Raw genomic sequence first — 72,089 nt, 5'->3', positions numbered from 1 at the left:
AATGATGACCTGATTCAAGCAAAAATATCTCATTTTAGCTCAAAATGTCAACACGAAACACTCTGACATTTGCAAATCAATTCTTTTCAGGAATTATCTGTTCCAATTTGAGATGAAAACAAATATGAAAATACCAGAATTTCCCATGGGACGGAAATTCTATTTTTCAATGAGCAGTAGGAAGTATATCCATGGAGAGGTCATTTCTCTATTACAAAAGCACTGTTTTCTACGGCTGTGCCTAAATGCAAATAAAAAGACACTCAGGACTTGTCTCAAAGCTCGATGGCCACCTGGCTTGCTCAGTGCACATGGAGATGCCACAAGGTCCTGACCTTGTGTTCCAGAGTACCCTCGTGTGGATATTTATTTTTGTAATGCCAAACTGGAATTTTCCATTATGTAATGCTGTCTCTTATCCTTCCAAGAGTGTCTCCAAGAAGAGTCTGGCTCTGTCCCCTCTGTGACCACACTGAAGCCACGTTGTGGATCCTCTCTCACCTTCCTCTGGCCAAACAAACCTGGGGTTCTCAGGCTCTCTGTGCTCACCCTGCAGGCTCCTGATCACCTCTGCTGTTGGATCAAGGAGCCCCAAACTCTACACAGACCTCCACATTTACTCCATGAGAGGCCCAGCTGACAAGAGGTCTGGTGTTTGAACTTTCTCCCTGCACTTCTTTCCCTTGGCAGCACAGCCTGGGTCGTGATGGGCTTGATGGCATTTTCTAGCTCTTACCAGCACATGGCCACACTCCTGTCTAGGATATCCCATACCAGCTCTGTGGTCTTCAAAATGGAGCAGACAAAATTATTTACACCCGGTCTGGGTGAGTCTGGCTGAGCCCTGGGCAACTCCATCCCCCTTCATGTCCAAACACATGAAGTTGTGATTGCAAATCATCTACCTGCCTATTCCAAGCAGCAAAGCAACCAATGACAGAACCAATGTTCCTGGGGAGAGCAGCCCAGTTATGGAATTCATCAGTGGACAGCAGCGTGTGGAGCAGGAGATTGTGTGTGTTTGGCAGGGGGGTGGCAGATCCCAGCACAAGAGCGGAGAGAAATGGAAAAGCAAACAGTCAAGGAGAGCAATATGTAATTCCTTGCACCAAAGCACACAGCAGTCATGCTACAAAGCTGACTGCAAGGGAAATGCTAAATGCATTTTCAAGCAGCTTTTCATCATCTTTTAATGCAAAGTAAGAGCTGGAAACAAAAGAGGGAGGCCAGCTCTCTGCACACCTCCAGCCAGGGCGCTGTGGAGAAGCAGTGGCATCAGGAAAAGCAATCTCAAAGGCCAGGCCAGCAGAAAGTGCCCCACAGATCCAGTGTGAATAACAAGAACTACACGTGACTGCCTTCTCTTGAGACCCTGATCATGAGTCTGGGCACCTTTTCCCCCTCACAGAAACCAGCCCACACACAACAGCTGCCCTGCTTTGGGATACTTGCTCTTTTGGTCACTTTCAATGCCGTGTTTCCATGGGAAGCTGTACCTTTCTTGCCAAAGGATGAATTCCCCAGTATCTTTGGTAGTCCCCTGCTTTCTCTGTCTTGCTGCCAGGGGGTTGCACCTGACCAAGGGAGGGCTTTGCTCCCCATATAGCCATGGAAAGGCTTTGCCTAATTTAGCTTTGGAAGACACCTTAAAATCCTCAGAGCAAGAAGCTCTTTCCCAGTTATTCATCCTATAGTCTCACCTTTTCTTCTCTTTCTGTTCCAAAATATTCAGCCTTTACCTTCCAGCCACACAAACCAGACACCTCTGGCTACACCTTGTTATCACAGCAATTACACATCTCGTGTCTCCAACTTCTTTAAATAGAGCTGATTAATATTCAGACTCGGCAATCCCTTGATTAAACAAGACACCCACAAGGAAGTCACTACTAGAGACCAGTTGCCAAACTGGAAATTCCCACTAAAAAAAAAAATAAAAAAAAAAAAAGAAAGAAAAAGAAAAAGAACCCCATAACAACCCCAGCTCTTTCATCTGCTTCCTATGAAGTCTCAGCTGCGTCCGTGTCACTGTGCAGAAGGTAATAAGGGACGATGTCGACAGATGGGGAGCTGAGGACACAATTCACCCAGCCTTCAAGAAAGCTTACAGTCCCATACTATACATTAATCCACAAGGTCAGTAATGGGGAGGGCTGGGGGGAGACACTAACCCGTAAGCAGATAAGGAATTAAGATGGAGGTAGCAGACAAAGAGGGCACGTCTGCAGCGTTTAGCGCCGAGCGCGGCGGATCTGCTGGAATGTCACGGGGGGCACTTCAGCCAACGGGGTCCCTGGCCAAAGGCACCAGAAGAAAAGAGCAGAAGGAAAGAAAAGGTGCAGGAGACACTCATCCAAGTGACAGTCAGCGCTGAAGAGGGAGTAAATTAATCCAGGATGACACTGACAGACTAGGATTAAGTAGCTCACCGATGTCATTAGGTTGCATGCACATATAGATGAGCTAACGAAGATAGGGACAATGCTTACCCCAAATAATTGAGGACACGGGGGAAAAAGGGTCAGGGGAAGGTTATAAAAATAGATTAGGGAAGCTTCTAGAGGAGGCTTTCAAGCTAGCCCTTTTCTCACTTGCTCCCTTGCTAAAATATCTATTTCTATTCTTCTGTTACCTACCTTGTCTTTCTAGCTTCTCTCCTTCTCCTTCAGCTGGTCCAAAATACCAAGTCCTTTCCCTGAATTACCACATGTTGCCTTGCTCTCCAAACACCACATTGCCTCCCAGACCTCCATGCACCCTTTGGAGCTTCATTTTTCTCACATCAGCCATCACCAGGGTTCAGCTGATGAGGGGTCTTTGCTGAGAAATATTAACTCAATCATTACACGATATCATTGGTCCAGAGCAGATACAACCACTGTGCATCACTTTCTTAAATGGTTAAGAATTTTAGGATAATCACTGAGCTCAGCCTGCTGAACACTGAGCTCTGGTTCTGTCTTACCTGCACCACCAGATGCATCATCTCATTTCTGCTGTTCAATCCCTCCTGCCCTCTCTCAGCCTCCTAACTGCTTCACCTAAAATTTTCCCCGGGAGTTCCTCTTGTTTTGGGGGTGTGACAGGCAGGGCACAGCCTCTCAGGTGTGGTTTCTGGACCAACTTCCTACTGCACATCTGCTAATAAAGGGCAAGAGTGCATTTTTCACCTTTGTCCTTCATACTGGTTGATATTCTCAAATTTTAATTATTTTCAGGGTTGAGGTACAATTCTCTGCAGAGGCACAGGAACTCTGGAGTGGGCACGGGGGAGGAGGTGGATGTGCATATTTGGAGATGGGAGCAGCAAGTGGCTTCAGGTTCCAGCTCTGAGCTCTTCAGGAGTAAGGACAGTAGTGACAATAAAAGAACACAGCCCTTTTATTGTGTTGCTCCATCCACAGGCTTTCCTGACACTGTGTTTTCAGTTTCTTCCAGAGTTTGCCCATTCAGGGTACTCAGGGCTCTCTGCCAGCAAACTTTCACTCTCCCACACTGGAATAATGAAAGCTGAAGGCTGGTAATATTTACATCAGTGAGAAACTGGGTTAAATCATGTTTGGTAAATTAAAAAATGATCAGTCTCACTCAGAGCTGGCAGTGAGATAAAACTTAACCATATATGACCCAAGCTGGAAAAATAAAAGAGCCATTTCACATCTAAGGCCTCTGGTTATGGCATCTCTGCCCAGAGCAGGGACATTCACCGGGAATGTGTGGATTCTTTTGTTTCAGTTTTCTTTCCTCATGACTTGCAATTAGCATTTCTTAATGCAGCTCAGCTGAAACCACCCCTAACAGAATCCAAAGTTGCTAACTACAATGTCATCGTGCACCATAACGAATGTTTGCCTAGAGATCAATAGGTGAGGCCAGTGTTAATTGTTAAATTAAACATAAACATTGTCAAAACACATCCCTCGTTATTCTTCCACCTGATGACATGAACCTGGAGATCCCTTGGTGACCTTATATTCAGGCTCTGTGACCTTCAGGTGGTTTGCATCAGGTCATCTTTACCTTATGCAAACTTGGTGTTTTAATTGATCATTTTAGAAAACAGCTGATTGCAGAACTCTCGCTGTTTCAGAAGGGGTCTTTTTAAGAAATGCTCTTTGAGGAGGGTAAAAATACCCACAGGGTACTTGGGGATATTTGTAGTGTTCAGGGTGACCTGGAGTTAGATATGTCACAGTTTGGCTGCAGCCTTCCATGGTAACATCCATCCCTAACCTGCCTCAATCATCCACCAGAGACAGGAAAGTGCTGCAGAGCAGAGAGTTTCAGGTGACAATTTCCAGATGCTTTGCTCTCTGGGTGGGATTCTGCTCCTGCTGAAGTCACAGGAGGAGTCACAGTTCTGAGGACAGGCACCATGGATGATGCAGGAAGCATTTACTGGTGCACATAAAAATTATTGTGCTCCAGCACAGCACAAGCACACTGCTCTCAGTGACTAAGTGCAGTTACATCCCTTGTAGCTGTGAACAGGAGCTGATTCCTGCCCTGCTCCACCTTCCTACTGTGCTGCTGCCTTCAGGTAATTAGAGCCTGCCAGAGCCTAAAATAATTACTCTGACATGCATTATCTGTCATGTGCATCTTCAGGCATTAAATTTTGTGTAGAATTCAGAGGGCTGTTCCAAGCCTGGACACTCTGGTTCTTTACACCAGAGGGAGCAAAACTGCACAGGTTCCAGGAGTTTATCAAACACCATCTCAAAAACTACTGGATTATTTTTGTCCTGCTCACTCTGGCGGGGTCTAGTGTGGATCCCCTTCCCTCTGTCAGTTAAAAGCTTCCCTCCAACTTCCAGCCTTGATTTATTCAGAGCCAGTTCCTGCCTATTTGTTCTTGTGCCAGCATTTCAGCTTATATAGCTCTTATCCCTCCCTAGTGTTTACCCCCCCTGCCTCGGTGCATTTCTGGAGAGCAGGCCTATCTCTTCCCAGCCTTCATGTTATTAGGCTGAACAAGCCCTGCTCTTTCAGCCTTCTTTCATAAAACTAGGTTCTCCATTTCCCCAGTCACCCCAGTAACCCTGCCAGTCTGAATCTTAAACATGGGCAACCACAACTGTCCCGCTTGGGTTTTCCTCCGTGCCTCCTGCAGCAGCATTAACTCTGCCACAGCCCTGCAATAAAATGGAAATATTCGAGGGCTGGGCTTGCTCTGCTCACAGCCAGGTTACACAGTGGCCCATCTTCATTCCCCAAGCATTTAACACAGACTTTCTCTACGTCTGTCTTTCAAGCTGTAGAGCCCGTGGTTTAAGGCAGCAGCTTCTATTATTGGTCCCAAAGTGCATTGCCTTTGTACTTGACAATACCCAAATTCTGTGTGTTGATCCCAATCAACAGCGTTTCCAAATTTTCCATCAGCTTTGTGTTTCATTAGCTCGAGCAACTCCATAACCACTTTCCACCTCCTCGTTTCTTCTTCCCAAGTCACCTTCCACCCTTGCCCCTTTGAACACACTTTGACCCATGACAGAACACTGCTTTTAATCCTCCCCTTCTCCATCATCATCTCATATTCCGTGCACAGCACAATATATTCAATTCTTCAGAGGAGCCCAGCCAGACTGGGGTATGACACTGTTCTTAACTTCACAGAGAAAGCTCTCCAAGGAGCCCAGCACTCCGTCTCTCACAACCCCAGCTTGCATTTATCCCATTGTCATGTGCCTTCACATGTTCAGTTATTCAAAAAGCTGCTCTAAAGCACTGCATAGTCTTGAGGTACAGCCAGGAGTTTCCCTAATCACTTTTCAACAGCTGCTCCATCCTTTATTACAGGTACTGTGTTTGCTACTTCCCAGTCAGATGCTCAGGGCAGAGTACTCAGGCTTTGAACAGTTTATTGAGAGTCTTTGCCACAGGCATGGTGATTTCATGTGGCAGTTCCTTCTTCCTCCTGGGGCTGATGTGATCCTCTCAGACCTGAACACATGAATTGCTTGGAGTTCTGCATGTTGCACATGGCCCTCTCCAGTTCTATCCATTCCCACTCATTCCCATTATCCATCCTCCTCCCCAGGGAAAGCCCAGGTAGTGTCTCTTCAATGCCTGCATGACACACACTAATCCCTAACTCATGCTCCATGGCAGACCCATCCATTAGTTTTCTTTTCATTAGAGGGCTGGTGTTTCTTTTCTTGTTTCTTCTCTTGTTTATTTTCCTTACTGTGCAAGATCTTTTCAGTTTCATACCCAAACTTCAGGCTTCCTAACCTTCAAGACAAGGCTTCATTCCCTGATCTACCCCTCCTCCTATTCCTAGCACATTCCATTTCACTTCATATCCCCATTTCAAACCTATTTTTTCAAGGCTCAGGTCTAAATCCCTTCCTGACAGGGTTTGTGTTTTTTTTCCCTCACTGGTGAACAACATCAATTTTAGACAACTCCTACACCTTCTTTTGAAGAAATTTTATGTATCCGAATCCTTGAATTGTCCTATACCCTGGAGGTGTTGAAGGTGTTTTGGAAGTGTCCAAAACCAGGGTGGATGTGGCTCTGAGTAACCTGGTCAAGTGGAAGGTGTTTCTGCCCATGGCAGGAGTGTTAGAACCAGATGATCTTAAAGGCCCCTTCTGCCCCGAAAAATTCTGTGATTCTACATGATTCTATGATAGCCTAATTTCACCTGCTCTAATCAAATGTACAGTCTGGGGACTCTTTCTTTGCCTTTCTTTGCAGGTACCAACCTTTCTGCACCAGGATCATCCCACTGACCAAATTCCCTGTATGGTTGAGGCCACACATGAATCTTATCAAATTCACACTGGTACGACCGAGGTGTTATCAGTGCTCCACGGAAATAAGTTGCCTTTTGATGGTTTCTTGAGTGGAGCCTTGTGTAAACCCCGTGGTTTTAATTTGCTAGAAGGAAGAAGAGCACTTTGATATCCACCCTCCCCTTCTGTCACACAACATCCGTGCTCAGATCTGCCATGACTGCAATTCCATAACTTCACGAGTGTCACACAGCAGGGAGGACACAGTTCTTGGTAAAGTCAACAAACCCAACACGGTTCAGTTTCAGGCTTCCTGATATTTTTCCTCTGTGTTGTTAAGAGTGTTTGTTCCTCTCCTAATAAACATATTTATTAATTTTACACAGATGTGAGAGTTGATAATTACATAATAGCACGCGAGTCTCAAGCGTGGCAGGATCCACAATAAAACACTGAGAATCAACACTGAAATTCCATCTAGATAAGAAGGGCACACAGAACTAAATTTAGAAGGACTCGAAAAAAAAAATCTAAAACATCCTTACCTTTTCCCCCTCTTTTTGAAAAACCTGGGGAAATAACAACAAAGCAAAGGATGGAGAGAGATGGGAATCTCCAGAATTCAAATTCTCCACACCATTAATTGTGGCAGTTAGAAAAATCAAGGGACACACAGAACTAAATTTAGAAGTACTCCAAAAAAAATCTAAAACAGCCTCCTTGCCTTTTCCCCCTCTTTATGAAAAACCTGGGGAAATAACAACAAAGCAAAGGATGGAGAGAGATGGGAATCTCCAGAATTCGACTTCTCCACACCATTAATTGTGGCAGTTAGAAGAATCAAGCGCTTTGGACAGATTTTGCCCGGATTCTGGAAAGCGCTTTAACATGGGTTTAAGTTTACCCTCTGTTTGGAAAGTACTTAAGTATAGGCTTAACTTCGAGCAGACATTTAAGTCCCCTTGACTTTAACATGTGCTCAAGTGCTACCTACAAAGGAAGCATTTTCCTGAAGCAGGAGACCATCTTGGCTTAGGCACTGGATTAGCTGTCAAGAGACAGGGATTTGTTCCTGGCTCTAGCCCTGGCCATTGGCAGGGTGAGCCCAGGCAAATAACATATCCCCACTCCAGGCTTCAGTTTCACCACCTGGAAAATGGAGTGAACTCCGCTGCCCTTTGCAAAATGCTCCAGTGTTGACGCACGGGAAGCGTTTATTTAAGAAGTACACAATATTTTTAATTATTTTCAGGGCTTTCTTGCAGTGTCCTTTCAAACTGGCTGCTGGATAATGAGGGATCTTGGTTGCACATCCGTCCCTGTCAATTCAAAAAAGGACTGAGTTGTTTTGGCTGATTCCCACTCTCTATACATCTCTTCAAAACATTTTATTTTTTATTTTAGCATAAAAATTTCCATTGAAGTTAATGGGTTATTAAGTTGTTGGATGCATTTTACACCTTCATATGTGAAGTCAGTTTGGATTTTCATTAGTTAGAGCTAACACCAATTTTCAATAAAATATTAACCAAACACACAGAGAAATAGTTCATGTGGATCTATCCACTACTTCAATAAAATTAACAGACTTAGATATTTACTCTTGCCCCAGCAGTAATATTTTCCCACATTACATTTCAAACAATGAAATGACACTAAATTCATTTAAAACAAATTTATATTATTGTTATTTTAAACAATACTTAATTCAATTTCAGTGTTTGGCATGCAAGGTTTGAAAATATCAATATTATTGTTTAATGTAAAAAATAATAATAATTCAGCTACAAAACATTAGCATATGCAAGCTTCCCAAATGAGTTCCAGGGCTGGTATTTACATTAAACTGTAAATGAGCAAAACCAGCCAGATGTAACTGTGCCATTCAGAGAAGGGGATGCAAAGATTTAAAAACCAGGGCATTCAGCCCCAGTTTCAGCTCTCTCACCTACACTCGGTGGAAGCTCATACAGGGAAGTGCCACCACAGGTTTGCTGTGAATTAAAAACAGAGGGGCTTGAGGATGAAGAGAGATGGGGAGGCAACTCACACACTGCTCACAGGGGAGATTTCTGGGCCTGATGTGTCACCAGCAAACCCCAAAATATGGGACAAGTCTATGGGATTGTTTGGGCTGCAGAAGAGAAGCTTCTGGGGAGATTTTAAAGCCACTTTCAGTGGCTAAAGGGGCTCCAAGAGAGCTGGAGAAGGACTTGAAACAAGGGCCTGGAGTGACAGGACAAAGGGGAATGGTTTCACACTGCCAGAGGGCAGAGTTAGAATTAGAGAATAGGAAGAACTTCTTGGCTGTGAGGGTGGTGAGGGCCGGGCACAGGTTGCCCAGATAAGATGTGGCTGCCCCATCCCTGGAAATGTTCAAGGTCGAATGGGGTTTGGAGCAACCTGGGATAGTGGAAGGTGCTCCTGCCCATGGCAGGGAATGGGACTGGATGAACTTCAATGTCCCTTCCAACCCAAACCATTCATGATTCTCTGTATGACTGTTGGATTAACCAGCCAGGATCACTCCCAAACACCAGCACTGCTGAGCTGTGGTGTCCCACAGCCAGAGCAACCCATGGGATCAGATCTCTCTGCACGTGGGATCTAAGGCCAGCTCATGGGGAACACTCTGCAGGAAATTCCACTTTGGGCAGATGTTATGTGAAACAACAAACACTTCAAAGCTTGCAAACCACATGGAGAGTCAAGGTGAGTAACGTGGCCAAGTGTCCCTGAATGCTCCACCAACAGGGAGGAGATGCTCCACCACCTGGAAACAAACTGCTCCCTGAAAATGGCCAGGACAGCTCTTGCTGAGCTCTTCTGTTAATGACAACACATTAATGGATCCTGGCAGAGCCCACAACAAAAGTGTGATCCACAGCAAGCTTCGAGGAAGTCACAAAGTATATTTAGATTTGATCTTTACCTGCTAACAGTCCTTTAAAACGCTGCTAACAGCAAAGCAGATGCCCTCCCCACGTTCAGCGCTTAGAGGAGCTGTGATTCAGAATAAAACAAGTGGCTAGAAGAGTATGTGGGTATTTAGCTAATTATATGTCTGGTAAATTTGTGTTTTAAAACAATGCTGCTTGTCTCCTCCCTTTGTAGAGTGCCAGTTCACTGGAGTGTTTCCCATGGATTGGCAATTAGCTGTAATTAGGTCTTGTGATTTCCCCATTTGTCCTCATGTCACAAAGTTTACTACTGGAAACGCTCATTTGGATGGTAGGTGGTTGCTAATTGCAGCAGCAACAAAAACCATTGGCAGCCGCAGCACCTGAGTTTGCTGTTTGGATCAAGCCATTGCTCCCCGCTCCCAACTTTTCAGGAGGATTTTGCAGCTCTTTTTGGCTGGGTCAAGCTGCACTGGAGTCAGGGACAGGGGACTTACCCCTGCCTGCTGGCTGGCAGGCCAGAGCAACTCAAAATTTCAGAGCTGTGTGGGGAGCTAGAGCCCAAATTGAATAGATGCTAAAAATTTAGAGATGAGAAACTGAGCCCTTTTAATATTTTTTTTTTCCCAGAAAAAAAACCAAAACTTGTCAATATTAAAGTGATACTTTAATTCTGGAATTCAGGTCTACCTGTGACTGTTACTTCTGGAATTCAGGTCTGTCTGTGACTGATGTTACCTCAGTCCCATGCAAGGTGTTTTTGTGCAGTTTGCAGCGAGGACCAGTCTGCTTTGCTTTTCCAAGGAGGATGGGACCAGAGGCAACAGGATCAAGATGCAAAGGAAAATATGAGAAATCTGGTCTAATTGAAGGTGTCTCTGCTCATGGCAGGGGGTCCCTTTCAACCTAAACCATTCTATGGTTTTACAATTCTAAAAATTAGGAAAATCTCTGCAGAGTGAGATTTGGGAAGTGGTGAACTAGACTGGTGGTGGCACCGTTTCTTTCATAATTTAGCTCTTTAAGAGCAGTTTAAGGAAAGAGTTGGCAAGATTTTGGTTTTGTTGGGTGCTGGAGCTAGGAGAAGGATTGAACAGCTTCCTAAAGGCCTTTTGAGCTGTGTTCTTTTGTTTTAGGGGTAGCACAGTCCCATCATTGTAGATGTTGTTTCACTGTGTGCATTTGTCACCTTAACTCATCCAGGCACCAGTCCCCTCTCCTGGCTGGGCCTTCTAAGCTCTTAAATGCATTCCCCTGAAGAGTGCACAGCAGAAGGGCGTATTTGACAAGCACAATTGGAGATAAGCAGCCCTGAGGAGTTTCAGGACATTGAAGAAAGAAAATAATCTTCTGGTTTCTTCTTTGCACAAAAAAAAGATTTAAAATAACTCCATCCCCTCCGGACTGGAGAAAGAGACACTCTAAACCAGATAATCTCCAGCTCTTAGACAGAACATTTTCTCAGTTGATCTCCAAGATCTTTGCTAAGGAGGTCAGCAGCATGATCCTGTTTTGCTGATGCACACAGGTGTGCGGGTCTGGGCTGCGGCCACGGCACCAGGTGAGGAAAGGGTGGGAGCTGTTTTCCCCTGCTGGGAGGCAGATGCAGGCTGTGCTCAGGGCTCCTTGCAGATGGAGAGCCCAGCACCTCCAGCCTGTGCATCTGTGTGGGCAGACCAGCTGGGCCCCAGCAGAGCTAAGCTGGCCACGTCTAAGTCCATCAGCAGACACCATAAGACCAGCTCTTCCTTAGCACTCTGCAGATGCTCCGTGCCTCCCCGACTGCCTGGCAGCCTGTGTGGGTCACAGAGCACAGGGACTGCTCTCCTTCCTCTTCCTCACCACTCTGCATGGACACAGCACCAGCAGAACTGGCTTGGTTCACCCCACAGGTCATGGGGTGGAGGAGGAGTAGAGCTGAAGGCACCATCCCCTTGTCCTGATGCTTTCCAAGGATGTCTTTGCCAGGAGCAAGCACACTCGTGGATAACACATGTGGCTGTGCACACTCCACCTGCAGAGATGGCAGCTCTTTGTCTGGTAAATGCTGCTGTGACAAAGCTGTTCCCTATCACTCCCTTTTATTAAATATTTGCAGCAGCTCTGGCTCAGTGCTTAACTCAAACCCCACAATCTTAAATTTAGGCATGGCAATAGAGAGGAGACACAGAGGCAGTGTATGTACAAGGCAGTGTATGTGCACAGGTGCAACACCTAAAAATTCAAAGTCTCGTGGTCCTGATATCACGTGAGACTTTATTTATTTCTTCAGTCAAGCTTTGAGGGGGGAAAAAAACCCCTAGAACTAAAAACTAACTCGTTTATTTTTGTCTGGAACTGCAGGGCAGAAGAGTTTTCCAGAAGGAATAGAAGGCTGCCATCGATTTTATTATTGAGTCAGTTTTAATGAGTCACAGTATTTTTGGAAGGCTTTTAAGATTACTGTAAAGTGCTTAGTTACAGTGGCTACAGGTGCCAAGGCAGGAAAGGAAACAACAAAGAAATGCACAGCAGCTGTATTGCTACGCTTCCCCTCAGAACTGGGATCAGCAGAACAACACACATGGCAAATGCAAAAGAAAATAGGAGAAGATGTAAGAGATGACAGAAGTCAGCATGGTCAGCTCCTACGCTAAAGCAAAATGCATTTTATTTAAGGAACTGTCCAGTGCTCCTTAGCTGCAAGTTGGAAAGGGTCACTGACAGGCTCTGGATTGCCAGGCGTTCAGTGAATCGTGTGTTTGCCTTTCAAGCTGTCCTTTGGTTGTAAGTCATTTGCTCCCAGAGCTGCCAAGCTCTGCCACTGCCATCCTGTGTTGAATGAAACTGTGGAAACATCTCATTTAGCAGATGAGAGAAGGAAAAGCAGAGAAGGGGGAAAAGAGGTGGTGTGAAGAGAAAAAAATTATTTTTTTCTTTGTGACTTGAACAGACTTGCCTTTTTGTTTTTTTGCCTGCACCATTCTGAATGCATAGGGCACGACTTTCAGCTCTTAAGGATGATCTGTGTTTCCTGGCAGAAAATTACTCCTGTGTTTGGAGTGTGATCTGTGTTTTCCACTAAACAGAAGGTGCTAGAAACCACATTCTCAATACCTAGAGACAGAAAACAAACAACCTCGGAAACACAGGGCTGAAAGAAAAGCTTCCAGTTACCACGCAATGTGCCACCTGGAATTTCAGACCCTTCCCATGATGTTTGGACTCAGAGTCAAGCAGGAGCAGCACCGTGAGCTGGAGCAGGACCGATTAAACATGCACAGGGCTGCCTTTGCTGGCGCACAGCGAGTGTCGGGATGCACAGCGAGTGTCGGGATGCACAGCTGGGCACTTGCATATGCAAATTCCGGCCTGGACGTGCTGCACACAACCCAGAAATCACCTCAGACTCCGGAGGCCCGTTTTCACTCCCCTCCTGCCTCCCCCATCCCCCTCAGCAGCAGGGGACAAGCGGAATATTCTCCAGGCACTGCGCAGGGTCATCACCAGCATCGCGGCATCCTTCAGCATCCTCATTGCCGGCCCTGGAGATGCCACATAGCAACCTGGGCACCAGCCACGCACAAACCCAGGCGGGGAGAGCAAAGGAAACCACTCATTGTCTCCGGTGGGCCCAGCCTTGTGTCTGCTCTTCACGAGGACCTGGCAGCGGGCCCGGTGCTGGGGCTTTGGCGGGCGGCCAGGCGCGGAGTGGCAGGCACCTGTCCCTGCTGGGAGACCTGGCGACCCCGGCGTGCCCCAACGGTTAGTTCTGTTCTAACATCACGTCTACTCGAATTTACCTCAGGATTTCCCCCCTCCCGGTGCCAGGGAGCTCGGCCCGTGCCAACTGCTCCGCCACGGAGGAGGCGAGGCGCGTTCCCAAGCTGCCCCCCACGAGCGTTGGGCTCGGAGCAGATGGGGCCCATCAAGGTGTTCCTGTCCTCCAGCACATCAGGAAAATGTCCCAGTCAGGAGAGGAAAAACAAAGCCCGGCGGGGATTCTCTCTCATCTGTCCTTAAAATGAAGTTTGGGACGTTGTGCTGAGTGGTTCTGCCTTGGGGGTGGCAGTGGGGCTAAGAGTCCCCCCTCCCCATGCTCTAAAATCCTTCACACAAGGACAAGGTCTCTGTGCCCACGGAATCTGAGCTGCATTTTGGTTCCTTTTCTTTGGGAAATCTCTTCAAGCATTCCCCTGATCTTTTCCAGCACCTTGAGCACACAGATCAAAACCTTTCACAAGTGGCTCTGATGGAAAAAAGGACAAGGAATTTCAGATCACAGGAGAGGAGACAAAGACCAGCCAGGAAGGTTTTGGGTTTTTTTTTTTCAGGAAGTTTAGGGCAGAGATAGGAATTGTCCTTATTCTGCAGCCTGTTTCTTACATAAAACTCCACTTTCTTCAGCGTTACAAATGTGAATGGAAATATTTCCAAAGCGTGGAGAATTTTTGAGTGATCTCCCATTATTTCAGCTTTATTTATGGTCTCTTGTCCCAGTATAGGCACAGTTCACTTATCCTTCTGAAGAAAAAGAACAGAAGCTTTTGCTTTCTGACAAATGATCTGGCTTGGAAATTGGGAAGTCCTGTGCACCTCGTCCTCAATTTTAATGGCATGAAGTTCATCAGATAGAAATAAAGACAAATGGTTTGTCTTTGACAACAAAAGTGGAGCTGTATTTTGTGCAGCAGAAGCTTCCTGCTCCGTGATGAGGAAGAGAGGGTGGCTGAAGGCAGAGCATCCCAGTTCTACTGCCTTGTGTCAGGCACTCAGTGACTCTGCAGCCTCCTTTCTCCTCATGGAACCATGGTCCAGGGGTTTCTTCTCTCTGTCCTGTCTCCCCTGACCACAGATCTTTGTGGTCCAAACTCTCCTCAGAAAGGAGGATACAGTACTGACAGCCTGGGAGCTTCATCTCAGCAGGCTCCACTACAAAAGGAGCAAGCAGCATGAGGAAAAACCAAAGATTCAAATCCTCTGTCTTAGAAATCAATGTTCATTTTGTGTTTAGCTTCAAAGAGGCGCAGCAAAACCAAGGCTGGGAAATAGAAAGGACTGAGCAGAAAGTGCTTCATGCTTGAAGCCCAAGACTGGAGTTAGGAATATATTCTGGGTCCTGCTCATCTGTAAAAACAGGCTAAAAGCAGCCTAGCAGCAGCGAGATGAAGGAAAAGCCATCATTTAGGGCAGTGGCAACTCGTTAACCCAAATGACCTGCAGCTCTGGCGAGCGCTGACCCAAGGACTCGCGAATTTACCTCCACTGCCCAATAAACTGTCGCTGCCCGGCTTCTCTAATTAAAATAGTCCTGGATTTGCAGGACCTACCCAGAGAATAAACTGGAATTTATCAGATTAGCTAAGCCAGATCATACGCAGAGCATATAGGCTGGCCAACAGCCTACTTTGGACCAGATTAACCAGCTAAAATAATTGGGGATTTTTGCAAAGTCTGCCCCTAAAGACTGGCATTAAAGAAATGCACCAAAGACTGAGCATATATTGCAGCCCATTTCTTTTTACCCTATTTACTTCTTAGCTTGATGTTCTTTGGCAATTGCTGGAAATCAGCTTTTTATCTTTCACTAACCAGTGAAAAAAAATTCTCCCTCTTCAGCTCCTTCAGGTGAGCTGTGCCAGTGGAAAACGGTGGATTTGTGAAAAGGTAGAGAAGCTGTATTTAATGCATTCCTACTTCACAACTCTGTTCCCCTTATTCCTACACTCTGGTCCCTGCATTGTCAGCCTTGGATAATGAGGAATAATTACTGGAGAGGTTGTCCAGTGGGAGAGTCAGATCCTGATCCAGTCAGATCTCTTTTGCTCTGGAAAGGGACGAGGTAAAAAAATTCTCGCAGCCTGAAAAGGACAGAACCCAGGTGGCTGCAGAATGGCTGGGGGGCTGTGTGTAAAACAGGGGGATTCCCCCTTGCCTCCTCAAGGGAATTGTGGTGCAGTGGCACCTCTCTCCACCTGCCCTCCCCGAGCTGCAGGCGCAGGAGCCAGCAGTGACATTCTGGCAGATGTGTCTCGGTGCAATTCGAGCTTTGCTGCCGCTCAGGCAAAACAGGTTTTGCTACCAGAGCCAAAGGACTGCAGCCATGGGGAGGAGCAGGAGGAGGAGCAGAAGCAGGAGACACCTGGGAGCTGGATTTCCTGCTCCTATTCCTGTTCTCACCCTCCCTCAGCAGCTGCTGCCCATGCCAGCCACAGCAGAGCCATGGGCATCTTGTTCCCCTCTGGGGGTGTAACACCCCCTTGGCTTGTGCCTGGGGCAGGCTTTGGGCATCCTCAGCACTGCCTTGAACCAGCCACTTCAGAGGGGAATCAAACCTGAAACCTTCTAGGACATTGTTATGAGGCTCTGCTTCAGCATTACAGGTTTCAGCTTTTTCCTTTCCTTTTCCTTCAACGCTTACTGAGTTTTTCTTGCTACACAAAAGCCATATTTAACAAAATGTGTGAAACATCCTCAAAACAGGAATGTTGTATTCTACTGACTTCAGCTGTGGGACGCATTAACTCGTTTCCCTTCTCATCAGCAAGGATCTGTCCAAAAATGGGGGAACAGAAAATAGGAGGTGACAAGAGGGGAAATAAGATGCTGCTGGTCTGGAGCCCATGCCCCTGAACAGTGAGGCAATAGAGAGAAGGATAAAAGTCATTAAAGGACAGAGAAAGACATTCTCCCCCTAGTTTTGACTTTGCCAAGGACAGCAGGAGGTTTCTGGTTGGCTATAAAATAAAAGGAGGAAAAACCCAGCAGCCTGTCCTTTCATACAGGAGAACCTGCAGGAAAGCTGTGACTGCTTCAGTGTCTCCTATTACCACACCTCTGCCTGCCCTGGAACTCACTCCTTCCCTCATCCCCTCTGGACAGTGCTGGTTTGAGCCCCACAAAAAAACATGAAAAACCTCACACCTCTCACCAGCTGAAAGCAAATTTCCATTTCTAGGAGCCCACACCTACAAGAGCTCAGAAAGCATCAACCTTAGTTCAGCCATGGCATTTGCACCCCTGATATCCACCCAAAACAATTCAGCACTTCCAGGCTAAAGTAAGGGAATCTCTTTCTTGGTTAGAGGATCTGACCCCAGCACTGCCACGAGGCAAAGCAAACCAAATGCTATCTGGGCTGCCAGTGAATCTTTACATACCCCAACCAGGGCAGGCATCTGCTTTTTGGGCAGAGGGACAGCTGCCACAGCAGGAGAGAACAGCTCAGACCCAGCGTTCAGTCTTGGCTGCAGTGACCTGGCTCCTCAATTTCCACATGTGAAATTTCTTCTGATGTAAACGGGGGGAGTTCCAGGTTCTGAACAACTGCAAAAAAATGCAGATCTGAGCAGCAAGGTGCTTCTCCAGGGTGCTCAGAGGGCTCACCCAGCTCTAGCTGGAGCACCCAGAGGGTTTGCTGCAGGATGCAGGGCCGAACCCTGAATTTTGCCCCAAAGTTGGCATTTCACCCTCTTTTCTAGAAGCAATTCCAGAAGCTGACCTAAGACACCCATGTGGGGGATATTATATAACAATGCAGATTGTGTGTATGTAGTTTATGTAAAAACAATCTCACAGCTGCTTCCCTCCCCTACACCCTGGGCAATTTTTTTTCCTTCTATCTCCCATTTAAATACCTGGTATTTGATCACTTCACAGGGTTGGCAAAACAAGCACAATGGAGGCAATGTTTGCTCAGATCTATTTTTGTGTGTATGTGTGCGTGTGAATTTTTGGCAGAATCAATGTTTGCAAGAAGCAGATAAAACTTTTCTGTTGAAGAGCCACAGACAGCCAGGAATTGCTGCCTGCCAGCAAATCTCTGCTTACTGAGGGAGATCATGTCATTGTTAGCCAGGTAAAGGGGCTGGATTTGGGAATCTAGAGAGCTTCCTTGTTAGGCTATAAATGAAGGAGTTGTTTAGCAATTACTTTAAGACAATAAATCTCTGTGTATGAACCCACTTCAAGATAAAATCCAAACTTGGTTTTCTCTGCTCACAGAGCACAGATGCATATGCATCCTGGAAGCCACATAACCCAGTCATATTTTATTCACATCACACTCCAAGGAGCTCACTGACTGGAATTCAATAGAAACTGTTCTCTGTGTGAAAGTAATTTCAGAAAGTAATCTAGTTTATGGAAATGAAAGGCATCAAAACACAAAAAACACTGTTTCTGTACAAGTGCTTTGCTTCAAATATTTGACATGGAAATTTATATAATCCCTCTGGGGCACATGGGTTTCACGAGTGTTAACATCTTTTGAAATGAATTTCACAAATGTTTATTTGGAATACCAGGCATACAAATAATTTAGAATATCAAGGCATCTTGTTGAATCAGTCTTAATGATACGGATCTCAGATGGCTGTGGAGGTTAAAAGGTATGAATTTTAATTGGGTGTGTGGAAGATGTCATTTTCAATCATTGCACTGCATTGCCAAAGCTATCACTTTCCAATTCTAAGCTTCCTGCTACCTCCTCCTCGGCTCCTTCTGTTGCTTAAAGACCAAAATGAAACATTTTTCACATTTTATTTGTGTGCTGGGCATGTATTAAACACAGAGTTTTGCTGCCTATCTTGGTTTATACAGGACCCCATCACCGTTGTATTGCAACACTTCTCAAGCAATAAAGAGGTTGACTTTTTCCAGACAGATAGTGCTGTATTGTCGTTCCAGGTTTATAAAAAGTTAAATTATTGAAGGCAAACAGCATTAAGGAGGCAAAAATGGTTGCTAAGGCTGGTCGAAGTCAGATTTTGCAGGTGCCTCCTCTCTTCCCTGCTTCCATGGTGGGCCCTGTTCACATAATGGGATAAATCAGATGTAAAATTGTTTTGCCGTTTAAAATATACATGTTTTTAATTAGTAGATCCATGTTTATATCTGATTTTGGACAACATGATGGATGAGCATGAAAAAAAACAACCAACTGGGTACCTGTGAAGAGATCTTTGTCCATCCTGTGTGGCAAAGGAACAAGGATCCTGTGGGAAAAGATATCGTGTGATTGGGTAATTAAAAATTATCATAAGCCATAGGCAGTGGGAAGGCAAATTAAGCCTGCAGAGGCAGCGTGAGTTCCGAGAGCTCCTCAGCTACTGAGTGCTCAATATTGCAACTTTATCACTCATTTTGAAGTTTGTTCATAACCCAGATTTGTAATCAGCAAGATTTTATCCAAGATACTGGGGGGGGTTGTACATTGCAAAAAAAATAAAAAGAAATTTGAGAGTGGTTTATCCACATGGAACAAAGTGTTGGGCTCTTGTTGGCTCACTCACTGGCTACCCTTAGATGTGCTCAATCAACACAGGGAGTTAAGTCAGGCACATTTTTTGGGGAAAAAAGTCCCTCTGCCATTCAACAGCCTTGGGCAGACCGTGTCTTCAGAGAAATGAAGCAGCCAAATTTCAACAAACCTCTGAAGAACATGCATTCGACTGATAACTTGGCCAAACATGGGTGGATTTCAAGGAGGGCGTGAAAAGCACTTTGTTCACAGGCAGCACGCGGCCAATTTCCTTTCTGCTCCCAAGAGCAATGATAAAAGCTCAGCAAATGGCTCTGAGATTTTTTTTTTCTCTTTACAAGCACATTTTATTCCAAGAAATCATCATTGTTTTCTTTGAAATGCCCATTGTCAGCAGCAGGAGCAAAATGAGCAAGGCAAACATCCAACCCACACAAGTCTGAGCCACTGGCAGGGAAAAAAGTCCCTACATTGGTCTTCTGGTAGAACACATTAAAGATGCCCTGGTATAGAATTGTCAACTCTACCTGCACCCAGAGTGATTCTGATTTCAAACATTTTATTTGCTAAGACTGATGGTCAGAAATATTTAATACCAACCATTCTGGGTCAGGCAACTGATGGCCAGACCAATGGCTTTGGCCATTATTTACAGAATCGTAGAATGGGAATCCTAGGAAGGTTTGAGTTGGAAGAGACCTTAAAGATCATCTCATTCCAACCCCCTACCATGGACAGAGAAGACCATAAATATGGATTTGTGTTTCCTGCATCTGGCAATCCGTGCCTTTAGGATTTATGGACATGCTGGCCATAAATTTGTAGGGTTGAAGGGGACTGACCCTAGTGTGAGGCACAAATGTGTGTGGAGCATCCCTGAGAGATGCTGCACAGACCCTCTGATGAAAGAAGAACCCATGAGCCTTTGAGCTGGCTCAGGGTATCAACATCTCCACGAGCAGAAAGCATTTCCCAAAAACATCCTTAAGAAACTCCCACTTCAGAAGGTGCGGATTGGCCATAAAATTTCCTTTTTTTATTATTTTTTAAATCTCCCAGTTTTCTGCTTGTCCCCATTGTGGTGGGAGGCTGGGCCTGGTGGGGCAGGTCCCCTCTCCATGGTGTGTGAGCACACCCTCCCCAGTGCCAGCCCTGAAACTCCCCCCTCGTTAGGGCACGGGGGAGGAACACAAAGCCCCGTGTTTTGCTTGAGTCCCTCCTGTGAATAGGCGGAACAAATGATAAGCACAGAAAGAAAGAGGGAAAGTTGTCCAAAGGAGGCATCAGTTTTCCTCTGCCCTGCTTGGATGGGAATGAGCCTTCTGCTGAGCAGCCTGGACATCGGTCCCCTCCATCCTTCACCTTTCTTTCCCTTTCCTTTGCACGTGTCCTTCATTTCAGCCTTGCAACACTCTTGTCAAGGTGGTTGGGCTGACTTCCAAAACTCCTCCCTTAGCAGAGCAGTGGCAGAAGCATCCCTTGGAAGAAAACCCCAGCAGATCCTCAATTATTTCCTGATAAATACTCGTGAGTTATATAAATTTCCATGTCAAATATTTGAAGCAATGCACTGGTACAGAAACAGTGTTTTTTGTGATATCTTTTCTGTGCTACAAACCACCCTGCACAGGCTGCAGAGCAGGGAGGAGGAGAAGGGCAGTACCTGCCACAAAGCTGCTGGCTGGGCTGGGGAATGAGTTCCAGGAGCAGGATGGAGTCAATGAAAGAATTCCTTTGCTAGAAATGAGGTGGTGAAATGGATCTCCTGCCATGAAATGACTTTGCTGTCCTCCCTCAGAGAAGCAAATCACCTGCAGGTGCTGCTGGTTTCTGGCGAGATTTGGCTGCATCTGGCATCAGTGACATGTGGAAGGTCTGTCCCAAGGACACTCAAAGTTTTGAGGTGCACAAGGGGGTCCCTGACATGGGGAAAAGCTGATGAGAGATGATCTGATCCTGTCTGATCCTGCATTGGCTGCCAAGAGTGTGTCCCTCAGCAGAGCATCACTCTTGTTTCCAATAATGTCCTTTATTGTTAATATCCATGGAAAAAATAACTTTATACAGATTCTTGGAGAGGGTTTCACCATTTTAAGGATGAGTTCAACCCCAAATATTCATTTCACACTGACAGCAGCCCCATTTCACAGATCAGTCCCACTTTGTTCAAGTCTTCAGTGCCCTTCATGGACTTGCCTGGCCCTGAGTGATGCATTCTTTCTACTGGTGGCACTGATTTTACAGGTGTCTAAAGAAGAGGGAAACCAGTTCAGAAATAAATATTTCTGGTTTACAGCATCTGTGTGTCTGTATATAGTAGACTGTAGGAAACCCAGAGTCTTTAGGAAACAGAAGGTCTATAAGATCCCTCAAGTGAGTGGCTGGGGAGCAGCTGAGAGGAAAAAGGAATGAGTCTCTTCCTACAAGACTGCAGCAGAAAATGAGCACCAAGGAGTTTGAGTTATCAAATCCAGACTCCTGATCCAGACTTGTGTTGTTTTCTCTTTCTCCAACCAAGTGCCAAGATGCCAGTTTGTATTATAGAAAGCAGAAGAGGCAGCCACTGGACTGGCTACTTCACGTGCAACATTTAAAATGCTGAAAGTGCTAAAAATGGTCTTTTGCAGTGTATGTGATGTTACATTAGAGACCCCAGTTCAAGGGTAGGGCTCAAAGGAGTCATTGGCAGCTTTGTGTCTTTTGAGGATGTGAAAGCAGCACAGACCACAGAGAGGTCAAGATGGAACATTCGATTATACCAAAACCACCATCCTTCATCCCACAGGCAGAGTGTGCCAGCACTTACACGGCAAGTATTTCTTCAGCCAGGGCACACTCACTTCATCCACGTCTGTCAGAATGTGCCAAAAAAGCCTGAAAAGCAGTGTCAATTGCCATGGTCATCAAAACATGACAGCAGCTCCAGGACTGTCTGGGAAGCACCTCCAGCACCAAAGAGGAAACTAAAACATCCTAAAACCCATTTGAGGACAAGAAGGGCCCCCTTTAATCACCAAGTCCTTCCCGTCACATTCCCCAGCAACCAAGTCATACAATCCCATTTCACAGGCTGAACAAGCCTCAGCTTCAAATGAACTGGAGCATTTGCCCCAAGGCCATTCCCGAATCTCTGTTGTCTGAGAGTCTCAAACTCCCTTCTGATATCCAGCCTGAATATATTCCCCATCAGTTCCCGTGTCTCTCTGTATTTGCAGCAGCACGGTCCATTAAAGCTCGGCAGCCTCAGCCCTCCCACAATCAGTCTCTGCACAACCAGCAGCCTTCAGCACACATCAAGCCAGGATAAATCATCCTGGCAGTGCCCATCTCTTCTCTTCAACCCTGCCTGAATTTAAACCAGTCCCCTGTTCCTGTTCCCATTAGATGTCCCCAGTTTCAAACCCAAGCATTGCCCCAAAAAACCTCGTGCAAAGATTTATCCCCAAAAGCAGAGAGTGATGCAAAAATGAGATTGTGTCCATCACTATAGAGATGAAACTGAGGTGGAGAGATGTCCATAAAGCCTCCAGAGCTGGGACAGTTACACCAGCCCAATGCAACTTTGAAGATGTTCATCCTTTGCAGAGTATTTCCTCTGTATGCAGTGCTGGTAATTTTGGGAATCTCTCTTAAGCTGGGCCAGGTGATCGCTGCTCTCATTGCAAATGTTTCAGAAATTAGTTTCGTGAGCAGTCTGGATCTGGGTTGCTTGCCTGGTAATTGGGACACACTTTTTTTTTTTTTTTCCCCCATTGGATACAAAGCCCCAAATAAGCCAGCTGTGCAGGTCAGCAGGAATTGGAGTTTCTTCTCTTTTTTTTTTTTTTCCCTTTTCCTCTTCATTTCTTATTGGATTGGAGGCACTGGTTAAAAATAGATATGTAAACCCACTGCAGGGAGTGAACGTCCTTCCCTCAGCACTTCCAGGCAGGTCCAAAATTGTTCACCAAGGCTGTGTGTGCCCATGCCTCTCCCACCCAGCAATCCCATTCCTCACTTTGGAATAGCAGCATAACAATCCCTCCTTTGGCTGAGAGCAGCCAAAGGATAAGTGGTGTCTGTCTTGGTAGACAACACTCTCAGGAACATTGTTGGGGTGTCCTGTGCAGGGCCAGGAGTTGGACTTTGATGATCCTTGTGGGTCCTTTCCAATCTGGGATATTCCGTGGTTCTGATTGAACCCATCAGGAGGGAGCTGGTCCTCAGGACTGTGGGATGTCCTTGGGATGAATCACAGAGGAGAAAAACAAGACCCTAGAAATGAAGGGCTTCAAATTACGAAGATGACCAAGAACCAAAATTCCTTCCCAGCCATTGGTTTTATTTCACTGGTGCATGAAGAGCCTTTTGGTGGAATTTCAGACACATTTCAGTATTTGTGTCAGTTTGATCATGTTCATGTCAATCAGTATTTATTTGAATTTGGACAAAGATTGTTGAGAATGGTGGTAAGGGGAGATCACATCTACAGGTTGTCATCTTGCTGGCAGAAAAATAAGTTTAAAAAAACCTCCAATCAGCGTCAAATGGATTGCTTGGAAAATAATTTTTGTTCCTAAATGCAATCATCTATATTGGATACAATGTTTATTCGTTAAAAAGAAAATAAAAATGGAGTTGGGGAGCTCTCATATCTATAAAAAGACTACTTTTCCTGGCATTTATAAATATTAATTTGGAATGCTAGAGAAGAACAATACATAACAATAATGAGAATCACCAAATCCCATCATTTTTGACATCGTCGCATCAACAGCTTAAGGATTAGCAGGTGAACTTTAAACATATTGCTTCCAAATAATAATAATAATAATCATAACAACAGTAATGATAATAACATCAGAATGTAAAAAATAAAACCCCCCCTTACTGCATTATATATTCCTGATGGCTTTCTTCTTCTAATAGCGCTTGCAGGATCACTGCTTTGAACGTTTGGATGACATGCTTAAAAAATTAACCTGGAGAAGGGGGAGGTCTTCTTATCTCCCTCCATTCTTGCAAAGCTTTGCTTAGCCCTGTCTTTGTTCCCCACTAACCCCTGACATTGACAGAGTCAAAGGCCTATCAACTAATACCCTAATTTCAGGAGGATTTTATACACGCGTCTATCTATGCGCATCTGCAAATGTTTTGTGCACGAGAAGGGGGGGAAGTCTGTGCATAAAACGAGGCAGTGTTTGCAAAGATAAAGTTGCACCAGGTGTCAATTTTCACACCTCCCGCTAAATACGCGTGGCAAAAAAAAAAAAAAAAAAAAAAATAAAAAACGATGCCACAATTTTCATTGAAAATCCAAGCTATTGAGATCTAATCGCTGCTTAAGCTGTGGCTTTATTCAAATCTGGATCACCAATAGGGCTCAGGATGTAAATGAAGTGCAAAGAGAAATAAAGCAAAGGAGAAAAAAAAAAAAAAAAAAAAAGAAATCTATGATAGCCCTTTCCTTCAGCCATTTGATTCCCAAGTCCTTATCAGTCAATTAATGCATACTAAAACTTTAGTGGCAGCCTCAGTTTAACAGACCTAATAGCTCCAGCGAGTCCCCAGCATTAGCCAAACAAAACACACTTTCAGCTGCCTTAATATGAGACTGAAAAAAGGTCAAAATAGACAGGCTTTACAGAATAAATCCTGAAGATCCATTCTAATTTCCACTCAAGGATCTTTTAAGCAGTTCTTGGATGCTCTTTATGGTACTTTGATCCAAGCATAGTTTCATTAAAACTTTGTGGCTTGGTATTTTTAAACCTGATAGCTTCACTAAACTAGTTCTCAAAATGTTAGCTAAGCCGCTATGCATAAAACTACTTTACTGTCATGGTGTCTTCTAATATCACCTAAGTACAGGCTGTTGCAATTTTGAAAATGAACCTTTTCTACATTCACCAGATCTCAGCTTGGGAATTTCTTGCTTTCGCACTTGAAGGCTGTCTCACAGCATAAAGGGAAGGTGCTGCCTTACCCCCTTCCTCTCCCCCTCCTTGAAACCTAAAACTAAAATTAGCTGCTGTACCTTATTTGTTCGGGAAGCAAGTTACACAGTACTTCTATCCACTGTGGTTTCCAATTGCAGGATTAACACTGGATGCTAAAAAAAAAAAAAAACAAAAAACACACACACCAAAAAAAACCAACCCAAACCCAACCACCCAAGAAAAAATAACAAAACATTAAATGGTGGTTTAAAATCCAGTTTAATGATGGCAGGATAAATTCCCTTAAGACCCAGGAAAACAAATGTTGCTTCCCACCTTCATAACGTGGCATGTTAATAAATCTGATTTAACTGCCACAGATTAAAAAAAAACAAACAAACAAACAAACAAAAAAAAAAAAAAAAAAAAAAAAAAAAAAAAAACCACAAAAACAAAAAAACACACCCACAACTGTGTCATCAGAGATTGTCCTTTGCTCCCCTGAAAATGAGGATGGCTAAAAGGTTAGGCGACAATTTTCTTCCTCACGCCTGGTGTTCACAAAAGCCTTGATTTCTCAAGGAGCTTTGGTGGTGAGTTTGCATTACAGTAGTTAAGAGAATTACAGAAAGATGGCTTCAGAAGGGGCTGGGCTGAGTTTTTGAGAGAAAATACAAGCAAAGGATTATTAAAAAAAAAAAATAAATAGTAAAACTGAAGAGATTGGATTTGCACAGGCACCCTCCTCCCATCTGAGCCGAGGGACAAACTCCCACTAATTTTCATGGGAGCAGAGGTCATTGCTGGGAAACAAACAACACAAAACTTGCAAGGCAGCCCCAAAAACATCTCTGGCTGGGCAGATTACTTTCATTACTTTCATGCATGGTGGACATTTAAGACCAAGCTGGAGAATTAAGGCCAGAACAGGAGTTAACCTGTATAATTACACATGGAAATACAACTTTTTTTATCTGCAGCCACCCCCTGTCCTGGATGGGTACAAATATCACCCTGAATTGGGCCTGATGCTGGTTTTAACCACAAATCAATGACTCTCCAGGGTCTGAGCCCAGGATTTCACCCTCCAACCTCAGCTCTGGCCCCAGGAAGTGCCCGATGGGACAATTCTTGCTCCAAACCCATGAAAAGGAATTTTTACATGCCCAAGGGTTTCATGCTCACTTCTTGGGCCAGAATTACTGTTGACTGTGTTATAGAAAAAGCCACCAACTCTTGGCTCTTTAATTCTCTCAGATGATCCCTCCAAAACAAATGGAATTCCTGATTTTTGTCCCAGTGGGTTGGGTTAAAGCTGTCCCACTTCTCCCCGAGTCTTCATCACCTGGCAGAAATGGTTTGGTTGTTTTCACTCCTTCACACACCTCAGAGGGGTCAGTGGAGTGTCCTGTCAGCTGAAGGGCCGACAAAAAAAAAAATCTCCTGATGTCAGGTATAAAGAATGCCACCTACAGCTTAATGTCTGCACAAACCCCTCCGACTTGGGGCAAACAATGAACGGTTTTGTCTCCTTAATGCCCAGTATGCAATCGAGTGGAAATGCTACTTCCATCCCTTAATCTACAAATGAAATTAAAGTTGTTGAAAGACACACGATAAACCGGGATCCTTTGTTTCTTACAGGAGAGGAGGGAGGAGGTAAAAAAAAAAAACTGAAACCACTAAATATTTTAGCAGATTTACTAAATTTCCAATTAAATCTGGAATTACGGCGGAGCCTGTATCTCCCCTCTCACTCCATCACACACATTTTTTTTTTTTTTTTTCTATTTGAATAAAGTAGGTTAGACTCAGCTCTTCCCTCCGCCCTCCCAAGCCGAGCGGGAATATTAATGAAGCAGATCCATCGGCGGCGCGCTGGACCAGCGGGGATGCTCGGGCATCCCTGGGATGGGAAAAGGGCTGGTTTATAGGGGAACAACCTCAGCCATCCGGAGGGAGCGGGATAAGCAAGGCAAGAGCACCCTCTGCCCGCTGGCAGGAGGGTCTGGCTCTGCTTCCATGCCCCCTCCGTCCCTCCCCCCTTTTCCCTTCTCTGCGCTGGGGAAAGGTCAGGGGAAGCAGCTTACACAAGGCAGATGAGGTGGAGACCAAATCAGGACCAAGATTATGTGTCAGGGACTTAGAGGCGGCGGAGGAAGGGCTGCGTGCGGTGCCAGTGCGTGTTCTCTGCCCGGCTCCAGCCCTTCCTGCCACCCCACAGAGCCTTGCCCTGGCAGGGGAAGGGGAAAGGGCGTCCCCTCCCTGCAGGGGTTTGGTGGCCACGCTGGCCAGGACTTGGCCAAAAAGGTTTGGGGGATGTGGATGTGCTTATGGCTCTTGAATCTGGTCCAGTCCAAAGTAAGGTGGCGTTGGGTGTGAGGACAGGGTGACATCTCTGCTGTGCCTGTTTTGGGTCCAGCAGGTGAGTTCTTCCACCTCCAACACCAACCACACTCTGGAAATGAGGGCAGGGAAGAAGCACAGAGCAGCCTCCCCCCATCACATCCCTCAGCATGCAGCAATCAGGGCTTTAGGGATGTCTTGACCCAGGGTGCTGCATTTGGGACCATCCCCTTGATGTTTTGGCTTTGTGACATTTCTGGTACCTGTGGGGATGTCACCTCAGAGATACACACACCCCAGGGAGCCCAGGGAGATTGTCACCATGCAGCCACAGGAATGTGTCAAACAGGCAGCTGAGTGAGGAATGAGTGGGCAAGGATGCACAAAGGTGTGGACAGACCTTCCAGAGTGGCTTTTGGTGTAGCTTAAACCCTTGCACACCTTCTGTCACCTGGAGGTGACACCCACCTCATGGGCACTGCTCACAGCCCCAAAGCTCTGCTCCACCTTCACATCCCTGGGCATCCTCTGCACCTGCAGGGACAGCTGAGGAATTCCCTCCAGGATGATGCTGTGGCACCTCATCTCAGTAGGAAGCAACGTGCCGCGGTGGAAAATGCTTCTTGTCTGATGGTGAAACCTGAGCTGCAGAGGAGACCCCTGAGGATTTATTTACAGATTCACACGGCCAGTCCTGAATATCTCATCAGCCACTGTGATAAATCCAGACACACCATTCACTTCTCCCAGGGATCCTGAGCTGAGCTGTGTGACCCTGGAGAGCTCTCAGAGGCACCAGGGATGGGGATCTGGGACAGGAGAGACTCACAAAAGTTGCCTCTTCCTCACCATTGCCCACCCGTCACTTTTCCTATGCATTAGACAAGGCTTTCCCTCCTTGGGCTCTGCTTCCCACCAATCCCACTCACTCTGTGCTCTGGCTGTTCATTGCAGTGCTCAGGGACATCACTCTCCTCTTTCTTCTATTCCTTAGCACCCTCTTGCACAGGAGAGATGGTGTTTTCCTGCCAATGAAACAAAATAAAAGAGTGGAGGATCCTTTTCTTTTCCTTCCATAGCAGCTAAGCCTGTGCAAATTCATCACCAGTCTTTGCTGTGGCACAGAGCACTTGAGAACAAGGCCAAATAAATCAGCAATTGCCCTTATTTTCTTCTCTTGAAAACAGCTCAATTGGCCCATTGCAACTTATTCCTGCTGTCTCTATTCATATCTTTTCTTCCAGGCAGCTGCCAATTGATGCTGCACATTTGCTTGGAGTGGAATATACCGGTGAGCCTGAGCTCTAAAACGTTGTTTCAGTCGTATTTCAATATTTAGCTTATACACCTCTGTATAAATCCTGGTGTTTTTTCAAAACCTCGTACACAAACAGAGCTAAATGGGGTTATTTCCCTGTTTGCCATGGTCAGAAAATGCAAATTCCAGCTGTAGAAGGTTTTGTCACCTTGTGTGGGCTTTCCCATGCTGCAGATGCCAATGGCTGAGCTGCTGACCAGCATGGACTGAGAGAAGGGGACTCCCAAACTCTCCATCCCCTCGATTCCTCCAGGATTGCTGTCTTAGGATGGGATGGATCCTGGCACTGTGCAGCCTTTCCAGGAGAGTCTTCCCTGGGAAAGGCTGAGATGCAAAGGAGATGATGCAAGGGGGAATTGGAGAGGCATCTTCATCCTGCCCCAGCCTGGAGAACCACCCAGGAGCCAGGTCAGGATATTTCCCATGTTCCATGAGACATCAGTGAAGCTGAGGAAACAGAGGGATCTGTAGGAAATGCAAATGGAACCTGCAGAGATGTGATTTTTTTCTCCTACCAAGTATATATTCATCATGTTTTTACATTTTCAGACTTCAAGTCTAAAATTCAGCAGTGAGGGATTTTTGTTTGTTTTTCTTTTTTAAAACAAAAATGTATGACTTCTCATTTTCAACAGTTTCCATCCTAAAGTGGTCCTATAAGGAAGAAGCCTTTGAAACCAAAAGGCTCAAATAATGCTCCAAATAGGGCAAATTATTCCACTACTGTTGAGTGGAGCATCACTCACAAAGAAATGTTTCAACAGCAGAAAAGAAGTGAGCTAGTCTAATCTAAACTGGCTTCAAATAATTTCTGTAATTCCCAGTGGGAATTCCTGCTTACTATTGCCTTGTGAGTCATAGAAATATCCATTACCATCAACCTGCCATGAGCTTGTGGAGAGCAGGCACCCTGTTCTTACCAAAGGAACACACAAAACCTCCCTCAAAGGGTTTAGTCAATCCCCATGGATTTTACTCCCTCTAAAGAGAAAAGGAATTATTTGCCAGGGCTGCTGCACATCTCCAATATATTGGGTGAAACTCAAGGCAAGAGCAGCCTTCCCTCCTCCTCAGATCCTGCACATCCAGTTTCAGGGGGTGTTTTGGTTCAGTCCCACCAGAGCAGCAGCACCCTTTGCTTTCCTGCCTCACTGGAGCTGGAGGTTTCCATTTCTCACCAGCCTCAAGCTCGGCAGAAGGTGTAGGAGGGATTTGGGGTCTGGGGGACAACTCAGTGTTTGCACAATGGCTTGGGACTGTGAGAGTTGGAACCATGGATCCCTTAGGTTGGAAAAACTCTCTTAGATCATTGAGTCCAATCATTCCCCCAGCACTGCCACCACTAACCCATGTCCCCAAGTGTCACATCCACACAGCTTTTAAATCCTCCAGGGATGGGGACTCCACCACCTCCCAACTTCACAAATTTGTGGATTTTTTTTCTTGTAGAGATCTACAAATAGATCCTGGATCTCCCTAGCCTGGACTGGGGACTCAGTGATCTCTGTCCCTAAAATCAGAGACAACAGAAGTCTGGGACAACCTGCTCCTGCAGGTCTTGTAGGCACGACCCTGGGTTATGTGATTAAACAGAAACACTGAGTTTGCAAAGCTGTCAATCTCATACCTTTCATCAGCACTTAATTCACATTAAAAAAAAAAAAAAAATAGAAGTCACACCAGCCCTCAAAAGCTTTGGAGCTGCATTTCTCATGGCTGCAATAATACTTACTTACAATATGGACTCGAGCTGCTTTTTATGTAACTGCTGCTCTTAATCAGCTCAGTATTAGCAGCTCTAACCTGCTCTTGCTTGATTTATTTTATTTTATTTTATTTTATTTCTAAAACAAACATAGCTTTACAATCTCTCTGATTTCCCAGCTTTTATGCCACTCCACTGAGGCGCTTTAAACATCTCATTTATCTCCCATACGTTGGGAAATTACAACCCCCCCTCCTCTCCAAAACAAACAAGCAAGCAGAAAAAAAAAACCTCCAGCTAAAATCTACACAGTTGGAAAGTGTTGATTTAAACAAAAAAACCCTGAAACAAGATAGGGAGAGGCTAGAACAGGAAAACAGACTCCTTTTTTTTTTTTCCTTGCACAGATTGAGCTCTGAGGTTGTTTGCATCCAATGTTGACTTGTTCCAAGGCGGCATCTATTTAGGTGTTGTGAAACTGGAAGGAACCAGCGTGAAATACATTTTTCAGTTGTTTGAGAAAGACTGTGCTGTTTTATTTCTCCTCACACACGTTTCTCACTCTTCCTTCCTTCCCACTTCATCCCACTTGTGCAAAGGGGGCTGGAAGCAGCGGGAATATTTTGAAATATCAGGCTTTCCAAACAAAGATGGGTGGGAAGAACACATTAACAGTTTTTTTTTTCCTGATCTGTATTATTTATGAAAAAAATCCTCCCCTAATCAGAGAGGCTGATTTAAGGGTTGTGCTTGTTCCTGGGGATGTGCTTCTGGATACTGACTGTACTTAGGAATATCTACCCTCTCTGCACTAGTGAAAGGTCCATTTTTTCTAATAATTCACTGAATGCGGATAATAGCAAATTTCTTTTAAAAAATCTGTTGTTTTAGGCTTGTCTTACATGTTCTCCTCACCTATCTCCTGCCTAGTGCAACCACAGGATTTATTCTATAGTGTGTGAAACTAATGGGAAACTTTCTCTTCCCAGTCACTGTTTTTTTTATACATAAGCCAGTGACTCTCACTTTTCCATAAATAAAAGGTACAATATTCCCCTCCTTATATTCACCTTCAACCTGTTTGGCTTTAGGGATTTTTTTGGGTTTGTTTTTTATTTACCCACAGAAACCTAAATAAAAACACTGCTTGAAGAACACACTGCCACAGGATGCATCCTGTCCCTATCAGCAGCCAAGAGCTGAATTTTAATTGAAGATCTCACTCAAAGACCAAACCAGCTCCCCACACTTTACCAAACCAACCCCAGCAATTTAACAAAATATAAAGTGGGCAAAACAAGGAATTGTCTTATGTATGGATGGGGCTGATGGGGGAAGAATGGTTATAAATCTAAACCGTCCATTCCAGATCACATCCCCAGACGGAAATAAGCACCAAAAAGCATCTTGCCACATATATTTTTTTGCAGAAAATAATCCCGAGCATCCTTATCAGAGGCGGCGGATCCGGCACTTCGCACCCATCACTTACCCGTTGTGCCCTCTGCTGGATGCAGCGCACAAAGGCAAGGAATATTATTTCCAATTAATTTTTGGCATCGTCCCTTGGCATCTCGCGTTAGGAATGCAAAGCGTGAAATTTGGAGTAGCAGGTTTAATATTTGATCCAGCCAAAAAAAAAAAAAAAAAAAAAAAAAAAAAAAAAAAAAAAAAAAAAAAAAAGACAGAGAAAGTTTTTTTTTTTTGTTTTTTTTTTTTTTTTTTTTTTTTTTTTTAGCTACAAGGACTTACCTTTGGTCGTGTTTTCCTCCCTGCTCTCCCCCCTCCTCCAGCTCCACGTTGTGCCTCTGCCACCGAGCCTTGTTTATGGTCCAAACGGAGAAATCCGCCACCGAACGCCATCCATGGCAGGAATAATTTCATGCTGTGCAAAATTTGTTTCATTTCACATCCTGTAAGAATAATTACTTAGCATAATGCCACTTAAGCTGTATTTCTAGCTGCAAACGTTAAGGGAATGGTGAAAAAAGCTAGATCCCAGTTGGGAGAGGGGGGAAAGAAAAAGGGGGGGTATTTAGGGGTCCCCAGGGTTTCTTCAAACCGGTTGCTTTTAACACCAGGAACAAGTGGAAGAATTAAAGTGGTGTGAGTGAATTTAAAAGCACAATGAACCCCAATATTTTCAATGATATTTGAGGTCAGCCATGTGCTGGGGACCTCAATAGGTCACTGCCTTCAGAAATTGAGGACAAAACACAAAGCCCATTTTGCCCACCTTTCTCATGTTTTTTTGCAAATAAGTTTATTTGAAGGTGATTGTTTCCCAAAATGGTCCTAAATAAAACAGCAAGTGAAGAAGCTGAATCCTCTTCATGTCATGTCACACATCCCAATTTTTATGTGACAAAAACGGGATCTCAGTGGGTTTGGAGCAGTGTCATTGTGATGGGTGATCAGTACAGATCAAATATCAGCATAAGCTGATACACCAAGCCAAAGGAGGCTCCGACCTCCCTCCTGGGCCCCCACAAGAGAGAAAAATCCTCTTTCATATCTAGTCAGAATTATCCATGGTTCACTCTTACCTTCCAGCAAAACCAGGCTGCTGTCTTCAATCAAATGCAAGACTGGCATGGTCTAATTGAATTAGTTCAATTAAGTTTAAAGATCAAAATTATGATTGTGGATTTCTAAAAAAAAAAAAAAAAAATCTCCCTCTCTCAATGCCAAGTCTTATAGTTTGTAACTGAGTAGTAAATTCTGACTTGTTCTTTCCCAAATGCTGGAAATAATCACTTCCAAAGAGCTTTTTTCTTCCAACAATGGGAACCCTTGAGTACACCAAGTATCCAGGTTGGCCTTCATCTTCCTCAAGGCCATTGTGTCTCTTTCTCCATCACCAGCAAAGCCCAGTTTTGAATGGAATCATCCAGGATTTACTGATAAAATTCAGTGGTAACAAGTACGTTTGCCTTGGGTTTGTTCAACCCAACAAAAGGCAAAATCTCCAGTTTGTTACAAGCAGGTTGTGAAGGATGGATGGATGGATGGACGGACGGACGGACGGACGGATGGATGGATGGATGGATGGATGGATGGATGGATGCTGTCAAACACAGCACCCTCTCCAACCAGCCCTCCACCAGCACAAATTCTCTCCACTCATCTGGATAAAGTGATTCCATATTCATTCTTTGTTTTCACTCTGTTTCAGAAAAAACCTTTATTGAAAAGTCAGCTTTGAATGTAACAGGAGTGTCAAGAGGCAACAAGGGACAAGTAAAAAACTTGAGGAAAAAATTTTGGGCAAGTAAATACTTCAGGCCTGAAGCAGGCAGCAGATCCTCCCTGGGCTCTATGAGCAGAGTTCTTCAGATGTCTTTTTTTTTTTTTTTTTTTTTTTTTTAAGTGCCTTTACTACTAAATCAAAGAACATGACAGAAAAGGCCCCCAAAACCACCCAAACCCATGCTCCTCTTACATGTTTTTTCCCCCAAATTTCAGCAAGCTGATGTTCTATCTGACCAGCAGCAATGTGCTGCAACTCCAGAACAACCAAGAATGCTCAAATGCTCCTTGGAAGGGACAATGTGGTGCCACCAGCACCCTCCATTAGGCCATGGAGCTGGGCAGTGTCTTGCAGGCACCTGACAGGAGCAATGCTCCAAATCCATCAAAATCGAACTAAACAGCCTTTTCAAGGGTACTGACAATGATGTCTTCATTCCCACTGAGTGATGGGAGAGATTCAGCTGCCCATTCGCTCAGGTAGAACCATGCCAAGCTCTCTGTCCTGGAAGTCTCTGGAAGAACTTTGTGGGTTTTGCAGGGTACACACACTGGCATCCCACTGGGAGATGCCATCCTTAGTGTGGGCACTTTGGTTCATGAGTCCCTCAAATGCAGAGTTTGGAGGACAAATCAGTGGGATTTTGTGCTCTAAAACCCTCAACTCAATGTCTTCCAGGTGGAGGTGGCCCATGACATTCACACTTCTCATGTAAAAGATGTTTTCACAACTTTGCAAAAGTTTTTGTCTTTGTTTAAAATATGCAGTGTGGGGGACATGGGGAGAGAGGTCAATAAGAACCTTCAAATTCATGCAGCACTTACCAAAATCAACATTAAAAACCAACTTGGGTGAGAACATCCAAGTGCCTCCACACTGAAATACTTCTATACATCTATAAATCCCACCACTAAACCCAGGGATGACTCCAGGTCAGCCAGAATTGTCTCCTGGCATATGAAAACCTCAGCTCTGCTCCGCTTTGACCCTGGAGTGATTCCAAACTGTCCAGAGCAGTGGTGCCCTCTCACAGACCTTCTCCCACTGCTTTTGGGAAGTCTGTCCCATGGGTAGGTTTGGGTAAAGCACACCTATAGGATATGTGAATTCCAACTGCATTTCAGGGTGGATCTCCCTGAGCCACATCTGCCTCCATCACTCTCTTTTAAAGAGCAAACACAAGTTGCCAACATTCTCATGAAGGATAAGCCCAACAATTTAGCACTTCCCTCTTTTTTAAAAATATTTTTATAATTTTTTTTAAATACCACATCAAATCCCAACAGGATTTTGGGGGGTTTTGTTTTAATGCCGAGGCAAAAATTTGCCGATCCTCCCCGTGGCGAAGTTACTTTCAAGTCAGTGAAAGTTCTTGGCGCGCAATGAAAAGTCTTTGCCAATTAGCGCTCAACAACTTCAATTCATCCCTCCTGGTTCAAGATGAGTAGGAACCTAATAAGGCTGTGATAAAAGGGCAAAAGGCACCGAGGCACCCAAAGGGGATTAATGGGCTCTTCCATTTATTTGTCTTCCCAACAGCTGAACTGTTACAAGTATTGACGGTCTTCAAACGCCGGGCGCAGGGGTCTCCAATGGCCAACTCCAGCTCCCGAGGGCTTCCCCCTGGGTGATGCCAAAACCAACAAAGCCCCGGGGATCAGGTAATGAAACTTCAGCTTTCCCCTCCACTCCCTCCTCCTCCTTCTTCTTCTTTGAGATTTATTTACTGGCAGCTGACAAGGGGCAAATTCAGCTGGAATTGTGTAGTCAAGGTCCTGTCAAGCCTTCAGAGGCACCCTTATGTCGAATCACCTTCCTGACTGGCATGTCGCTGAAAAGCCCTCGGCGCTGGTCCTTAACAGCTCCCGACAGCACAAAGGACACTCCAGACAGATGCCTACATGGCATCCTGCAGCATTTTAAAAGAGAATTAGTGGTTTTAATTATGGTCGTCGTATGAAAGGAAACCATGCAAGCTCGGCAGGAGACCTTTGATCAAACCCTTTTGCTAGCACAATGCCGCGGAACTGTGACTATTCCTAGCAAGGGGCCTTTTCTCGCTGAATGACTCACCAGTGATCTTTGAATGCAGACAAGTTCCTCACCCTCCCTCTTCATTAGCGAGCATTTCTATACAGCCCCTATATAGTGCGCCGAGTCTTGGAGCTATACAATGGGGGGGAAAAAAGAATCCCTACAGATTCTGGCCTCTACTTAGGAAGTGCTGAAGGACTCTGAGTGACTTTATTCATTAAAACAGGTTGCTATTAATTAACTGTCATAATAAAATAAAGAACTATTATTTGCATTTCTTAGTGCGCTCCCTTTAGTAATATGTATAAAAGATGCTTGTAACAAAAATGAATTTATAAGGGGAGAAAAGACCCTCAGAAGTCTTTTTTTCCCCTCTGCCCCCACCCCTTTTTTTTCTTTTTTTTTTCTTTTTTTTTTTTTAGGTCTAGGCAGCAGGAGCCTGACTAATTATTAGGACCCGTTTTGCAAGAGAACAAATAGAGGTAAAACACAAATATGAAAGTAATTAGGAAAATGCAAAATCCTGTTTACTTGGCAACCGATTCATGCAACTGAGACTAACGAAGAGCAAATCAGCTTTGCTTGTTTGATAAACTTCAGGGTGCCACCTAAGAGGAGCTGATAAAAATTAAACTCTGCCAGCATCCCTCCGCACCGCCTTTTCGCCAACAGGCTCAGCAACATCCACGCAGCGGCTCCGTCTGCGAGCACCAGCAAATCTCATTTGAACAGGTTCAGGGGGAGGAATTCTGGAAGTTCCATCAGTGCTGGATATTTCCCCCTCAGTGGCATATCTTCTGCTGAACACCCAGCACAGAGCCCTGCATTTCATGTGTGCAGGATTTGCGAGGGCACGGAGCGCGACAACGGCGCGGTTCTGATTCTCTCCCGAAAAAGGCATCACCATCCCACTGCTCTTCCCACCTGGGAAGGCTTTTGCCAGTGGTAAAGTCCTTTTTGTAGCCACCACCAGTGTTTATTACAATATAGGATGATACTTTACTCAGCACAGCCCCTCTTTTCTCCCGAGCAGATAGGGGGATCCACAAAAGCTTCCAATTATTTCAAGACTCTGCGGCTAAGGAGGGACATCTCATCAAGATAAAGAAAACCCTCAGCTCAGTATATTTGCCTGAATGGATTTGCAATAATGCAGGTAACAAAAGCAGTCAAAAATTGGATTCCTAATGCTTTTCTGCCGGGGCTGCAGGACTGGTTTGGAGAAGGGAAGGAGAAAGGCTGCCCTGAGGAAGCTGCATGGAGGAATGTGTGATATTCCCTACAAACACTTCTGCGGGGATTGAGAGGGAGGAAGAGATTTCAGTGAGGCACAGCCAGCCTGAAATGTAGTCAATTACAACACAAAGAGTTAAAATGACACCCCTGAACTGCTCCTCTTCCCTCTCACCCCTCTGCTTTGTGGCTTTGCCAAGCAGAAGGCAGAGTTTTTCCATCTTTTTATTGCTCATTTCTCATCTGCTGTTCGTACAGGAATGGCTCACAGGAATTAACGGGGAATTGCTGTGGGAATCATATACTACAGAAATAAATCAAGAGTGAGAAGGATGTTATTTTGAAACTGGAGTTAGAGAATCCTAGCCAGCAGCTTGATTTTTATATGGGAAGCATTCAGTGAAAGTTAGAAAAATCAGCGTTTGAAGAGAGAGAGGAGTGGTCCACTTTTTAAAAATTATCTATTAGGAATAGTGGCCACATGTCCCTACACACATCTCAAACTCCAGACCATCAGAGCATCCACCTGCAACACCCCTCACTCCTGTCCCCATCCCAGTCTGCTCCAGAGATGCTGTTTGATAATGTGATCTTTATAGAAGTACTTCTTTCTTCTCTGATAATTTTACCAGTCCAAAAGAAATCCTGGCCTGGCAGCAATTTGTCTTCTGCAAATCACTGGGCTGAGATATCACAAAACCACAGAATAGTGCATGAAGTTTTAGATGAACAGAGCTTTATAGGAACACCACCAGAGTTTTGGGTCTGTTTTAAGCATTTGAAGTACTGTTAACTGACAAAACATTGAAAAACACATTTTATGTCGTTTTTTGTTGAAAAGAAGAAGCTGAGTTCTTGCTAACCCCAGAAGTTGCTTGGCTGATGGGGCAGATTGAAAAGCAGGGTGGATTCACAATTCTTTTGGTTAAAGCCCCGATATCTCCAAAACTGCAGTTCTGGCACCTCCAGGAGCCACAAGGATGTGGCAGATCAGATGAGGAGTCTGGGCTCACACAGAAAGAGGCCACAGCACAGATGCCATGGCCCATGGAGAGAGCAGCATCCCAGGGGAGCAGCATCTCAAGGGAACAGAATCCCAGGGAAACAGAATCCCAGGGGAGCTGCTCCTATACCCCATGTGAGGTCTCCCTCCACCCCAGCACAGATGTCACACTGCTGCCAGCAGAGTCCCTCTGCAAGGGAAAATACATGAGTTGCCTGCTCACTGTTAGAATTCTAAGCAATAAAGACCATCCCATCATAAAGTCCCAAGAGAATGAAAGCAGCCATCCCTAAAAAGCAAGGGAGGCAGAAAAAAAAATGGGTTGGTCTCTATCCACTCTATTCCAGCAGGACATCCTGTCCTTCCAGTTCCTAAAGGGGTTACAGAGAGCTGGAAAGGGACTGTTTACATGGGCATGATGTGACAGGACAAGGGGCGATGGCTTCAAAGTGAAGGAGGGCAGGGTTAGATGGGATATTGGGAAGAAATTCTTCCTCTGAGGGTGGTGAGGCCCTGGCACAGGTTGCCCAGAGATTCTATGGCTGCATCATCCCTGGAAGTGTTCAAGGTAGGGTTGGATGGGGCTTGGAGAAACCTGGGATAGTGGAAGGTGTCCCTGCCCACAGCAGGGGGTTGGAATGAGATGATCTTTAAGGTCACTTCCAACCCAAATCATTCTGGGATTCTGCGATTATGATTCTGCAGTGCCCTTGGGCACAGACACAGCCAGGGCTCAGAGCACATCCAAAACAGTGAAGGAGCAGTCTCCTGGGAGGGCACCATCCCACAGCTTGTCCTGCTGGAAACCCACCACAAAAACACACAGACACAGCACAGCTAATGAAAAATGGCTTTAGGAAACCTCTTGGCTCAGCAACAGAGGAAACAATAAAATGCTAAATACATTTTTGCATCAAGAATGGATGCTGCATTTATTAAAAAAAATATATTCACAGTATAAGCTCATAGTTTTCTCATAAAAGAAAACCCTTTTTTTGAAATCCGGTATTTTATGTAGTGGTGAGCTTCTCCCCTACCCCAAACAAAGTTCATTTGGCAACAGAAATCAAACATCACTATTCTCCTGCAGAGGGGATCACACTTGATTTCCTCTCTGCTGCCACTTCTGCCACCTTTTAAAACCACTCTCACACTGCCAAGAACCAACTCAGACTTTTAAGTCCCGACTTCAAACATTTCACAGGACCAGGCACTACCCAGCCTTGCGCCTCAGCTCCGCTCTCCTCCTCCTCCTCAGCCCCTGCAGCTCTTCCCTGAGGTGCTGCACGGCCTGCAGGATGTCCTGGCGCTGGGGATCATCCTCTGCCTTCTGGGTGTAGAGCAGGAAATGTTTGACAGTTTCAGAGAGCAGCATTTCAGGGTCCACGTCCCCGCGGCGGAGGCGCAGCATCCTCTCGCAAGCGATGGCGTAGTTTTTGTGCCAGTTCACCGGGTGACGGGGATGGGAGTTGACAATTTCTTTGTAGGACTGTTAAAGGAACAAAAAAAAAAAAAAAAAAAAAGAGAGGAAAAAAAAAAAAAAAAGGAGGTGAGGGCAGCAAATTAATTGAACGAAGTGGGAGCAACAGCTTTTTTAACAGTGCTTCAAAAACTGCCTGGAAAGAAACAGATGCTATTTAGATGTCCAAGTCCAGGGCTGGAGTATTTCTGTAATTCGCTCTGTGTTTGCCATTCAGCAGCATGAATCAGAAATCCAAGGGGGGCTGAAACGTTTCCCTTCCAACAGCAGCTGTTTGTTTAGAAACATTACAGATGATGGTGATAACCCCATGGCACATTATGTGCTTCCCCCAGAGAGGTGTTATGCCAAGCTGGGGGAAAAAAAGAGATTTAACTGCCGCGCCTGCAAGACATTTACTCAATATTTCAGGAGATCAGGACGTCTTCCATGGGACTTAAGCAGTCTGTTGACTTGAGTGGGAATATTCATAAGCTCAATAGCAGGCACGTGCCTGGGAACTTTGCAGAACAGCAAAAATCACAGCAAAATGGACCAGAATTAAGGAAACTATTTGTTGATTCTCTGTCTGGAGTATGAAATAGTGCTCCTCTCTGCTGACACACCGATCACTCTGTGCATCTCTTGGCATCTCAGGCAGTCCAGTATTTCCAGAGATACCTACACCAGCTTATGGGTGTTATTCTTTGGTGTGAAATGCAGCAGAATTAATTTGCAGTGAGAAGACTGTCGGATTTTACACTTGCTGGCTCAGACGCACGACTGTGTAATGACAGAGGGGACAAGTGCATAGAGGGGACTTCAGGACAAGCAATCTCTTGGCATGGGTTTGGAGCCCAGCACAGACAACATAATTATAGCAAAAGCAGGGTGTTGACTGGTTTGCTTTTGGCATCCTCCGTGACCGAGGGGGCAAGCAGGAATGGATAAAATCCCTGAACAAATCTCTTTGAATCGGCTGTGCTCCCAGTTTGGATAAAAAAGGGGAATGCGCAGATTACAGGGCCTGTATGGAAACGTTGGTATTTCCATGGACTCCAGAAATTTAAAATAAAGGGGAAAAAAAATTTATAATGAAGGCTGCAGGGAGGATTCCTAACCCAAATCCAGGACTTACAGTGTATGCAAATGTGTAAAGTTGTGATTTCGTTTCTGCAGTCACACTGGCTGTTTCTGCAAGGTCAAAGATGAAGAAAGCTGTTTTCATCCTGGGAAAAGACGAAAAACTTCCATGTGGTAACTGCCTCATGCAACCAGCTCACATCACAGGGTTATGCACAGCTTCAACATATCCACATGTGGGACAGCACACAGCATCTCCATTTAAGCCATCAGTGATAGAAATTTCTCTCCATAATCTATTTCCTCACCCTGCATCCCAACTACCTTTGAGAGACTTGGAGCTGAACCTTTTGGTGAACAAAACAGCCACTTTCCTGAAGGCTTTGCTGGCAGCCTTGCACATTTCATCTCTTCCTGCCAGCCTTTTCCTCCTGAAGTTGGCACATGTAGACCCAATAAGGCCATGGCCCATCAAGCTGCCTGCTTTGGTGTGTGTTTCCACACCACTGAGCTGGCAGTGCCCACTGGCTGTTGGAAGGGAGCAAAGGAAAATTACCTGGCTTGCCACATCTCCTCGTTGGCAACAGCTTCCCAGGAAGAGGGGCTGAAACTAAACGAGAATGGAAATAAAATTCAGCCATCAGATCCACGTCGCTGGGTTTCACCCACCACAACCCCTCCAACCCAGGCAGATACAGACCTCCCAGGCTGCTGTCATGAAGCCTGTGGCTCTGACAGGAGGGAATTCAGATGATTCTCTGTCATTTAAAAAACTTTGTTCCTCTCTCCCCACAGAAGGAGCCTCTGCTATATCAGGTGTTTCACAGCATCCCAGATATCAAAGCCAGGGATGGTTTTTTTTACCACATAGGTCAGCCAATGACATTTAAACCTCTGGATGTCTCAATAATTTTAGATCCTGACTAAGTTTTAAGGTCAGAATTGAACCTCATACTTGACTAGAGATGTCCTTGCTGTTTTCCACACTATTAAAATCACAGATCATGGAATGGTTTGGGTTGGAAGGGACCTTAAAGCCAATCTCATTCCAACTCCTGGCATGGGCAGGGACACCTTCCACTATCCCAGGCTGCTCCAAGCCCCATCCAACCTGGCCTGGAACACTGCCAGGGATGGGGCAGCCACAGCTCTGTGAGCTGTGCCAGCATCTCACCACCCTCACAGGAAAGAATTTCTCCCTGCTATCTCTCCAGAACACAAAACATTGAGATTATGGCTCTGGTTTAATTCCTCTAACACTGCAGCAGGTGTGGCAATGCTGCTGGCAGAAAATGATGAGCAGGAAGGAGCAGAAGCTCCTCTGCCTCCTACCTGCCATAGTCTTCAGTCCAGTTATAGAGATTCCTTGTGAGACGAATCCACTCTCCTGGGTCAAACACAGCTCCAGAAGGAACCAACTTTTCACATGTTCCCCAGGGCCACAGCGAGTGGCTCCTTCTCCAGGTCGAGTCCCCTTCATGAAGGCCTATGCAGACAAACACTTCCTTACTGCCAAAAAAACCAACAGAGAGAGAGCAATGGTGACCTCAGAGAGCAATGGTGACCTCAGAGACCTCAGAGACCATGGGCCACCCCACGTGTCCCTGAGCAAACCAAACCACACCACACTGTGCAGCAAACACACCCATCCAGCACATCTTCCATCAGTACAGGCACATTTTGGGGCAGTCTGGAAAACAGATGAATTCCCCATCTGGCGTTGCCCATCTTGAGCAGCCAGCACAGCTGGCACATCCTGTCCCCTCTCCTGGACTTCCAAACAGGCCAGAAGCTGTAGGAGAAGCCCATTTCTCCCCACTGGCACCTGGCTGTGCTCCTGTGCCTCCCCACCCTCGCAGGGCTCACCCCAGCTAGTCTAAATGCAGATGCTATTCTTATTCGTGTGAGTATCTAATCCTTTCTCCACTCTTACTAAGCTATTTTTATATGATGATTATTCCTGGAATACATTCATTCTATGCTAATCAGTTGGCCACAATGTTCACAAAGGAGAAGCAGCAGCAATTTGCTCTCCAACCATCATCGTTCTGAGCACACAGGAACGTTCCTATTCTCTGTGATGAATTGTATCAACAACAATAACAAAAAAATCATCAGTAAACACTCCTGCAGATCACCTTTTTTTTCCCTCCTTCCTAAAAACCAAACCAGCCTCAAAACAACAGGCAATATTATATCCGGATGGAGCTACTTCTGCAGAGATATTTTGCTTTAATTGCAAAAATAATCTCGCCACCGGGGAGGAAGTCAGTGGAGAAAATTGGTCTTTTGGATGCAGTACCAAGCTGTTCCATAAACAATTTCAAGAGGAGGAAAAAAAAAAAAAAGGTCAGAGATTTTAGGAAAGCTGTTACATATGAAAGAAATGCTTACTGTTTATTTACTTTGAGGAAACGATGGAGATTAAAGGCGAGTGTCCCGTCGGGTAATACTCCTTCCACAGGATTCCACCGGTTCCCGGGAAAATGAACGCCAGGTAAGTGCTTTGCCAGCTTGGGTAAATACCACTCGTAAGTCATCATCTGGAATAAAGAGGTATTCTCACAATTAAAACAGGAATCAGAAGATTTACATCCAGAAGAAATGGTTTTTGCAGGAGTAATGACTCAGGGAAGTCACCTGGTATGTCAGCAGTGACACAAGACCACAGCACCAGGCTGGGTCAGCATGGTCAGACTGGGACACCACAGTCAGATTGGGTCACCATGGTCACACCACAGCACCAGACTGGGTCACCAGTACCTTCTGACTAGAGGCACCTGGTCCTCACTCCAACACAAAATAGCCACTGCTGGTAAGACACACAACAGGGATTTGGTTTGGTTAAACACCAGGAATTGGGTTTGGGGTATGCCAACAAGTCACTGACTCTTGTTGCAAAGCCGGGTGTGAGGATGATGTGGCAGTGGAAGTGTGGGTGATCCATCCTATAAATTTTATTTTTCCCATTTTCCCATTTCTCAGTGAAAAAGGAATGTGCATAACACACTCCATCCCATGGTTAACCACAAAAAAATCTATTTTATTTATTTCCACATCAAGAGTTGAACATTATTGTATTTTTGTCTCTACTTGAGAGACCCTCTCACAGAGATCAAAACAACTGAACTTTTGCAGCCCACGTTTAAACCTGCCTTTCTAAGCAGCACTTTCTGAACCTACCTCCTGGTCCACTAAGGTGATATCTGGCCTCATCCCCTCACAATAATGGAGGTAACGAAGAGCATTCCCAGGCAAGTCTCCTCTTAGCAGGATCACTGCCCCCGTTGGCATGGAGGACAGCACGTTCCTTGCAAACTTATCAACAACATAGTTGTTGCTCTGGTCACAAGTGCTGAAGGGAACAGATGAAAAACAGAATCTCAGAACCAGGTATTTGCATGGCTTTGCAGAACTTCAGAATAATTTTACGCAACAGACACCCAGAGGGGAAATCCACCATGGTCAGGCTGAAAACACCACAGAGGCACAGAATGAGGTTGGAAGGAATTTTAAAGAATATTTCATTCTATGGACAGGGACACCTTCCACTATCCCAGGTTGCTCCAACCCTATCCAACCTGGCCTTGAACTTCCAGGGATGGAGAGTGTCAACAATTTAGTCACTACAACAACTTATTATCTCCACTTCCAGAGAAACTGAGATACAGAAACAAAGCATTTAAAACACAGTCCTTCAGAAAGCACCACAACAGATACAACCCAGTACAGTTTGGCCAAAATACATACTGCACACCTTCACCTTAATTCTGATTTCTTCTTGGGCTAAATCTAAAATCTTATTAGTTGGTGCTGGAAGTGCCAGTACAATGATGGTTCTCATTTGAAGCCCTCCTCATCTTTAATGTTTTAATCAAGATTTAAAGAGCCAGGTTTTTGTACTATTAGGCAGAAGTAGATTTATATGATCTGAGATTGAATCCTTTCCATTAAAATTATGTGCACATACTCCAGGTACGGACTCAGATGACACCCCAGGACAGGCTCACCCATGGACAAGCCTTTGGAAAAGGTGTGCCAAAAAAAGGATTCCTGAGGATAAGCCTACACTTCCTTGGTCAGCCTGTACCTGAGCATCCCTACCAGGACACTGATTCCTATCCAAGTGACTGCACATGGTTATGGGATGGGGAAGCCCCAAACCTCAGATTTAACTCTTACAAAATGGGAAAAATAAATAGAAAAAACCTCAGGGCACAAGGTGACCTGAAGGAAATCAAGGGGAGCTCAGGCCAAATTAATTCTGCAAACCTCCTTAGGAGACAAAACACAGATTTAGAAGGGTTTTTTAGTAGAAATTAACATATCTACAGAGGTTTTTTTCCCCCAACCTCTGTGATATCCCCATTTACAACCTGGACTTGGTGACTCTAAGGGAGATCTGACCAGGGAGTCCTGCAGGCTGTGACCAGGCAAGCTTAGGTGGGGTGTGAAAAGTGCCTTTCCCATTCCCAGCCAAGGACAGAAATCCCAGGAGCAGCCCAACTCCCCCTGCGAGACGGCACCAGGGGAACTTCTCACCTGTAATTTGCCCAAAACTGAGAAGCAACGAGGGCAAGAGCAGGAAGCCACTCCAGGCATGGCAGCAGCCAGGTGCCCTCCAGCACAGAGCTCCTCCCAAGGCTGGCCAGTGTGGCCAGCCCCAGCCCTGCCAGCACGGCCACCACAGCACTGCTCTGCAGCCAGAACCGCTCCACCTGGAGAGAGAATCCCAGAAACAGGGTTGGGTTGGAAGGGACCACAAAGATCATCCCATTCCACTCACCATCTCACATCTACTGGGTTGCTCCAAGCCTTGTCCAACCTGGCCTTGGAGCTGTACTTTGGTGTTACAGCTCTGTTTGCTTTATCTTGGCCAAGGTCAGGATGAAAGACACGGGAAACGCAGAGTCGACTTTGGTCTTGATTGTTTATTATATTTTATCTATTTACAGTATTTACAGTCTCACAAAGTGTGAGCTCCAAGTTGTCAGTTAGAGAAACAAGACAAAATGGAGAGCTTCTAACTCTTACCAAGGCTATTTAAGAGATAATTACTTAATACCAAAGTGACACCTATATTATTTATGCTTTTGACCCAGTAATGACTATTCGAGGTCCGCAATGCAGACATTTTTCACTCAATTAAAGAAAACCACCCAAATCCCTGAGGAAGAAGGAAAAAGAAAGTAAAGAAGAAGAACTCAGACAACACTCTGGATCCTCCATCTTGGCTCTCACACACTACTATATACCAAAACCCCAAACCTAAATGTTGACTCTGTGAGATCACACAACACCATTCAAACTAAACACCCACAACTTCTGTGCCATCACACAATCCTGGAAGCCTGTTCCAAATGTGGTGCCTGCCTGAGGGTCAGCACCCCTCAGCTCAGAAAGCCTGAAATTTTCAGCCTCTAAGGTTCCAACACTTTGGCACCTTCTGCAGCTTCAAGACAACTGCCTGCTCCTGGTCAGGTGGTTTGAAGGTTTTGAATGTTTTCTCTCAAAAATTAACATGCCAGAGCAACTTTCGGAGTGCAACTTACCACACCTAGAAAAAGAGGCTTTGTAATATCCAAATTTGCTCTCCAAGCAAAGAAAAGGGAATAAAGGCAGAGCATTCCAGTGAACAGCCAGATCACAGGTGATTTCTGCTGCTTTTTCCTATTAAAAAACATAATAAATGCATCACTCCTCAGACACGATGGACACGATGGAAAAATTGTATGTGCTTGAACTCCCTGCATACCTAAATGCATTTAACACAAGGAGCTGATGAGTCTTTCTTTACCTTTGCCATTATGAAGTTTCATAAATGGCAAAGGTAAAGAAAAACCATCAGGATTTCAAGAGTTTTAAGCTTGCCACCTACCAAGCCACGGGGTTAACCAGGAGTAAGGGATATTTTGCTCTTAATCATAGATGACCACAGCCAACTGCTGCAATTTCTGCAGCAGCAAGCAGAAGGGAAAGCAAGCTGCCCATGCAGGTAGTGAGAAAAATGGGCAAAAAATGCACATTACAGCAAATATTGTCCAACTTACGGCAGTGCTGTGCTCACAAAGGCCACGAGTGCCAGGGCAAGGACGGGAAGGGAGAGCTCTGACTTCATCTGTGCCAGCTGGAAACTGTGGAGAAATTAAAGCGTGGATGTGTAACCCCCAGATCACCCTTTGCACTCAATTAAAGTGTCAGGAGAAACAGGGAATAATCACAGAACATATTCCCGTTCTGCTGGGATTAAGCCTAGCAGAAATGGGGAGAAGAGTGGGTTACATGGCAGGATTTTGAAGGAAAAATCACTGGGACGGAGAATGCAGTGGTTTTGCTTCAGTGGGGAAGACAGAGGGCAGGAATGCTGTCCCTGTGCTGGGCACACACAGCCCCAGCTCTGGACAGGATGAGGAAAGGAAGGACAGGAGCCACTTTGGCCCAAAAGAGAGCAGCAGCAACAGGTGAAAAGCACAGCCAAGATGTTACTCACAGCAGCATCTCTCCCATACTGGATCCTGTCTCGGATTTGGCCTAAAATAAAAACAAAGGAAACCCATGAGGAACCCACACACTGATTGGGTATCACTGGGGCAAGGAAAGTCCTCTCATTTTCTGTTTGCAAGAAAGGCAGCAACCTCTACTCAAACCTTCACTGCAAGATGTTCTCCCACATTCCTGATTAATGTGATGCCACTGAAGGATTTACCCCCTGGATAAGCATTATTTCATAGTGCTGACAACACATTATCCTATGATTAGGGCACATCATATGGTTTAGCCATGATCTCTGCTGTATCATGGAATCATTTGGGTTGGAAAAACCCTCTGAGATCATCAAGTCCAACCATTAACCCAGCACTGCCCACCACTAACCCATGTCCCCAAGTGCCACATCCACACAACTTTTAAATCCCTCCAGGGATGGTGATTCCACCACTGCCCTGGGCAGCCTATTCCAATTCTTGACCATTCTTTCTGTGATTTTTTTTCCCTAATATCCAATCTAAACCTCTCCTGGCATAACTGGAGGCTGTGCCCTGTATCTCCATGGTGCAATTATTTTCTGGGACATCTCCCCACAGCCTGAGACAAGATCAATTCCTCTTTGCTTACCAGACTTGCCCCTGTCTCCTCTGCTCTGACAGAGGCAGAGCTCTACAAAATCTTTATGAGATAATGAGAATTTTTATTGCAGAGACCTGCAGTCCATGGCACAAGTCTGGGAAAAAAAGACATGCTGTGAGGTGAGGAATTACCTTCACTGCCGCTTGTTGGAAAAGTGGTGGATACCAGATAAAAGATAAGGTAAACGGGTTCAGGAGGTTTGGAAGGAATATTTAATCTCAATAAAAATGGAATAGCTAATTGCATGCAGGATTTGATTAAAATATCAGTGTCAGAGGATGGAGAGCCAGCTCACAGCTCCTGAAGCCCCACCTTGCTGGCAGCCCCAGACACATCCATCACAGAGATGACATTGCTGATCCATGGCTCACAGGTGAAACCCTCTCCAAAATATTTTCTGGGCTTTTTTTTGACCCTGCCTGCCCTTAAAACAGAGCTATGGGATGTCAAAGCTGTCTGTCCATCCAGCAGTGCTCTGGCATTATCTCAACTGGCACCGGGACCAAACGCTTTTGGATTTTGCTGTATTTATTGCTCCTGCTTCAGACAAGTTCATCCTAAATGTGATTTGTGGTGCAGGATTACACGCAGTCCATCCCTAAGCCTCCTGAACATCAACTTGAATTCATCACATTTGATGGAGAGAGGAGTTAAGGGATTTGCATGCCTTGGTATTGCTCTGCCCAGTGGAGGCTGATTCTCAGGAGAGAGCTGGGAACAGGACAACAACAGGGGGAAGTCTCACAAGTCCTTCAGAGGGTGGACCTGATCTCTGTAGGAGTTTTTGAACAGATTTAATGGCAGCAGCAGGAATTATCATGTCTTTTGACACATATCCTATGGCCACACAGCTCTCTGGGAAGGGTGAAACGGCACAGTGACAGTGACACTGTGTCACACTGGCTGCATGTGAGGGGTGATATCTGAGGATGTGGGGCTTCAGGACCCCAAGGATTGACAGAACATAGAGACCACACCTTTTTCTTGTTTTCCTCCCAGTGGTGTGATTTCCCAGGCCTCTGCCCTGAAATCTTGGAAGCAGGACAGACTCTGGGATGATGGGCTGGTGATTTCTTTGGGTGGCCAGAGCCCAACATCCAAGTCAGGGCTGGAGGAGGCAGATACAAACAGTACACTCTGAAAGCAGCCACGGATTCTTCCCTCCCTTGGCAAGAGCAGAGACCTCAATAACTCAGATCAGAGGTTCCTGACAACCCTCAAACCAACCATTCACTTAAACTCAACATTAGTAAATTAAAGAGGAACAGCTTTTAAATGAAAACTGCTTGTGACCTCTTTAAACATCTGAGTTAAAAATAGAAAAATAACACAAAATTCATCTTAAAACCACCACAAAATTGATGTCACCATCTCCCTCTGGCACAGTTTGTTATTTGGGCTCCTACACACATAAGACACCCAGTACAGCTCCTAGGAAATAATTTGGCTCACCCCATAAGGCAGTGAGAATTATCTCTTTGCTTTCCCAGCCATATGACCCATTCCCAGAAAACTTGATGGGTCAGGAGGTCGAAATCAGAAACGAATGAAAAAAATGAAACATTTTCAATTTCCTTCCCTACAAGCCCTTAATCATCACAAACAGAACATTCCTGCCGTTGCGTAAGTGAAAAGGCAGTAATTTAGACAGTGACCCTTGTTTACCAGATTGAATGTCCCATATTCTTCCCTTAGAAAGTGGGTCAAGAATCCTTGAAAAGTCGTCTGGTCTCCCCATGTCCAGCGGGCTCGATTGAGGTAGGACGAAGCCGGCAGATAGAGATAAGGCAGCAAACCAGCCAAGAAGCATAAACCCAACTTCAGCAAATGGCCTAGGGACAATTCCTGCACCAAAAATATGTCATATTGCATAACAATGTTTATTTTAGTTTAATCACGCTGGAACTTCAAGAACAGATAAAGAAAAAACATCAAATATATTTACACAGAGCTGATCTCTCAATTTATAGTAAGTCCCTACAAAATGCTATGTTAAACCTTACGATTTTGTGGATTACTAGGAAACTGCATCAAACTGATCTCCTTTGCATGGCAGGGTGAAATTTAAGTGAAGCAAATAATATTAGCTAGGACTCATGAGTATCATACTCATTGCATCTTTCACATTTAAATCATGGCATGACATGCATAGATGGCTGAAGCACTGCAAGGCTGAGATAACCCACTTTGCAGCGATTAAGAGTTGGCTGGTTTTCCATCTGGCAAAAAAAAAAAAAAAAAAAAAAAAAAAGAAAGAGACCACATAAATGCTGCTCTAGTACAACTGCACACATCATCACCATCATCAGGAGTCAGTTTTGCCATTTACTTGATCGTGATTACGCTTGGCTAAATTGGATAGGCCAACTTTTGGGGTGGGATTTTCGAGACTGCCTAAGGGGTCAGGGAGACAAGACTTTCAAAGGGACTTCTGTGCCTAACTCCTTTAAGTGCTTTGGAAAATCCCACCCTGGAATATTGCACGCTTGCTTTGTCATTAGCCACTGCCTTGTCAATCAAAGCCCTTCCTCAGCATTCGGGGTAACTGGGAGTGATGATCTGTGGAGCAGAGAAAGGAGCTTGATAATGGTGGTGGTCAGAGCTCCTTCAGAAGAAAGGTGGCTCATTTGTACTTTAAAAAGGCAGTTTTTCATCCATCACCCAACTTATTCAATGGTTTCCTGAAGTGGGCACTACTGGGCTGTCCAAAGTATTTCCCAGGATTATTATATTGGCACAGCCAATTCCAGCCCTTGCTGGAAGTCACAGAGGTCTCTCTAGACCCTCCAGCTCAAAAAAAAAAAAAAAAAAAAAAAAAAAAAAAAACAACAAGCAAAACAACTGTTTAAAGAACACAAATATATTGCAGAAGTGATTGTTGATTTTGTTAATGGAAATACATGGCCAGAGAAGGGGGTTTCTGGGGATGCTGAAGAGATTTTGGATCAAGCTTGTCTGAGTTGCATCACATTCGTTGCAGCTCATGGGCTTCAGCCAGGCTTAGCTGTACTTTGTGCCCCTACTGAGAACCACACAGGATGGATGTGGCTTTTGCTGGTTGCCACCAGGGAGCCAACACACAGAAACTCAATTCCAGGTGAGCTGATGGCATGAGGAATCTTGAGTTTTTAGCTCCAAGAATTATTTTAGCTCACAGGGTATTTGCAAGCAGCTGGGATGGAGCACTCCTGTTCCAGGGGACACAAAGGGAGTCGCAGATCACCAGAATGAGCAAAGGCCCTAAACTGTGATCACAGAATCCCAGAATGGTTTGAGTTGAAAAGGAACTTAAGAGATCATCCTGTTCCACCCCCTGCCATGGCAGGGACACCTTCCACTATCTCAGGTTGCTCCAAGCCCTGTTCAACCTGGCTTTGGACACTTCCAGGAATGGGGCAGCCACAGCTTCTGTGGGAAACCTGTGCCAGAGCCTCCCCACCCTCACAGCCAAGAATTTCTTTCTAATATCTAAATCTAACCCTGCCCTCTATCAGTTTAAAGCCAGTCCCCTTGTCCTATCACTCCATGCCCTTGTCAAAAGGATCTTGTAGACCCTCTTTAAATCAAACCCCCTTGAGATCAGTGGTTGTGGTGTCAGACTGTAACTTCAGTGGGTTATGATTAATCACATGCATCAATTTATAAGTGGCACAAGTTCTGGGGGAGAAGAATTAATTAGAAAAACAGAGGTGTGGGTGAGTAAATACGTACCCTCTTTCTGAAAAGCCGTGAGAGAACCCAGGGCACAACACAAGCAACATAAAGCACTATTGTGTGTTGATTGCACAGACTGAGCCCACAGCAAAAGGCACCCAGTTTAGAGATCTGAGAGGGGGAAAAAAAGAATTAAAAATTTCACAATTACTATTGACAAATTGGAAAAAACATCTAGAGATCAAAAAGATTCAGCACAGCATCTTTACAGGAGAAAGGCAAACACACCAGTGAGCACTGGTCAGTTGTAACACAGAACTCAGGGGGTTTTTTTATAAGTTACAGGGAGATTTCAACTGTTTAACAGAAAACATTCTTTAAGAAGTTTTAGAAGAAGTCTTTAAGGTTGTCCAGCTGAACAGCCAAGCCTCCATGCACACAGAGATCCTGTGCAGCATCATCACATCATAATGATGTGTTGAGTCCATTCCCTGAACCCAAGTTGCCCAGGGGAGGCTGCCCAGCAGTTCACTCTGAATGATTTTTCAGAAATGTCCTAAAATAAAGCCATTATCTACAGAAATCTAATTTTTTTGTAACAGGAATGATTTTTTCCTCTTCATTAGGCACAGAGGGCTGACGTCAGGGCTGCACAAACTTCCTAAGCCAAGGGAATTAAAGATGACACCCCTCATCACTCCAAAAGCTCAAGCCTGTTCCAGTGCCCAGCCACCCTCTGGGGAAAGAACCTTTTCCTGACATCCAACCTAAACCTCCCCTGCTTGTTTCAGCCACTGGTGAGGGTGGTGTGTGAGATGCAAACACTTGCCTTGGTGTAGTGATGGCATCACCTTGTAATTTTTAATTAACTGCTCAGGATTCAATGCTGGACACTGCCTTGCAATGGAAACACCTTGCTGGAAGTTCAGCAAAACCTTTATGGGTTTCAGAGCTGCCTGGCAGGGCTCAGAACCACCTCAGTAATTTTTTAAGTACATGGATGAACTCCAATATGATGTCTGTATGACCATCTGATTTATGAAAAGCACTGCTGTTGGCAGCCTGGCTTCTTCCAGGCGTGGGATGCCAGACACTCAAAAAACCATTGGAACAAGCTCCTTAACAGCTTCTGAAAATCTAATTTTGAAAATCCCATTGGAAACCGGGCATGTGAAACATGGGAGAAGGTTGGAAAATGCCCAGCTCCATGTCTGTGGAGTTCAGGTTGTGGGGATCTTGGGACACTGCTCATTAGAAAATAATAATAATAGTTAAAAAAAAAATAAAATCCAGTGGTGAAACAAGGTCTCTGTAGCCATTGATAAAACATGTTATTTGAGAACTCACGAAGCTGGGTAAACTACCACTGCAGACTCCTGAAATTCTAGCCTAGCCTGACAAAAATCCCTTTATTCACACAATTTACAGGAGTCACAGCAGGCAAGTCTGTCGGAGGAAAAGAGATCAGATGTTCGGGCAAACAAAAGTAGAAAGAACAAGACTGCTGAGCAAAAATATCATTTGGCTGCCTAGTCAGTCTATAAAGTAGAAAATACAGCATGAAATTTAAAGTCTCTGTGTTTAACAATGCCATTATTTTAGGGGCACATTTAATTTCAAAAGAAAAACTGATTGAGAATTTGCTCGTCCCTGTTTTTGAGTTGAAACCTGGTTTCTGTGTTTTTCTTAATTCTTCTGATTAGAAGAAGTTTTCTGTAAAATATATCCATTTACCCCAAAGAGAATTACCAGTTCTTAAAACAAAGCCTTGAACACCCACAGCCTGGTTTGTGTCTTTGATGCAGGATGCACTAAAATGTTTAGATTGAAATGATTTTGTTTTTCCTGCTTCCACCCTGTGAGTATTAAATAAACCAACCCCAAACACATCCAACAAGTCCCAACTCAATCCTTATGCAGAGTGGGAAAGGTTTTTTCAATGTTTGTCACTTCTGAACATCCAGGCAGGTCAGGGATGGACCCCACTTATCACAGGTGCTGAAGCAAGACCCAAAATTTGGCCTTTTTATTTTAAACAAAACCAAGTCAGCTGTAAACGAACAGGAAATTAAACAAACAGGTGATAACCAACTATGAAAAATTTAAAGAACTATTTACTTTGCTTGAGATGCTTTACCTTTGATCTCTCTTTTGCAGTGGGTGCCTCCTCAAAATGAGCAGTGAGAGCCATCAGCAGCCCCACAAACAGATTGTTTAAGCTGAAAACCTCCGCCGTGATGGACCACTGCCATGTTAGACGAGAAAATGAAAACACCCCCGCAGCAAGGATTCCTCCAGCATATGAGCCAGAAAGCCTGCAAACACAGATAACATGAAATCTTCTTTTCCAACAAAAAAAAAAAAAGAGCCTACTTTATTGTCCTTCTTTTTATAATTTTTTTTTTTTTTAAAAGCCCCCATACTGTAGCTGCAGCACCCAGCACCCTGCCAAAACATTATATGGTTAAGATCTCCCTAATAATTTCTCTGTTAAGGATTGCCACTGGGAAGAGCAGAGCCTGTCTGCCAGCCACCCCAACACCCAAAGAATCTGCTTCTTCTGGCCATGAAAACTTCCAGGATTGAATTTGGTTCAGAAATCCTGATGAGTGAAGGCCCAGAGGGTCGTGGTGCACCGAGCCAGGGAGTCATGGCTTTAATGGGAGGCTTTAATGGCTTTAATCTCTGGAGGAGATGCCAGCAAGGGTGCAGCCCTCAATTCATCCAGGAGCTGAATTAAGAGTGGATTAGAGCTATTCAGGATGGACAGCATTGGCAGGGCTTTCCTGGGGGGGTGTTTGGTGTCCTGGGGGTGGGTGGAGGTGGCAGCATCCACAGTCCCAGCAGGGAGAGGTGCCCACCAGGGTCAGGAGTGTGGGAAATGGGTGCCAGCTCCAGCAAGAGGGAGGGATGGGATGGCTGTGAGCCCAAAGCTGGCCATCTCTGTGACTCCCAGATGGGATTATGGCACACATTCCCCACGGAGCTGCCTGCCCAGCTCAGCTGGATGCTGCAGCCAGCACAGGGAGCCCACTAGATGGAATTCATGGAACCCATGGGGTGGAATTCAGGGAACCAATTCCACCACAGTGCCTCTTCCCAGCCAGTCCCACTGGGAGCAGCTCTGGCTCTGCCTTGGCTGGAATATCTCCCCTTTAGGAGTCACCCTGAAAAGACCTCGAGTAGGGCACCACGACATGCTCAATATCCAAAACCACAAATAGTTGTAGCTGTGGTCAAAGCTACACTCCAAAAATTCACCATTCCACTGTAAGACTCAGCTAGTCTCCACCACAAATTAGGTATTTTTCTAATTCCACCCCAGACGTGCAGCACAGTTCCATCTAACCCTAACAATTCCAGCAGGTTTGAGCCAAAATGCTTGTACACTACCCAACCTCTTCATCAAGCTACACATGTGATTTCCACATGAGATGAGGAAGAGCTCCCTCTGCAAGGGCTCCTCTCCTTGGTTTGCCAGATTATGTGAAGGTATCTGGAAAATAGGACTAATGATTTTTATCTCCTTTGTGAAGTATTGTGAGATCTGCACCTGCAGCCAAAGGGTGAGAAGTATGGAGTTAACATTGAGAAAAAAAGGAAACAATTCTAAGGTGTTCCAGGCCAAACTCAAGGTGATACAGCAAGTTCAACATCAAGACTGTGGGAAGAAGTCTCATAAAATAACAGAATTGGGAAAAAACCTGAAGAGAAATGCCAGGAAAGGGCAACAGGACCATGTGTAATTAAAAACCAACAGATCACCAATATATAACTTCATAACACTCCTGTTTTGACTAAACCATTTAAACAGTTCAACATTTTAGTTATAGAGAAACAACTTCATAAATCCCTTTGAAATTCTTGCAGGGAAATAAAGTAAAAAAAAAAAAAAGTTGAAACTACTTTTCTAAAAATTTTTTTCAGAAAAGCAGCACTTTAGGCAAACATCTCAATCATTCAGGAATTCTCCTTGTCTTTCCTAGGAAAGACTCAAACGTATCATGTTGAGTTCAAATGAGATGAAAGAAATCCCATCCTCTTGATAAAAAGTCTCAAACTTGCAAGTCGAGTTTTATGAAATAAGGCTTAAAGCAAAAGCCACTCAAGCCAAAGCTTATCCCAGCTCTGTGGGACAGAGGACACCTCTGCTCCCTGAGCAGGGCAGGGTCAGGAGCCCAAACTAAGCACAGCCCACAGACCTGTCTGCCCACAGAATCATAAAAACAATCATAGGAGGGCTTAGGTTGGAAGATCATCCTGTTCCAACCTAAGCCATGGGCAGGGACACCTTCCACTATCCCAGGGTGCTCCAAACCCTGTCCAACCTGGCCTTGGGCACTTCCAGGGATCCAGGGGCAGCCACAGCTTCTCTGGGCACCCTGTGCCAGGGGCCTCACTATCTTCACTGGGAACAATCCCTTCCAAAATCCCATCTAACCCTGTCCTCTGTCAGTGGGAAGCCATTCCCCCTTGTCCTGTCATTCCGTGTCCAAGTCTCTCCTCGTCTCTCTGGAAGCTCTTTCAGGTTTTGGAAGGGGCTCTAAGGTCTCCCTGGAATCTTCTGCAGGCTGAACAACTTTCCCAGGAAATCCATGGGAAAGCCAAGTTGCTGAGCTCCTGGCTCACCTCCTTTGTGGCAGCCCATTTCATGCATGGGGCATTAAGCTCCTCTAAGTACAAGAGATGTCAAAAAACCAAATGGGAACGTGTTGCATTCTAGAAGAACATCAAGAAACCAGCTTTGGGAAGTGCAAGCTGGAGACCAAAGGGTTTTTCTGCAGGTTCTGTTACCAGCAGTGATGGATTTGTGAGTTTGCTGATTCAGAGGAAAACTCTCAGAAGTGGAAACAATCAGAGCAGGTATCTCCAGAGGAGGATGAAGAGCACCTGGCAGAACAAATGCAACAATCCACAGTGCAAAGCAGCACCAGCAGGACAAGTAAAAATTAATCCCACACGATTGTCAGCATGATTTGGGGGCAAATTAAATCAATCCTGCCCTGCAGCTGGGGTAACATGATTATAAAGCTCATTTTGATCAACATGAGGGTGTCCATGCTCCTCTGCCTCTTCAGCCTCTTGGAATTCTCCAGCACAGAGTGACAGTCTGCCTCATCTCTCCTTCCTTAAAGCCAAGATGACCTCACACCTCCTTGTCCAAGGAGATGACAAAAAAAAACTCAGACATGGACATCTCAGCCACCTGCACCACTTTGGACCAAAGACCAACTTCAAGGTGGAAAAGACACTGATGGGTGTTCAGTGATGCAAGGCAGAGTGAAATGAGAACGCTCCAAAAAAGGCACAAAACTGAGAGTAAAACAGACATGGAAAAAATTGAAAAAGCAAAGGGATGGGGCAGAGCTTTGAAATTGAGGTCAAGAAGCTAAAAGCCAAGAATTCTTTTTCCCTACCCCTGGAAGTGTTTCAGGCCAGGCTGGATGGGGCTTGGAGCAACCTGGGATAGTGGAAGGTGTCCCCTCCCATGGCAGGGGGTGGGAATGGGATGAGCTTTAAGATCCAACCTGAGATTCTGTGATTCACTGAAAAGCACAAAAAATATTGCAAAGGAGGGCAGTGCAATCTACAACTCTAGAGGCTGGTGACATTACATGAAGGAAGCAGGACATTAGGGAGACAGAAGATAATGTCTGCCTTAACTACAGGCACAGAGGGAATTCCTGTGGTTACGACAGAAGATTTTGTGGAAGAAGGTTAATGCAAGACCTAAAAGAGATCTCCCATAACTCCAGCAAGAGCCCAGGCACCCAGTGACCAACGTGGAGACAGAGGGAACAAGACAAAGAGGCCACTTGTTGTGTGGAAGTTAAGAAGTTTTTCATGGCACGTAGTCACTTGTCTCACCAAAATCAAACACCAGGCCATTTGACAATGCAAATATTTCCTGCAGTGAAGCCTTGCTGGACAAGAAGGAACCACATTTGAGTTCAGCCACCCTGCCTGGAGCCCCACACTCTGTCATCTGTACTGGCTGGAGGCTTCCCAGGTGTGCCACGGTTGGGAGAAGGAAACATTTGGGTTTTTTTTTCCAAAATACCTTCCAGTTGCTTAACACTGTATTTTCTTTTGACAGCACATCAGGACTGCAGAGCAGAGAGCAGCAGAGATTTATCATCACTCAACTTCTACTCATGTTTCTGTTTTTAAATACATTTTCCAAATAGAGTTGAGGTGCTACAAAACAGAGACACCCAACAGCTGAATGGAAAAGCAACATCTTAGGAGAGCTTTATCCCAATATTTTGGGGAGCAGGCAGGACAGATACCTGCTCCTCCAAAATCCAGCTTGTTTCCCCAGTCTTTGGGCCCAGTATGAGAAAGAACAGCCCCAGCAGAGTGGAGCCAGCTCATGGAAGAAGAAAATAATTGAAGCCATGGCAAAAAGTGGGAAAGTCTTCATGACCATCATCTGAAAATCCACTCAGAAAGACAGAAAGAGTCAGCAAAGGAGAAATCAGTCTTTTGTGATAAATATTTTTCCCATGGCATCCCTAAACATAAAAAGAAAAGAATAAAAAAAATTTTAAAAAATTATAATTTTGTTTTCCTTTTCAAGAATGTAAAGAAAGAATGTGCAGCTGGGCCTCACCTCCAAGGATGCAGTCAGTAGGAATTTGCTTTCATCAGAACTACTTTACCTGTAGGTTTTATTGACAGTTTGCAGGAACATTTGGGAAAACTGAAATTAAATATTTTAACCCGGCAGTTTTTTGCAATTATAGTTTTTAGCTTCTCATTCGTTGGCAATCACTAAAACATGCAAGTTTGCAATTTAAAATTTAGCCTTTAAGTTTGGTAAAATTTTCCATTAACCAAGGTTACAAGTCATATATATTTCACAAAAAAACTCCACCAGCGTTTTTACTTTTTATTTTGAAAACAATGGCAGATATTTTATATTTAATAATTCCCCAAAACGTATTAAATGATCGGCATAAAGCTATACATGGATGGGAATTGGAATTTAATTAAAATGTTTTTGCTAAATGCAATCTTCAGTGCACCGGATTCATTAAGAAAAGTAAGATAATTGGAATGGTATATTTTTGAAGCTGATGTATTTAACACTGGCAACACCTATCTGTACCTAGTGAAATAAGCTGATTATTTCTGCCTCCTCTTCGCTCCAAAACTTTACAGGCAGCAGATCTTAGCCTTGCATTTTTTATTTTTTTTTTTTCAGGCAGTGGAATAAGAAAAAACTCTCCTGATTTTTAAAATCTCCACTAATTAACTAAATAATGGATTTTAAAAAAAAAAATTCCGTCTCTCCCTGCACTGCAGATGATGACCCTGATGTAAGTGGTTCCCTGTTGACTTCCATAGACTCCAGGTACATCACCAACAACTTCTGTCTGCAATTCTGTGGCTTTGCAGTAGCAAAGATACATCCCTTTAATGTATTTTTATTTCAAGGCAGTGCACTAAAGAGTTAACATTTTGAATTTAAGAGGTTTTGCTTGCTAATCAATCAATTAAAAAAAAAACAAACCTATTTTTTTTAATGCAGGCTAAACAGAAAGGGACATAGAAGACTCAACAACCAAGCTTCCCACTGATAAATTTTAAGCACGAGCATCGGCGCTGAAAGAGAAGAATTGTTTAAAAATTAAAATCCAAACACGAGTTTAGGGCTTAAGTAACAATAATTATCCCCAAAAACCCCAGTCCCTCTGGGTTTGCCTGCCTCTTAGCCACAAACACTCCATGACAAAAGGCGGTTTCTCTTGCTCTCAGCGCTGAAGAGCCAGCTCAGGTACTACAGGGAATAGCAAACCAGATTTTATTCTTCCTCAAGGACCTGGAGCTCAATAGCCACTTAAGCCCTGCCCGCAGCAGGAGGAGGAAAGAGAGCAGGGCTTGGCTCATCTCTCCTGGTTGAGTCCCATGGTCACAAGGAGTGAAGGGAAGAGAGGCAGAGCCACCATAAAATAAAACCAAACCAGTCTGGTCACAACCAGCTGCTGTCCTTCATGTAAAACGGGACTTCAGCAACCCACAGCTCCAGCATTCCCACAGACCTGTGATTTCTGGGATGGAGGAGAGCAGGCAGCACCCTCACCTCCCACCACATGCACAAAACACCACTTCCCTCACACTCAGCCACCATTTCTTGACTTTTCTTTCTTGTAGTTATTTCATTGAAATGCCACAGTTTGGAGAGGGGATGGTCCAGTAAAGGACTGCTGTGTCTAGTGAGGATTTTGGCAAAGGGGAGCTGGTCCTTGCACCCTCTCACACACATCCTCCTGGACTGGAGGTGTCCAGTTAGGACACCACCTCTGAAGGACATTGTCTCTGCCCATCCCTTTGGAAATGTGAACCTGTGAAGGTCACCAGCACATGCAAGAGGCATTTTGCACCCCATCCATTGTGTCCTGGGGCCAAGTCACCTTGGATCCTCTTGCTGAGAGGATCAAACTGCTCTGGGATGGCAGCAAGGACCTCTGTGGGTCCACCAGGGATGGGGAAAGCTCCCCTTGACAACTCATCAGGAGAGCAAGGAATGAGACATCCCAACCTCACACCTTGCATGCTCCAGGATGCCCATCACCATTGGAGCACAGCCTGCCTGCAGCAGCCCCCTGCCAAGAAAGTTTGGAGTTTAAATCCAACATCTCCATGCCAAGCTATTCCAGAGCAGCTCAACGAGTGGAACAGCTCATGACAGATCTATAAAATGCACACAGGGCTGTGCTGCTTTAAGAAATACCACCCCATACTCACACTTGAGTTGTACAAACTGTGCTTCCAGCCATTACAAATGAGAATTTCTCTCCTGGTGTCTTTGCAAGTGCAAAGGGTGTATTAGTTCGACCCATTATTTGATTCACAATCCTTGGAAAATAGATACACCTTTATCCCAGGCTCCTGTAATAACCAGCACCTGCTTCCAGCAGCCAAAGAACCCCAACCCGCAGTAGGAGTCGACTTGAGCTATTTAAATGTTTTATAAGTTGGCTTTTTTTTTTTTTTTTTTTGGGTAATTGCAGAAACTTTTCCTAATCTGACATTTGTTAAAACCCCTTATTAGAAATTATGCAGCCGCAAAAAAAAAAAAAGAAAAAGAAAGAAAAAAAAAAAAAAAAGAAGAGGGGAGGCGGCGGGGTGGGGGGGGGAAAGGAAGGAGTTGAAGGAGGGGGGAAGAGAGGAAAAAAAATAGAATAAAATATAAAATAAAATAAAAATGAGCTGGCTTCACAATTACCAAGTCAGCCCATGCAGCCCTTCGCTATTGTACGAGTGGCATAAACCCCCCGGCGGCCTATCAGCTCCCTGGCAGGCAGGGGGCTGCGCTATTCAAAGCGAGAGATACAAGCTGCAGGGCAAAAACCTGGCAGCTCCCATCTGACCCCCCAATCCCCGGCTGGTGACAGCTCCAAGCTCCATGGCAAATTAGCCCTTCTCACATTACAATTGCAGGAGACAGATTCCATTAGCGGTATCTGAAATTGAGTGGAGAGCTGCTCCGTTATCAGACTTGACTCATAAGCGCCGCTATTAATCAGAGCTATGATAGCATTTATATATTTCAAGCTATCTGCCGCCGCTGTGATATTCTGCTACAAAGGGTTGATGGGACTTAGGGAAGGGAACAATGGAGCTTTCTGGGAAAAGCAGAGTAAATCAAGAAAGTCTGTGACTTCCGCACATTCTGAAGGGATTGCGGTTTACATAAATTTTCTCCCAATTGGAGATTGAGCTCTTCCTCATCTTACACATGGGATTTAGTTGTCACTCAATGGTAACAGCTGTGAAAAGGTGAAGCGGCCCACCGCTCAGAATATTGCCTCCGCTTTTAAAGCAATTAACCCATGAACAGGAGGATACCTGGTGATATCAAAGGGATTAAGCCAGGCAGTGCATTATTAACATTTCCTTGAACTAATTCTAACTCTGACTAGCTGTCAGAAAAGACTCTTCAGTCTTTAAAAAAAAAAAAAAAAAGGAAAAAGAAAAAAAAAAGAGTTTTTTTGCCCTGCTTTTTCTTCCCCCCCCCAAAACCCTTTTCTAAATGAAGCAGAGTTACTGCAGCCTCGTGCGCCTACTTTAGAGCCAAATGCAAATGAACAGATTTGGCAGCGTCTTCAAACAGACTGAACTCGGCGCCGGTTTATTCTGGGGACAAGTGGGAAAAGAAATAAAAACAGATATGTGATCAATTAGCCAGAGATCACAGCAGATTTTTCTAAAGGTAAATTAGTATCTAAATGCATTCCTGTCTTCTCTCTCTCCTAAAACTTTGTAATGACTTCTCACTAAGCACAGCTGCTTTCCAAACGCCCAGGATGTTCCTGCTGTGCTACAAGAGAGATAATCTACGATAATCTGTAATCTGGAAAAATCCAAACATGCCCTGTAAGGAGATTCCTCCTTCCCCAAAGCCCAATTTCTTAATTTCCCACTCTGGTTGAGCAGGCACTGACTCCTCTCTCATCCCTCCATCTTCCCCAAGTCACATCCACAAAAAAAGGGGTCAAACTGTTCAGGGATGAATCCTGCTCTGGTAAACCCGTGTACCCCAGGGACAAGGAGCATTTCCTCACCCATCAGGGGCAGCAGACAACTTTTCCCAGCACTGGGCAGTTTCAAGGGAGCATCAGCCATGAGGTCCCTCTGGGATGGCTATAAAGGTCACTGATCCTCCTGGTCCTGCTCAGGGACCTTCACACAAGAGCTCCAAACACACACCCAGGGAGCCAGGAAGCTCAGTGCCATAAAGATGGTCAAGTGCCACTTCCAAAACGTCATGATGATTTCAAAATGATGGAATCATTTTGATGATTTCATTATGCAATGTGCCTAATTTTTCTTTTTGTTGGCGGTGGGACAAGAGTTGGTTCTGGGTTTTATACCCACTCACAGTTTGTTGTCTGGAAGGTTTAGTGGGCAGAGAACACACAAAAAAAATATATAATAGATACAAAAAATATATATGTACAACATATTAATCCAAAAGTTAATATGATACCCAGAACAGCAAACCAAAGAGATATGAACTGTTTAATTTAATGCAACATCTTCCCCATTTCCAAACCCTGAGCCCTACTCGGCCAGAAAAAAGCTGGCAAAAACTTCCTACAAACACTTGGGCAGTGACACCATCTACTCTGCTACTGCCTCTGCAATAAAACAGCTTTGTGTATTTAGAAACTCCAAAACAGCCAAACTAAGAAAGGTATACACTGAAAAAAAAAAGCATTTAGAGCAGGGGATTTCTCTTATTTCTCTTTGCAGCAGAGAATGCAAAGAATGCATCCCCTGTGCAGAAAATGACACTTTGGCAATCATATTATAAGAAGATAATTGGTTTACTTTGTAAACTTGCTATGCTTTGCCTCCCACAGTAAAACAAATAAATAGTTGTTTAAAGAAACAATCCTACAGCCGCACTCGCTGAGTCCTAAAAACATAAAGCAGCTCCCCCCTCCTTCAAAGCAAAGATGAATTATCTGCCTCAGTTACAAGCAGTCCGAGAAAACTCCTTGTAAATGGCATTTTACGATAATTACAAGCAATTTATTAAGTCTATGCAGAAGGGGGGGGAAAAAAAATCCACACTTGAGAAGTAACTCAAAGGAGCAAACGGCTCGTTCAGCGATAGTCTGGATTACTGACAAAAAGCCTTTCTGCATCAATGTGCTGCCACACAATTTTGCTTCGAGAAGAACAATCCAGGCTTTAAATAAATAAAAAAAAGTAATTAAACAAGTAATATCATATATTGTAACCCAATAAAATGAACAAACAGATGCGATGCGGCGGCTGCTTCCTCTCGACCTCAGCGCTGCCTGCACGAAGCATCCTGCCAGCCATCACCTGGCAAAGGGGAAATCTGCTCCAGGAATAAATTCCACCCTAATCCCGCACGTGCCACGACATTCCCAAACACCATGGAGGGAACCGCGACTCTTCTCCTTAAGCAATAAAACCGTCCCGACCTGCCGAGGAATAAACTCCGGGAAATGACTCAAACAAAAAGAATCAATGGGGAAGTTAATAATAAAAAAAAATAAAATTAAAATTAAAGGGAGAGATTTGCTGTATGGGGATGCTGGGAGGGAGGGAGGCGCAGCAAAAACCCGCGTGCGAGTGTAAACAGCAACCCTGCCCGACTGGCGGGGAGAAAAGAAAGGTTTTAGAGGTTAAGTTCAGGTCAGACGACAAATGAAATTGTAACAACCCAACTGACATTGTATAATGTCTTCTTCACTCGATCAATAGGGCAGCGTCAGCCCCATTTCCATAGAGATGGCTTCCTCCCCGCTGGAGGGTGGCTATTGTTTGAGCAGGCAGATTTGCCACTTGAACCGTGTTGCTCCCGAAGGATGTGTACTTCATCAATTATTTGTACTCCTAACATCTACATATTTTCATATTAACAGCCACGTTTCACATGGGACAAGGAGCAGGTGATGATTTTGCCACCGGTACCTCGTAGGGGTCACCCCATCAGATAATTTTATTTCAACACAAAAATAAGGGAGATTTGATAGACCCGTTTAGTCCCTTTGTGAGGAAGGACAAGCCCGGTTTAAAATACACCACATCACCCTCAGACAGCTACAGCTTCAAGCAGACAGTGCCAGTGAACACTTTCTAATTTTTTTTCCATTTAAAAGTAAATAAAAAAGCAATAATTTTTCTCTTTTTTTTAAGCCAAATGAATGTCCCAAAAAATAAATCAGTTTTAACGTGCTCAAAAGGAAAAAATGTAACATTGTAATTTGGAAATAAAACTGACCTTACAATTATTAAAAAAAAAAATAAAACCAATCACTGCTAGGCTGAATAATTGTTCCTGCCAGTATCTATGAAATAATTTCTCTAAGTCTTAATAGTTTTTATCATCTCTTGCTTCCACATGCTCCGTTCCTCCATGCAAATTCTAAAATTTGACAGAAGCGCCGTCTTCCAAATCCAATTAAACAACAAAACACCTAAACCTTCAGAAGTGTTAAAGTAATTCCCAAAATAATTCTCAAATTTAGCCTGTCATTTCTCTCTCGTATCCTTATTTCTTTAAAGGAACGATGGCATAATTTACAAAGCACAAAGCGGGCACTCAAGGAACTGTCCCACTGCGGTTCAAAATAAAAACTGGGGAAGATCTTCCAAATAACTGCAATGATGGGAATAACCATCATTAAAGAAGAAATCAGAACCAAATATAGAAAACCTTTACCAACTCCTTGCAGGAGTTTTTAGCAGAATGGAGTTGTGCTCTGATGCTGCGCCGGGCGCTGTGCTCGAGAGGCAGCGCCACTTCCAGCTTCCCAAACAGGCTGTGAAATGCGGGATATTAAATTAAATAACACTGACTTAATTACATGTATTACCCACCAGTGAAAGCAACCCCTTTCAATGCCTACAGAAATATTTAGGAACTACTCAAGCAATTCCAGTAGGTGTGCTTTGGAGCTGATGCTACACACAAGGTGTTGGGCAAAAAAGCAACTCCTCTTCAGCAGAGGAAGACGGACCCTGTGGAACAAAGTTTAAGTGAGATCTCAGGCTGTGCAGAATCTTCCCCCTCACCACCTCCCCATTTATTCCTGCTTTTATTTCTAGGTTGCTTTCACTCCCTGGGAAGGTTTCCCTGAGGGGTGGCTCTGGAAAGGGGTGGGAGGAAAGGGCTTTTGTCAAAATAATCCCGGTCGGGAAGCGCCCCGTCTCATCCCGAAGCGCCCCGATACCATTCGCAGCCTCAAAACGTGCCCTATTTTCCCTGCGAAAGAACATCAGAAATTGTTTATACGGGTTGCCATAATCCTCTCAAATATGGGTCAGGCTGAGGTTAAGAGCAGCCAGAACTTGCACATCAAAGACGAGCAGGGTTAACAAAAAACCCCACAACCACGTGAGCATCCCGATTGTTCCCTGTCCTCCCCAAAGTTAGAGGTCCGGAGAGGAGGCTCTGGACATTCCCCCCCATCAGCCCGGAGCTGCTCCAGGGAAAAGCAGGGATGCTCTCCCTGCTCCTTGGGTACCACGGGCAGGCAACTGCCCATCCACCTCCGCCGGGAGCTGCAATTAAACTAAGTTCACGGTTTCCCGATAGGTGAAGCTCATCCTGTTAATTTAAACAGACCATCTGCATCTTTCGAGAACGACAAACTTCATTAGTTCTGGTTAGTTAAACCGAGCGGTGATTTGTGATAATGAGCCCGAACAACCTGTCACGGCTGGGCAAGGGAAAAAGGGCGCACTTTTTTATTATTATTGCTATTATTATTATTTAACAGAAAAGAAAAGGGGAGGGAGGGAAAAAATAAAAGAGAAGGGAGGCTTTTGTGCGGGAAAGAAGGTCAAATTCAGATTAAGTTGCTGTTAGGTTAATCAGAGGAACTAATTAGGGAAAGCGGGGGAAACGCCGGTCCGAAGGCCAGCGGGGAGCAGAAGGAGCCTTTGGGAACATCCCGAGCTACTGGGGAACCACCAGGAAGCCAAGGAAAAAGCACCCCCGAGGACTTTACCTGAAAACCGTGCAAAAAAGCAATGAGGCAGCAGCTGCTCCCACCAAGCCGCAGAGGAGATTGACTCGGAAGGCGGGGGAGCCGCCGGGCAGCGCCGTGGCCGCTTTGGCCAGCAGCGTGAACAGGGGGTAGCCGGGAGGGTGGGCGACCTAGGGACAGAGGGACACGGGGTTGGAAAGTGAGGAGAAGCTGGGAATGGGAGCAGGGCAGCCCCGAGAGGATCCACTCCCTGAGTCACCCTCAGTGCCCATCCCTACCCTCGGTATCCATCCCAACCCTCATATCCATCCCAGTCCTCAGTGCCCATCCCAATCCTCAGTGCCCATCCTAAGCCCCGGTGCCCATCCCAACCCACAGTGCTCATCCCAACCCCACAAAGATTTTTTTTCCTCAGTGGATCTGGTTCCACGCCTCGCCCATAATAATGAGGCGGCGAGGAAAAGGAGGTGCCACGTTTCATTAGCGTGCCTTAAAGGACTCCTTGTTTGGGTTCACAGTATATTAGGGTCATTCAAAAGGCTGTTGTTTTTTGGTTTTTGTTTGGTTGTTTTTTTTTTTTTCTCTCTTTTTTTTTTTTTTTTTTTAAAAAAAAGCAGCTTCTCAACTATTTTATTGGTTAGCAAGTTGAAAGACCACACTGCTATCGGATTACCACCGCGCTGACAGTCCTAAGGTCTTGCCTAAAGGGATCATGCACCATAATAAAGTTTATTAAATAATAAAACTTATTAAAATTGTTAACCCGATTTATTTTATTCTCCCCAGCTTATACAAAATTTGGGTTGATAATAAGCCAGCTACTGTATATACAGTAAAGCCTTTGCTTTATAATTTAGTTTAATTGGATTTAAAACTTGAAGTAAATTGTCGCGTGCTGTACTTATAAGTTAGTAAAAACTGTGGTTTGAAAATAAATTAATCTACTTTACTCCATGCTTAATTAAACTTCCTTAATTCCTAAAACTGTTAATGAGAGCATTGATTAAACAATAAAACTAATACTTACTCCAAGCTCATATGCGGCTGTGATCAGCTCCCCTGTGAAAAAATAATGTAAAACCAATAATTACTATTAGGAAATGACACTCCTCCAAAGTTTTCAAAATCCAAATGCTTGCATTGGGGTTTTGCATTAATTTGACTGGATAAAACTGTAAATCTGTGGAGATTTAACAGCATGAAATTTTCTAAGAATATTTTCTCCCTCTGATGTCACTGCACAAAATATCTTTTGTATGTTTTCGCGAGACTTTTGTGAACAGATAAGTGAAAAATAGGTAGGCTCGGGCAAAGAATGGCCCGAGATACTCAAAATGCAGACATTTGTATGTGTGTGTGTGTATTTTTAATTTTAAACCACCTGACTCAATAAGTTTCAAGCACTACAGTTAGCAACGCTTAAGCTGCATTGTTTGTTCAACAACTCAGTTGTTCCTCATCAAAAAAATAAATTAAAAAAAAAAAAATAGAAAGCAACACAAAACCAGAGTTTTACAGTTTTTAAAGAGGAAAAACATAATCACTGACCGTGCAAATCTGCATCCATTTATTTGGGAATGCTGCTCTCCCTTGATGCTAAAGCAATTCTGCTTCACAAGTAACTCTTTTACCTGTCAGTGGATGCTGCACTCAGCTCCCATTAGAAACAACACTTGGATTTTGCATTTTGTTTGTATTTTTATGTAGAACAAATAATTGCCACAAAAAGACCCACGTTAGCAGAATAGTTGGAATTTTTAGAGCATTTTTTTATTGCAGCAAACACTCCTGAACAACACACATTGAATATATTCAATATGCACAACACATTCTGGGAGAAACAAAATTAAAAATTACGGCAGGTTTTCTTTCTTGCCCTCAAATTTCATAATCCAATTTTACTGGTCCTGCTAATTTTGCAGACACCAAGGTCATGGCAGCATTGTTAGAAGGGAAAGACCCAAATGAAGGGCACTGGTGGCTTTAAATGCTAAATTAACAATATTTTAAATTTCTGCACAATCCCATCCTCATCACACCACAAAGCGGGAGGTGGGGGGTGGTTGTACAAATGGCACCTTTAGATTCTGACACCACAGTAAATGCTGCATTTTAAAACAAAGATGCAACTCAACCATTTCTGCTGGGGGCAGCTTCTGCAGAATTAGAGCTGTGGCCTGGCAACAACTAGGGCCAAACCTGCACCAAAATCTCTGAGACACGGAGTTTCCTGCACTTATAGCAAACACTGGCTATTCTTATTTCAGGAAAACTTCACCCTACTGCAAAACAGAGCCCAAAAAGAGCAAAGGGAAAACCATCCATCCCAATTATGAGCCCTTCAGGGTTCAGCAGTTCCAATATTTCCAGGGCACAGCAAGGCTAGGAAGGGATCAATCCTCCTGCACACAGCAAAGGATGATGATAATAAAGGAAACTCTAAATTTGGCACTGTGGGGTTCCTCCAGTGGGCAGCAGCTGGTGATGCCCATCACCCACCACATCCCAGGGGTGCTGCTCCCAAGCCAGGCATGGATTCATCTCCACTAAAGTCCTTCTGGCATGCAGAAATATGTGTATCTAAAACAGCAAAAATTTAAGTTCATTCACATTGCTGTGACATTTATATCAAGGGCAAGGAAAACCCCAAAGAAATAACGCCACAAATCAACCAGGGAGCTGCAAAAATAATATAAATAAACCACTGCTGGAAGGCACCACCAAGCTCTGAAAGACAACAGCACAACTTTGCCTTGTAAGAAGTAAGGGAAAAAAAAAAAAAGGCAAGGAGACCTGCAAAAAATAAGCTCACAGGCTGCAGGTGTCTTGAATTCCAGTGGGAAAATCAAAGTAAGTTCGTAACACCCACTACTTTGGATAAAGGTTAATTCTCTGTCATCCACCCACACACCTGAGCATCCTTTACAGCCTCCATGGGCTGGAGGAGTGAGAAGGACTAATATTAAATAACAAAACACACGAAGGAAGAACTACAGCACCCACAAACTGGGTTTCAATGTCTTTCTTGTGAGACAGAATGGCCCGTGGCATCTTCAGGCAGTGGCTCAAACTGAAGAGTTTATTTCCTCCAACTCCACAGGGCCAGGAGTTGGACTCAATGATCCTTGTGGGCCCCTTTTAATTCAGAATATTCTGTGATTGCTGATGTAAACAAGTTTCTGACTGCCCAGCCTGACTCCCCCATAAAGGTGTTCAGGCAAGAGGCCCAATGCTGCCTGAACTCTGATTTATTCCCAGCAAGTTTGGGAGCTGATTTTTTATTTTTTTTTAACTTTATTTGATCCTTTTCTAAGCTCTTTTAACATCTGTGGATGTTTCTGAATTATAATTCCTTCTCCCCCTATTATTCTCTCATTCATTTCTTTATTCTAACACTAAGTAACACGAACAAGCTGCCCGTGGAAATACACACTGCCTTTGACATTTCTGGATTACTGCAAACTTTGGGAACAATTAAAAATACAGATAGCTTAAAAAATAAAATAAAATAAAATAAAATAAAATAAAATAAAATAAAATAAAATAAAATAAAATACAATATGAGGCTCCCTGCCTGGAAGCAGATATAGCAAATCCTTAAGCAGCTCTTGACTCACACAAGTATCCTCAGTGCTTTTGGTGGCACAAGTTGGAGCTCCAGGCACAGGCAAATTAAACACCTCGAGCAGGGCCATGCACAGACATCCCAGGGACTCCAGCTGAGGCATTCCATGCTCAAGCCATGAGAAACCAGGGGAACAATGCCCAAAAAAATCCTGACACTGTGATGGGACACGCAGTGTTGGCTGGGACAGGCACAAGGGGACAGCAGGGAGGAGCCTGTGTCTGCTCAGCCCCAGTGAACACACGGAAGCCAGGCAGGAAACTTAGAAGAAAATACAAATAAATAAATAAATACGGAGAGAGAAGGAGTGAGGTCACAGGGCTGGTCAGGGGGCACTGTCCTGAGAGATTTCCTCTAACTCCACAATAACCTATGGAAAGCGGGGGGAACCCTGTTTGGTTGCTCGCTCTGTCTACTGGGATAATTCACATCAAACACAAAAACAAATCCCAGCATCCATCCATCACATCACCAGAAGAACCTGCATCCCTCTCTGCAAAGGCTGCTAATGGTTATTTGCATCCCAGAGGGAGAATCCAGGCTCAAGCACAACTAAAAACCAAGTTCCTGAAGCTTTGTGCAGCATGAACAGTTCAGAGCATGGGATGCTTTCCACAGACAAAAAAAAAAAAAAAAAAAAAAAAAAAGGCAAAAATTATAATAAAAACCAAAATGGTAACAACTGTAAATATATCAATCATCACACACTAATTGATACTAATTGATACACCCAGAAGGAGCAAACCCAGCCCTTTTAGTAACTTGGGAGCAGAAGCAAAACCCATCAGGATGAACATGGCCAGCCTGGCCAGTGCCTCTCTCTCTCCACACATTCTAAGCCTATAAAATACATGAATCCATTAAAATGCCATTTATTTAGAAGGAATTTCATGCACAGCTTGGACGTGAAACCACTGATGAGCAGGAGGCACAGGGTTAAGCAGAGCCACTGAACACTGTTCTGGGATGACACAGAAACAAAGTATCCTGGACACTTGTTCCATGAAATAAAAATTATCAACATATTCCCAGGAAAATCCAAGCCCTCCAAACCACACATTCAAAACCAGAATATTTTTTTTAAACAAGAACAGGTTAAATCAGTAAAACCACAGCAGGACAAAACAGGAGAACTCTGTCCCACCTGTGGGATCAGCAGTGCCAAACACAAATATTCAGACAGCCTGACACTGTCAGCAAGCTGCACTTCCAGACAGGCTGATCCAAACATTTCCCTGCTGCACAAGCCCGGGAATGTGACAGTCAGTCCGTGACAGCACATCTGGCAGGATGGCACATCTGCCTCCTAAAGCCACCAGCTGTCCCCAGGGCCTCTGGCTAAATCCTTCCTTGAAAGGCTCAAATACAGGCAAACCATTATGGGGTGGCCCAAGGGCAGCAGCCCCAGGGGGGACCTTGCTGTGCTGACCCCAATGGGTGACTGCCCTGGCCCCGAGGGGAGCACACCCCAATTCAGGGTGTCCCTTCTGCACCCACCTGTGGGGCCAGTGCTGCTGTGGGGAGCTTTTAATGCACCAACCCCAATGGGGTGAGCACCCCAAAAGTGGCTGTACTGCACCAGTGACTACGGGGACCTAATGGGACCATAATGGGACCAGCAACCCTATGGGGTGACAGAAATGCACCCACCCCTATAGGATGAGCATCCTTATGGGGTGACAGCAATGCACCCACCCCTATAGGATGAGCATCCTTATGGGGTGACAGCAATGCACCCAATCCCTGTAGGATGAGCATCCTTATGGGGTGACAGCAATGTACCCATCCCTATAGGATGAGCATCCTTATGGGGTGACAGCAATGCACCCACCCCTATAAGATGAGCATCCTTATGGGGTGACAGCAATGCACCCAATCCCTGTAGGATGAGCATCCTTATGGGGTGACAGCAATGTACCCATCCCTATAGGATGAGCATCCTCATGGGGTGACAGCAATGCACCCGTCCCTATAGGATGAGCATCCTTATGGGGTGACAGCAATGTACCCATCCCTATAGGAGGAGCACCCTTATGGGGTGACATCAATGCACCTGTCCCTATAGGATGAGCATCGTTATGGGGTGACAGCGACCCCCTGGAGTACTCTAATGCCGCAGTCCCTGTAGGATAACAGCAAACATATGGGGTGACAATGAGGGTACCAGCCCCTATAGGATCAGCATCCCTACGGGATGACAGCAAGCCTGTGGGGTGACAACAATGCACCAGCCCCTCTGGAGTGAGCAGCCCTACAGGGGTGACACTGATGTAGGAGTTGCTGTGGGGTGACAGGAACGTCCCGGGCCCTGCGGGCTCGTCCCCCCGCGCCCCCCGCCTCAGGCTGCCCGCGATGCACCAGCCGCCCCGGGCCGAGGTGCGGTGACCCGGTACTTTACCCGCATCCCCGCCGGGCAGGCCGGGCGGCAGCGTGGCCGTGTAGAGAGCAGCCACGGCAGCGCCCAGCGCCCCGGCGGCTCCTCCCGCCCCGTTCCCTATCCCGGTGCCGATGGCGGTGCCGGCCCCGGGCCCGGCCCCCGCGCCCATGTGCGCCGCCACCTTCCGGGTTCGGCCGGGCTGTGCCATCCACCGCCTGGCGGGGGGAGCGGCCCTGTTCCTCTCTCACCTTCTCGCTCTCCCCAAAGCACCTCCTGGAGCTTCCTTTATTACAACTCTCAGATAGAGTACAGAGAGAGGCGCAAACCCGCTGAGGCCATTCAGCGCGGCCTCCCGCTCTCTTCCATCCTCCCCCGTTGAGAGGAGTTGGTACAGCCGGAGAGGGAGAGGCGGAGGGTAAGTGAGGCCGGACCAACGCGAGCCGGGGGGGGACACAGGGCGAAACCACCTCAGAGTGGGAGCCGGGAGCGCGTCCAGCATCTCCCTTGCTCCCTGAATCGTCCCTTCAGGAATAGATGTTTTAAGGATGAGCCCCTTCTGGCCGCTCTCAGACACACCAAACCCCTCCTCGGACAGTGC

The 72,089-nt window shown here is 45.0% G+C and overlaps 1 protein-coding gene across 1 annotated transcript; it reads right to left on the bottom strand.

The window, feature by feature from the left end:
- Positions 1-38,619: 38,619 nt before the first annotated feature.
- On the bottom strand, positions 38,620-71,660 carry TMEM260 (transmembrane protein 260; the record flags this gene model as incomplete). Its single annotated transcript, XM_083863804.1, has 16 exons — positions 38,620-39,177; positions 40,286-40,376; positions 40,787-40,840; positions 41,563-41,739; positions 42,625-42,773; positions 43,414-43,585; positions 44,773-44,948; positions 45,783-45,900; positions 46,281-46,364; positions 46,721-46,761; positions 49,021-49,200; positions 51,067-51,180; positions 53,147-53,324; positions 65,511-65,659; positions 66,517-66,548; positions 71,513-71,660. 16 exons carry the CDS (start codon positions 71,658-71,660, stop codon positions 38,902-38,904), a joined length of 2,139 nt encoding a protein of 712 aa, XP_083719930.1. The 3' UTR covers positions 38,620-38,901.
- Positions 71,661-72,089: the final 429 nt, after the last annotated feature.

Source organism: Zosterops lateralis, assembly GCF_965231275.1.
Source record: "Zosterops lateralis genome assembly, chromosome: 6".
Lineage (NCBI taxonomy): Eukaryota > Metazoa > Chordata > Aves > Passeriformes > Zosteropidae > Zosterops > Zosterops lateralis.
This window is presented reverse-complemented; position numbering and strand designations above follow the sequence as displayed.